The following is a 60,152-nucleotide window of genomic DNA, read 5'->3' as shown; positions in this document are numbered from 1 at the left end:
CAAGTGCTTAGTACACTGTTCTGCACACAGTAAGCGCTCAATAAATACGATTGATTGATTGATTGTAAGGCGGGGAGAGGGAGAGGAAGGAGGGGGCTCAGTCTGGGAAGGCCTCCTGGAGGAGGTGAGCGCTCAGTAGGGCCTCATTCATTCAGTCGTGTTTATTGAGCGCCTACTGCGTGCAGAGCACTGGACTAAGCGCTTGGGAAAGTACACTATTCTATTCTCCCTCTTCCTTAAAGAGACACAGTGTGGCTCAGCGGAAAGAGCACGCGCTTTGGAGTCAGAGAGCATGGGTTCATAATGATGGCATTTGTTAAGTGCTTACTATGTGGAAAGCACTGTTCTAAGCGCTGGGGGGGGATACAAGGTGATCGGGTTCATTCATTCAATCGTATTTGAGCGCTTACTGTGTGCAGAGCGCTGTACTAAGCGCTTGAACTAAGGTTGTCCCACGTGGGGCTCACAGTCTTAATCCCCGTTTTACACGTGAGGTAACTGAGGACCAGAGAAGCGAGTTGCCCAAGGTCACAAAGCAGACATGTGGCGGAACCGGGAGCTTAGTACACTGCTCTGTCTCCCCCTTCTAGACTGTAAGCCCACTGTTGGGTAGGGACTGTCTCTCTATGTTGCCAACTTGTACTTCCCCAGTGCTTAGTACAGTGCTCTGCACACAGTAAGCACTCAATAAATACAATTGATTGATTGATTGCTCTGCACACAGTAAGCGCTCAATAAATACAATTGATTGATTGATTGATTAGAACCCATGACCTCTGACTCCAAAGCCCCTGCTCTTTCCACTGAGCCACGGTGCTGCTCATCTTGGGATGACATCTTGTGCGTTGCTCCTGCGTTTCCTTTGTTTCCCCTGTGTAAAAAGACCCCAAACTCTCCCCCTGCTTTTGTATAGGTAACCATTAATAAAGTAGTGGGCTTTTTGCTTAGTGTCCATGTTTTCGTAGCCCTAGAGTTGCGGGTCTGCTTAGCCAAGTAAGTTACAGCTCTACGCACTGTGGGTGGCTGTCCATTCATCCATTCAATCGTATTTATTGAGCGCTTACTGTGTGCAGAGCACTGTACTAAGCGCTTGGGAAGTACAAGACGGCAAAATGTAGAGGCAGTCCCTACCCAACAACGGGCTCACAGTCTAGAAGGGGGAGACAGACAACTAAACAAAACACGTAGACAGGTGTCAAAGTCATCAGAACAAATAATAATAATAATATAATATAATTATAATAATATAATTATAATAATATAATAACGTTTCCATATGGTCTAGCGGTTAGGATTCCTGGTTTTCACCCAGGCGGCCCGGGTTCGACTCCCCGTATGGGAACGGATAAATATTTTCTTTTAGACTGTGAGCCCACTGTTGGGTAGGGACTGTCTCTATATGTTGCCAATTTGTACTTCCCAAGCGCTTAGTACAGTGCTCTGCACATAGTAAGCGCTCAATAAATATGATTGATTGATTGATTGATTGATTGGAATGCCCTCCCTCTGCCCATCCGCCAAACTAGCTCTCTAGTTTCAATACGATTGATAATGGCATTTATTAAGCGCTTACTATGTGCAAAGCACTGAAGCGATATGCACATCATTAACAAAATAAATAGAATGTATTTGTGGGCACCCCGCAGGCAGTGGCATGGCGATCCTTCAGGCGCTCTTCTCTGTCAGTCGTAATTATTGAGTTTATTTTGTGCAGAGCACTGTACTTCGTGCTTGGGAGAGTACGATGCGGTAGAGTTGGTGGATAAATTCCTGCCCACAATGAGATTACGGGCTAGAAGAGGAGGCAGATGTTAATATAAACAAGTAAATTAAGGATACGTGCATAAGTGATGAAGGAGGGGAGAATAAAGGGAACAAATGCAAGGGGCAACGTGGAATGGAGTGGGAGTAGCATCCCTGGTCCTCAGCAGATCAGGAAACTCCAGTTTGGCAGGTGACTACTCATCATCATCAATCGTATTTATTTTACTCAAGCTCCGGGGGATAGCTTGATTCCCATACAGGGTAACTCGGTGATGTATACACATTTAAAAGATGAAGGCTGGGAATGGGTTCATGAGGGGGGAGGCTCACTGAGGCCCGGAGTGACTCACTCGAGCCAAACTTGTTTTTCATTAAGTACGGAGTGATGTCGCACAATCTTGAAGGCCCTCAACACGGTTAACAACCATTAGGCATGATTAAGCATTATTATTCCTGTAGTGACTGTTCCACCACTCTTGCTTTCTGCTGGCATTTACTAAGCAGGTTTTTTAAAAATGGCATTTGTTAAGCATTTAAGTGTCAAGTTGAGAAGCAGCGTGGCTCAGTGGAAAGAGCCCGGGCTTTGGAGTCAGAGGTCATGGGTTCAAATTCCAGCTCCGCCAAATGTCAGCTGTGTGACTTTGGGCAAGTCTTACCTCCTTCCCTTCCCCACAGCACCTGTATATATATATATATATATATATATGTTTGTACATATTTGTTACTCTATTTATTTTACTTGTACATATCTATTCTATTTATTTTATTTTGTTAGTATGTTTGGTTTTGTTCTCTGTCTCCCCCTCTTAGACTGTGAGCCCACTGTTGGGTAGGGACTGTCTCTATATGTCGCCAACTTATACTTCCCAAGCGCTTAGTACAGTGCTCTGCACACAGTAAGCGCTCAATAAATACGATTGATGATGATGATGATGATGAAGTCACTTCACTTCTTTGTACCTCAGTCACCTCAACTGGAAAATGGGGAGTAAGACTGTGAGCCGCCCACCGTGGGACAACCTGATCACCTTGTAGCCTCCCCAGCGCTTAGAACAGTGCTTTGCACATAGTAAGCGCTTAACAAATGCCAACATTATTATTATTAAGTACCATTCTCAGTGCTAGGGCAGATACAACTCAATCAGGTGGTGCATGGTCTTTGTCCAACATGGTGTCACAGTCCAAGTAGGAGGAAGAACAGATATTCTATCCCCACTTTAATCAATCAATCAATCGTATTTATTGAGCGCTTACTGTGTGCAGAGCACTGTACGAAGCGCTTGGGAAGTACAAGCTGGCAACATATAGAGACAGTCCCTACCCAACAGTGGGCTCACAGTCTAGAAGGGGGAGACAGAGAACAAAACCAAACATACTAACAAAATAAAATAAATAGAATAGATAGGTACAAGTAAAATAAATAAATAAATAGAGTAATAATGATTGTGGTATTTGTTCAGAGCTTCTGTGTGCCAAGCTCTGTACTAATCACTGGGGTAGATACAGCATACTAGGTGGGACACAGTCCCTGTCCCACGTGGGGCTCACAGTCTCAATCCCCATTTTACAAATGATGTAATTGAGGCCCGGAGAAGTGAGGTGACTTGTCCAAGGTCACACAGCAGACAAGAGGCGGGGACAGAATTCGAACCTACAACTTCTGACTCCCAAGCCCGTGCTCTTGCCACTAAGCCACACTGCTTCACTAATTTTACAGACAAGGCAACTGAGGCACTGAGAAGTTCAGTGACTTGCCCAGAATCCTATAGCAGGCAATTGGTGGAGCCAGAATTAGAACACAGGTCCTCTGACTCCCAGGACCTTGCTCTTTCTACTGGACCACACTGCTTCTCTATGCAGTGCCAGCTATATAAAAATTAAAAATCCGTTACTTCTAATTAGGCAAAGGGAGTATTTTTGAATTCCCTCGTAATTATGTTCCTCTAGAGATTTACACTGTTGTGTATTCTTCAAATAGGGCCTAGCATTTTAGAGATAATGAAGATTTAGGATCGTGCTCTTGCTTCATGAGGTTTGCAGTTAGCATAGGCCCAGAATTAGGATTTTGAGTTTTTTTATCCTAAAAATTTCCATTAATTTAAGAGGTTGGAAAATGCATTTTTTAAAAATATTGATATTTATCCACAGAGTGCCCTTTGGCCCACACACTTTCCCCATGTTTTGTAAAAAAATACCTCAGTGGGGGATTGTCCCTGAATTTCAAATGCATATTAATAGGGAATGGAATAAAGTGAGAAAAAATACTTTTTTCTCAGAAAACTGTTATCTTTAGGAACAGTAACTACTCCGGCTTCCGGTACTCAATAAATGTCATTTGTATTTGGTGGTGAAGGACACATCTTGTATAGCAGCATGGTTTAGGAAAAGGAGCATAGGAGTGGGAATCAGGAGACATAATCTCTTATTCCTTCTCTCTAACTTGCCTGCTGTGTGACCCTGGGCAAGTCACTTAACTTCTCTGTGCTTGTTTCCTCATCTGTAAAATGAAGGTTCAATACTTGTACTCTCTTCCCCCTTAGATTTTGAGCCCCATATGGATCAATCAATCAATCAATCGTATTTATTGAGCGCTTACTATGTGCAGAGCACTGTACTAAGCGCTTGGGAAGTACAAATTGGCAACACATAGAGACAGTCCCTATCCAACAGTGGGCTCACAGTCTAAAAGGGGGAGACAGAGAACAGAACCAAACATACCAACAAAATAAAATAAATAGGATAGAAATGTACAAGTAAAATAAATAAATAAATAGAGTAATAAATATGTACAACCATATATACATATATACAGGTGCTGTGGGGAAGGGAAGGAGGTAAGATGAGGGGATGGAGAGGGGGACGAGGGGGAGAGGAAGGAAGGGGCTCAGTCTGGGAAGGCCTCCTGGAGGAGGTGAGCTCTCAGCAGGGCCTTGAAGGGAGGAAGAGAGCGAGCTTGGCGGAGGGGCAGAGGGATTGGGGGCATTCCAGGCCCGGGGGAGGACGTGGGCCGGGGGTCGATGGCGGGACAGGCCAGAGCGAGGTACGGGGAGGAGATTAGCAGCAGAGGAGCGGAGGGTGCGGGCTGGGCAGTAGAAGGAGAGAAGGGAGGTGAGGTAGGAGGGGGCGAGGGCATGGACAGCCTTGAAGCCCAGGGTGAGGAGTTTCTGCCTGATGCGCAGATTGATTGGTAGCCACTGGAGATTTTTGAGGAAGACATTCCTGTTATTATTATTATCATAGTAAGTGCTTAGCAAATGCTATTATTATTATTGTTATTGGAAAGAGCATGGGCTTGGGAGTCAGAGGTCATGGGTTCAAATCCCTGCTCGACCAATTGTGGGCTGTGTGACTTTGGGCAAGTCACTTAACTTCTCTGCGCCTCCGTGACCTCATCTGAAAAATGGGGATGAAGACTGTGAGCCCCACGTGGGACAACCTGATCACCTTGTCACCTCCCCCAGCGCTTAGAACAGTGCTTTGTAACCATCATTATTATTATTATCATAGTAAGTGCTTAGCAAATGCTATTATTATTATTGTTATTGGAAAGAGCATGGGCTTGGGAGTCAGAGGTCATGGGTTCAAATCCCTGCTCGACCAATTGTCAGCTGTGTGACTTTGGGCAAGTCATTTCACTTCTCTGCGCCTCAGTTACCTCATCTGTAAAATGGGGATTAAGACTGCGAGCCCCATGTGGGACAACCTGATCACCTTGTCACCTCCCCAGCGCTTAGAACAGTGCTTTGTAACCATCATTATTATTATTATCTTCATCATCATCATCTTCAATCGTATTTATTGAGCGCTTACTGTGTGCAGAGCACTGTACTAAGCGCTTGGGAAGTCCAAGTTGGTGACATATAGAGACAGTCCCTACCCAACAGTGGGCTCACAGTCTAAAAGGGGGAGACAGAGAACAAAACCAAACATACTAACAAAATAAAATAGAACAGATATGTACAAGTAAAATCAATCAATCAATCAATAAATAGAGTAATAAATATGTACAAGCATATATACTTATATACAGGTTCTGTGGGGAAGGGAAAGAGGTAAGATGGGGGGATGGAGAGGGGGACGAGGGGGAGAGGAAGGAAGGAGCTCAGTCTGGGAAGGCCTCCTGGAGGAGGTGAGCTCTCAGTATGGCCTATTATTATATTATTATTATAGTAAGCGCTTAGCAAATGCTATTGTTATTATTATTATTGGAAAGAGCCCGGGCTTTGGAGTCAGAGGTCATGGGTTCAAATCCCTGCTCGACCAATTGTCGGCTGTGTGACTTTGGGCAAGTCACTTCACTTCTCTGCGCCTCAGTGACCTCATCTGTAAAATGGGGATGAAGACTGTGAGCCCCACGGGGGACAACCTGATCACCTGGTACCCTTCCCAGCGCTTAGAACAGTGCTTTGCACATAGTAAGCGCTTAACAAATGCCATTATTATTTATTAGTAGGTCCTGGCCAAGTTGCCTGCCGGGAAATGTAGTCCTCTCTCATTGCCTCAAAAAGGTCAGCTCGAGGGAGGAGCCGCTGTGAATTGTGGGAGTTGTAGTCCAGCCATTTAACGTCCCCCTGCGAAAGTCTCCGGGGCGGACGGCGAGTCACGAGGGTCAATTCAGTTTTTTTTCTTCTTTGGGAGGGGTGGTTGTCATTGGCTGGTCCGCCGGACTGCTTCGGAAGCAGCCAATCGGGGGACGGGTTAGAAAGAGCTCGGGGATGGGGGCCGCTTCAGCCAATGAGGAGGCCGGTAAGGGCGAGGTGTTGGGGGGGGGCACGGGCTCGGAGGCCTCGGCTCGGTTCGGCTCCACTCGGCTCCACTCGGCTCGGTTCGGCTCCCGCCCCCCCCCCCCCGCACGGTGGGCCGGCGATGCGGCGGGGCCTGGACGCGTGAAACCCGGTAGGTTGGGCCGGAGGACAATCAATCAATCAATCAATCGTATTTATTGAGCGCTTACTGTGTGCAGAGCACTGGACTAAGCGCTTGGGAAGTCCAAGTTGGCAACATAGAGAGACAGTCCCTACCCAACAGTGGGCTCACAGTCTAGAAGGGGGGAGACAGACAACAAAACCAAACATCCTAACAAAATAAAATAAATAGAATAGGTATGTACAAGTAAAATAGAGTAATAAATATGTACAAACATATAGACAGGTGCTGGGGGGAAGGGATGGAGGGGGGGACGAGGGGGAGAGGAAGGAAGGGGTTCAGTGGGGGAAGGCCTCCTGGAGGAGGGGAGCTCTCAGTAGGGCCTTGAAGGGGGGAAGAGAGCCAGCTTGGCGGATGGGCAGAGGGAGGGCATTCCAGTCAATAAATCAATCAATCGTATTTATTGAGAGCTTACTGTGTGCAGAGCACTGGACTAAGCGCTTGGGAAGTACAAGTTGGCAACACATAGAGACAGTCCCTACCCAACAGTCTAAAAGGGGGAGACAGAGAACAAAACCAAACATACTAACAAAATAAAATAAATAGAATAGGTATGTACAAGTACAATAGAGTAATAAATATGTACAAACATATAGACAGGTGCTGGGGGGAAGGGAAGGAGGTGGGATGGAGGGGGGGACGAGGGGGAGAGGAAGGAAGGGATTCAGTGGGGGAAGGCCTCCTGGAGGAGGGGAGCTCTCAGTAGGGCCTTGAAGGGGGGAAGAGAGCCAGCTTGGCGGATGGGCAGAGGGAGGGCATTCCAATCAATCAATCAATCGTATTTATTGAGAGCTTACTGTGTGCAGAGCACTGTACGAAGCGCTTGGGAAGTACAAGTTGGCAACATCTAGAGACAGTCCCTACCCAACAGTGGGCTCACAGTCTAAAAGGGGGAGACAGAGAACAAAACCAAACATACTAACAAAATAAAATAAATAGAATAGATATGTACAAGTAAAATAGAGTAATAAATATGTACAAACATATATACATAGAGACAGGTGCTGTGGGGATGGGAAGGAGGTGAGATGGGGGATGGAGAGGGGGACGAGGGGGAGAGGAAGGAAGGGGCTCAGTGTGGGAAGGCCTCCTGGAGGAGGTGAGTTCTCAGTAGGGCCTTGAAGGGAGGAAGAGAGCGAGCTTGGTGGATGGGCAGAGGGAGGGCATTCCTATCAATCAATCAATCAATCAATCGTATTTATTGAGAGCTTACTGTGTGCAGAGCACTGTACGAAGCGCTTGGGAAGTACAAGTTGGCAACATCTAGAGACAGGCCCTACCCAACAGTGGGCTCACAGTCTAAAAGGGGGAGACAGAGAGCAAAACCAAACATACTAACAAAATAAATAGAATAGATATGTACAAGTAAAATAAATAGAGTAATAAATATGTACAAACATACATAGAGACAGGTGCTGTGGGGAAGGGAAGGAGGTAAGATGGGGGGATGGAGAGGGGGAGAGGATGGAAGGGGCTCAGTCTGGGAAGGCCTCCTGGAGGAGGTGAGCTCTCAGTAGGGCCTTGAAGGGAGGAAGAGAGCGAGCTTGGCGGATGGGCAGAGGGAGGGCATTCCTGGGCCGGGGGTCGATGGCGGGACAGGTGAAAAAAATATGGAACGCTTCACGAATCGGGCGGGCCCGGAGGAGGAAAAAGAAATTATCATCAGTATGGAATCTGTTAAACTTCCATCCACCGCACCGCATAGTGCACTGTCTGGCACATAGTCAAGTGCTTAGCAAGTACCGTTATTATTAATAATAATAACAATGGCATTTATTAAGCGCTTACTACGTGCAAAGCACTGTTCTAAGTGCTAGGGAGGTTACAGACAATCAATCGTATTTATTGAGCGCTTACTGTGTGCAGAGCACTGTACTAAGCGCTTGGTGATCATTTATTTTGCTTGTACATATCTATTCTATTTTATTTTGTTAGTATGTTTGGTTTTGTTCTTTGTCTCCCCCTTTTAGACTGTGAGTCCACTGCTGGGTAGGGACCGTCTCTATATGTTGCCAACTTGTACTTCCCAAGCGCTTAGTACAGTGCTCTGCACACAGTAAGCGCTCAATAAATACGATTGATTGATTGATTGATCAGGTTGTCCTGCGGGGGGTTCACAGTCTTATTTCCCATTTTACAGATGAGGTAGAGATAGAGAAGCAGCGTGGCTCAATGGAAAAAGTGTGTTTGTACGTATTTATTTTACTTGTACATATATACTCTATTTATTTTTATTTTGTTAATATGTTTTGTTTTGTTCTGTGTCTCCCCCTTCTAGACTGTGAGCCCACTGTTGGGTAGGGACCGTCTCTATGTGTTGCAGAGTGTGTTTGTACGTATTTATTGCTCTATTTATTTTACTTGTACATATCTATTCTATTTTATTTTGTTAATATGCTTTGTTTTGTTCTCTGTCTCCCCCTTCTAGACTGTGAGCCCGCTGTTGGGTAGGGACCCTCTCTATATGTTGCCAACTTGTACTTCCCAAGCACTTAGTACAGTGCTCTGCACACAGTAAGCGCTCAATAAATACGATTGATTGATGAAAGAGCACGGGCTTTGGAGTCAGAGGTCATGAGTTCAAATCCCGGCTTCGCCAATTGTCAGCTGTGTGACCTTGGGCAAGTCACTTAGCTTCTCTGTGCCTCAGTTGCCTCAACTGTAAAATGGGGATTAAGACTGTGAGCCCCACGTGGGACAATCTGATTACCTTGTAACCTCCCCAGCGCTTAGAACATTGCTTTGCACATAGTAAGCGCTTAACAAATGCCATAATTATTATTATAGGTCACTGAGGCCCAGAGAAGTTAAGTGATTTGCCCAGAGTCACACAGCTGACAGTTGGCGGAGCCGGAATTTGAACCCATGAACTCTGACTCCAAAGCCCGGGCTCTTTCCACTAAGCCATGCTGCTTCTCTTAAGCGCACAATAATGATAATAATAATAATAATAATAATAATAATTATGGCATTTATTAGGCTCTTACTGTGTGCAAATCATCATTCTAAGCACTGGGGAGGTTACAAGGTGATCAGGTTGTCCCACGGGGGACCTCACAGTCTTCATCCCCATTTTACAGATGAGGTAACTGAGGCCCAGAGAAGTGAAGTGATTTGCCCAGAGTCACACAGCTGACAGTTGGCGGAGCCGGGATTTGAACCCATGAACTCTGACTCCAAAGCCTGTGCTCTTTCCGCTAAGCCATGCTGCTTCTCTTAAGCGCACAATAATAATAATAATAATAATAATAATGGCATTTATTAGGCTCTTACTGTGTGCAAATCATCATTCTAAGCACTGGGGAGGTTACAAGGTGATCAGGTTGTCCCACGGGGGGCTCACAGTCTTCATCCCCATTTTACAGATGAGGTAACTGAGGCCCAGTGAAGTGACTTGCCCAAAGTCTCACAGCTGACAATTGGTGGAGCGGGGATTTGAACCCATGACCTCGGACTCCAAAGCCCGCGATCTTTCCGCTGAGCCACACTGCTTCTCTGCTTTACAAGGTGATCAGGTTGTCCCGTGGGGGGTTCACAGTCTTATTCCCCATTTTACAGATGAGGTAGAGATAGAGAAGCAGTGTGGCTCGATGGAAAGAGTGTGCTTGTACGTATTTATTACTCTATTTATTTATTTTACTTGTACATATCTATTCTATTTATTTTTATTTTGCTAATATGTTTGCTTTTGTTCTCTGTCTCCCCCTTCTAGACTGTGAGCCCACTACTGGGTAGGGACCGTCTCTATATGTTGCAGAGTGTGTTTGTACGTATTTACTACTCTATTTATTTTACTTGTACATATCTATTCTATTTATTTTTATTTTGTTAATATGTTTTGTTTTGTTCTCTGTCTCCCCCTTCTAGACTGTGAGCCCACTGTTGGGTAGGGACCATCTCTATATGTTGCCAACTTGTATTTCCCAAGCGCTTAGTACATTGCTCAGCACACAGTAAGCACTCAATAAATACGATTGATTGATAAAAGAGCACGGGCTTTGGAGTCAGAGGTCATGAGTTCAAATCCCGGCTCTGCCAATTGTCAGCTGTGTGACCTTAGGCAAGTCAATTACCTTCTCTGTGCCTCAGTTACCTCAACTGTAAAATGGGGATTAAGACTGTGAGCCCCATGTGGGACAATCTGATTACCTTGTAACCTCCCCAGCGCTTAGAACAGTGCTTTGCACATAGTAAGCACTTAACAAATGCCATTATTGTTATTATTGGTCACTGAGGCCCAGAGAAGTTAAGTGATTAGCCCAAAGTCACACAGCTGACAGTTGGCGGAGCCGGGATTTGAACCCATGAACTCTGACTCCAAAGCCCGTGCTCTTTCCACTAAGCCACGCTGCTTCGCTTAAGCACATAATAATAATAATGGTATTTATTAAGCTCTTACTGTGTACAAAGCACCGTTCTAAGTGCTGGGGGGGTTACAGGGTGATCAGGTTGTCCCACGTGGGGCTCACAGTTTTCATCCCCATTTTACAGATGAGGGAACTGAGGCACAGAGAAGTTAAGTGACTTTCCCAAAGTCACACAGCTGACAATTGGTGGAGCGGGGATTTGAACCCATGACCTCGGACTCCAAAGCCCATTCTCATTCCACTGAGCCACGCTGCTTACTGTGTGCCAACCATTGAGAAGCAGCGTGGCGTAGTGGCAATAATAATAATAATAATGATGGCATTTATTAAGCGCTTACTATGTGCAAAGCACTATTCTAAGCGCTGGGAAGGTTACAAAGTGATCAGGTTGTCCCATGGGGGGCTCATAGCCTTAATCCCCATTTTACAGATGAGGTAACTGAGGCCCCGAGAAGTGAAGTGACTTGCCCAAAGTCACACAGCTGACAAGTGGCGGAGCCGGGATTTGAACCCATGACCTCTGACTCCAAAGCCCGGGCTCTTTCCACTGAGCCACGCTGCTTCCCTGTAACGATGGTATTTGTAAAGCGCTTACTGTGTGCAAAGCACTGAGGAGCAGCATGGTTTGGTGGCAATAATAATAATAATCATAATGCTGGTATTTGTTAAGCGCTTACTATGTGCCAAGCACTGCTGTAAGTGCCGGGATAGATACAAGATAACCAGGTTGTCCCACGTGGGGCTCACAGTCTTAATTCCCATTTTACAGATGAGGTAACAGGCACAGAGAAGTTAAGTGACTTGCCCAACAAGTGGCGGAGCCGGGATTAGAACTCATGACTTCTGAGTCCCAAGCCCGTGCTCTTTCCACTGAGCCCCGCTGCTTCTATGCTAGCAATAATGATGATAGTAAGTGCTTACTATGTGCCAAACACTCCTCTGAGTGCTGGGATAGAGACAAGGTTATCAGGTTGTCCCACTTGGGGCTCACAGTCTTGATCCCCATTTTCCAGCCCAGAGAAGTTGAGTGACTTGCCCAGAGTCACACAGCTGACAAGTAGCAAAGCCAGGATTAGAACCCATGACCTCTGACTCCTAGGCCCAGAATCTTTCCACCAAGCCATTTTGCTTCTCCAAGAGCCCAGGCTTGGGAGTCAGAGGTTGTGAGTGCTAATTCCGCCTCTGCCACCTGTCAGCTGTGTGACTTCGGGCAAGTCACTTCTTGTGCGTCAGTGATCTCATCTGTAAAAGGGGGATGAAGTCTGTGAGCCCCACGAGGAACAATCTGATTACCTTGCGTCTACCCAAGTGTTTAGAACAGTGCTTGGCACATAGTAAGTACTTAATAAATACCAATATTTGTTCTAAGCGCTGGGGTAGATGCAAGGTGATCAGGTTTTTTCCCCCCCTTCCCCCGCGCCTTTTGCCCCCGTCTTTGCCCCCTTTGGATTTCCGTCCGGAGGCCTCCAAACCTCGTCCATCCCAGTTCCCTGCCAATCAATCAATCAATCAATCGTATTTATTGAGCGCTTACTGTGTGCAGAGCACTGTACTAAGCGCTTGGGAAGTACAATAGAGACAGTCCCTACCCAACAGTGGGCTCACAGTCTAAAAGGGGGAGACAGAGAACAAATCCGTGTGTATAAGCAGAGCTAAAATAATAATATTTAAGTGCTCACTACGTGCCAAGCACTGTTCTAAACACCGAGGTGGATACAAGGTAATCAGGATGTCCCCCGTGAGGCTCGCAGTCTTCACCCCCATTTTCCAGATGAGGTCACTGAGGCTCAGAGAAGCGAAGTGACTTGCCCAAGGTCCCGCAGCAGATAAGTGGTGGTGTCGGGATTAGAACCCACGTCCTCTGACTCCCAAGTCCGTGCTCTTGCCACTAGGCCATGCTGCTTCTCGTGGCTTCTTCTAAAAAGACACCCGGATCCCGTTTGTACCCTCCCTTAGCCGCTCAGAGCCCTCCAAACCTCTTCTCAGTTGTACCCTCCCCATTTCTCCACCACCCCCCTCTGTCAAAGTGAAAAGGGATAACTCCTCATCCCCTCCCCTTAAGCGGTTTCACGTTCATTCATTCATTCAATCGTATTTATTGAGCGCTTACTGTGTGCAGAGCACTGTACTATAGCGCTTGGGAAGTACAAGTTGGCAACATATAGAGACGGTCCCTACCCAGCAGTGGGCTCACAGGCTAGAAGGGGGAGACAGAGAACAAAACATATTAACAAAAGAAAATAAATAGAATAAATATATACAAATAAAATAAATAAATGGAGTAATAAATACGTACAAACAGTGGGGAAGGGTCTCCCACTGAGGCTCCAGCTCTGGATTGTTTGTCTTAGGGTGGGGAGGATGGAGGGTTAAGGATAATAATAATGCTGGTATTTAGGTACTTAGAACAGTGCTTTGCACATAGTAAGAGAAGCAGCGTGGCTTAATGGAAAGAGCGCCGGCTTGGGAGTCACAAGTCATGGGTTCGAGTCCCGCCTCCCCCGCATGTCTGCTGTGTGACCTTGGGCAAGTCACTTCACTTCTCTGTGCCTCAGTTCCCTCATCTGTAAAATGGGGATTAAGACTGTGAGCCCCACATGGGACAACCTCATCTCCTTGTATTCCTCCCAGCGCTTAGAACAGTGCTTTGCACATAGTAGGCGCTTAACAAATACCAACATTATTATTATTATTATTATTCTTAGAGTAAGTGCTTAACAAATACCATCATTATTATTATTACTTACTATGTGCCGGGCACTGTACTAAGCTCTGAATGCATCGGGGCATCCAGAGAGAACTTTGCAGGGGTAATGTCCCTCTTTCTTTTTCCCTCTCTTCCCACCCGTCTCGCTTTCCTTTCCCTAATGGTTTGGAGTCTCATCCCTTACCAACATTTTCTTCTCATAGTTGGATGGAAAAAACTAAAATGTCCTTTACTGCAAGGCTTTACTACTCTGTCTGGCCTGTTTGAGAAATAATATACCCAACGGCATCTGGGGTAAAAGCAAGATGGTCAGTTCTCTCACTCCCCGTGGGACAACCTGATCCCCTTGTAACCTCCCCAGCACTTAGAACAAAAGTAAGCGCTTAATAAATGCCATCATTATTATTATTATTCTCCAGGTGCAGCATTTCCCATTCCAGTCATCATTATCAATGGCATTTCTTGAGCGTTTACTATATGCAGAGCACTGTACTAAGCGTTTGGGAGAGAGCAGCAGAGGGGGCAGACACGTTCTCTGCCCATAGTGATCTTACAATCTCAAAGCCTTTTTACTTTGACTTGTGCCTTTCCAAGCAAAAGTGTGGTACTTCTAGGCTGGTCCTGGGATGACTAGGAGGTCATAGACCGTAATTATTATTGTTATTATTATTCCTGGGACTCATTCCTCTTGGATATAGGTCTGGTGTGATAGTAAGCATATGAAAATGGAGGAGAAGGGAGGGAGGGGGAAGGATGGAGGTATGGAGAAAAGAAAGATGGCGCAGGTGCGTTTTAATGGAAGTGGGGGAACAGTGGAAAGAAAAATGGAGAGGTTTGTCCTCACATTGCCACTGGAACAGTAAACTCCTTCAAAGATGTTCCTGGTATCTGAGCATATGGGTCTCAATGCACAAGGAAAGACATTATTAACATTTTAGCCCAGAGCCTGGGAACTGAACTGACACATCACCGCATCAAAGTTATCCTGAAGGTGCAGGAGCCCTGCATCAGAGAACTGCTAATGACCTTGGCTAGCTCACAAAGGCAAGACAATGCCTTTTGAGCTTTCAAAATGAGAGACCGTATACGAGCCATGTGAGGAAATTTTTGCTTCTGGCACCCCAACAGGTTTTAGTGTTTGCAGTTATGAATGGAGTTTTTAGGACCGACCAGTACTCCAGCAATTTTTATTTTGAGCCCTCTCTACTAAAGATTCCTCCACCCGCCCCCAGTACCGTGAGCGCATCGTGGACGGGGAATGTGTATGTTGTACTCTCCCAAGCACTTAGTCCAGTGCTTTGCACACAGTATGCACTCAATATGATTGAATGAAGGCCAAAATCTTCCAGGGCCTCAGTCTTTCACCAGGCAGAGCTCAGTTTATTGGGCGAGAATTGACAGTTTCAGTTACGAAACCTTTTCCTCCCCCAACGCTTCTCACTTTAGCGATTTCTATCAATTTCCTAAAAAGCGATTGGCTAAAGACTAGCAAGTGTGCCTCATCTCATCCTTGTAGCACTTGTGATGTAAATGAGTATTTTTTTCATTCCTTGCAAAACTATTTTTCAAAGTGTGTGGAAGTGAAATGATTCATGGTGATTTGGGGGGTTTTATAGGCCGTCTGGGCAAGCCGCATTTGATAACAGCTCATCCAAAATGAAGATGAAATCACAAACTTTGATTTCCTACCCAGCTAATCGGGTGTGACTTATGAAACCTAGGTTTCAGTGTCTAAAGGATGGGATTACAAGTCAGTTTGGATCAATATTTATTGAGCACCTTCTGTCTGCAGTGTGCCCGGCTATAGGAAGTAGCTTAGCCTAGTGGAAAGAACATGAGCAGGGCAGTGAAGGGACCTGGGTTCAAGTTCCCAGCTCCACCACTTACCTGCCAGGTGACCCTGGGACAGTCTCTTAATTTCTCCGTGCTTTAGGTAGCTCATCTGTAAACTGGAGAATCGGGTGTGACTTATGAAACCTAGGTTTCAATGTCTAAAGGTTGGGATTACAAGTCAGTTTGGATCAATATTTATTGAGCACCTTCTATCTGCAGTGTGCCAGGCTATAGGAAGTAGCTTAGCCTAGTGGAAAGAACATGAGCAGGGGAGTGAAGGGACCTGGGTTCAAGTTCCCAGCTTCACCACTTGCCTGCCAGGTGACCCTGGGACAGTCTCTTAATTTCTCCGTGCTTTAGGTAGCTCATCTGTAAACTGGAGAATCGGGTGTGACTTACGAAACCTAGGTTTCAGTGTCTAAAGGATGGGATTACAAGTCAGTTTGGATCAATATTTATTGAGCACCTTCTGTCTGCAGTGTGCCAGGCTATAGGAAGTAGCTTAGCCTAGTGGAAAGTACATGAGCAGGGGAGTCAAGGGACCTGGGTTCAAGTTCCCAGCTCCACCACTTGCCTGCCAGGTGACCCTGGGACAGTCTCTTAATTTCTCCGTGCTTTAGGTAGCTCGTCTGTAAACTGGAGAATCGGGTGTGACTTATGAAACCTAGGTTTCAGTGGCTAAAGGATGGGATTACAAGTCAGTTTGGATCAATATTTATTGAGCACCTTCTGTCTGCAGTGTGCCAGGCTATAGGAAGTAGCTTAGCCTAGTGGAAAGAACAAGAGCAGGGGAGTCAAGGGACCTGGGTTCAAGTTCCCAGCTCCACCACTTGCCTGCCAGGTGACCCTGGGACAGTCTCTTAATTTCTCCGTGCTTTAGGTAGCTCGTCTGTAAACTGGAGATTCCATGCCTCTTCTCTTTCACCTCTAGACTGAGAGCCCCATGTGGGTTAGGGATTTCGTTCAGTCTGATTACTCCCTCTCCACCCCGGTATTTAGTACATTGCCTGCCGCATTGTCTTGCCTTATGCCGTCGAGTCATTTCCAACCCAAAGAGACACCACGGACACATCTGTCCCAGACCACCCCGCTCTCCATCTACAATCGTTTTGGTAGTGGATCCATTGAGTTTTCTTGGTAAAAATACGGAATCGGTTTACCATTGCCTCCTTCCGCGCGGTAAACTCCAGTCGCCATCCTCAGCTCTCTCCCGTGCAGCTGCTTGACCCTGCCTCCCGTAGCGATAGGTAGGTGAGGAGTAGAGCCTGAAAAGTAGGGTAGATACATTCTCCTACAATGAAGGGACTATTTTGGGTGAACCCTCCCACCCCTTTAGGAAGAAACTCCAGTTATAATGGAGTGTGGCCCAGTGGAACGAGCGTGGGTTTGGGAATCAGAGGTCCTGGGTTCTAATCCCGGCTCTGCCACTTGTCTGCGGTGTGACTTTGGGTAAGCCTCTTAACTTCTCTGTGCCTGTTACCTCAACTGTAAAATGAAGATTAAGACTGTGAGCCCCAGGTGGGACAACCTGATTACCTTGTTTCTACCCCAATCAATCAATCGTATTTATTGAGCGCTTACTGTGTGCAGAGCACCTGTACTAGCACTTGGGAAGTACAAGTTGGCAACATATAGAGACAGTCCCTACCCAACAGTGGGCTCACAGTCTAAAAGGGGGAGACAGAGAACAAAACCAAACATACTAACAAAATAAAATAAATAGGATATGCACAAGTAAAATAAATAAATAAATAGAGTAATAAATATGTACAAACATATATACATATATACAGGTGCTGTGGGGAAGGGAAGGAGGTAAGATGGGGGGATGGAGAGGGGGACGAGGGGGAGAGGAAGGAAGGGGCTACCCCAGTGTTTAGAACAGTGCTTGGCACATAGTAAGCGCTTAATAATTACCATCATTATTATTAATGGGCTGTGTCCGATACCATGCATGAGGACATTTCTCCACCACCGCCTCAGCTGTTTTTTTTTTTTAAGCAGTATTAAGCGTTTACTGCATGCCGGGCACTGTAGTAGGCGCTAGGACAGACACGAGATAATCAGGTTGGACACAGTCCCTGTCCCACCTGGGGCTCACCGTCTTAATCCCCTTTTGCCAGGTGAGGGAACTGAGGCCCAGAGAAGTGAAGTGACTCGCCCAGGGTCACACAGCAGACAAGTGGTGGAGCTGGGATTAGAACCCAGGTCCTTCTGACTCCCAAGCCTGTGCTCTTTCCACTAGGCCACGCTGATAGAAACGTGTTGAGTTGATTGCGCCCCTATCCCGCCACTTTTTTTCTACCCAAAATGTAGAGTGAAAAGCACACGTTTTTAAGGACCTGATTACTTTATAAGGAATTCCCAGAAATGTGATGAGATGATTGTAGGGGGCAGGAGTGGGTGCCAAGGATCTGTGGTGAGGTAATAGCTTTCATAATAATAGATCTCCCACCACCTCCCCCAGCTTCTTTCTATTAACTTTGCTTCCTGCCTAGGTCGGCCCAGGGTTGCGTATTTGAGTCACCCCCGTCCTGGTCCAGGGGAAGAATTGTGGCTCGGGGGGCAGTGCCAATCCGTCGCTATGAAACCTGGCTTTAAGGCAGAGTTAGCACAGTTTCTTTCCTTGTGCCGTTTTCTGGGGTGGTTCCAAGCTGCCTTAGGATGCGGGGCAATTCAACCACTGCTGCTCCCTGATCTTCGGGGTGGTGTGGGGGGATCTCGGCCGCAGGATTCCTTTCCTGCCATCGTGCTCCGGCCAGCTGAGGGGTGGGCATGGAGGAATGATGATGGCATTTGTTAAGCGCTTACTATGTGCAAAGCACTGTTCTAAGCGCTGGGGGGGATACAATGTGATCAAGTTGTCCCACGTGGGGCTCACAGTCTTAATCCCCCTTTTTACAGATGAGGTAACTGAGGCTCAGAGAAGTTAAGTGACTTGCCCAAGGTCACACAGCAGACTTGTGGTGGAGCCGGGATTCGAACCCATGACCTCTGGCTCCAAATCCCGGGTTTTTTCCACTGAGCCACGCTGCTTCTCTAAAACACTGTTCTAAGCACTGGGGACGATTACAAGGTGATCAGGTTGTCCCACGGGGGGCTCACAGTCTTCATCCCCATTTTACAGATAAGGTAACTGAGGCTCAGAGAAGTTAAGTGACTTGCCCGAGGTCACACAGCAGACATGTGGTGGAGCCGGGATTCGAACCCATGACCTCTGACTCCAAAGCCCGAGCTCTTTCCACTGAGCCACGCTGCTTCTAAGAGAAGAGGAGGGGGCTTCGGGGGGACGGGGCGGGGGAGAGGACAGTGGGACCACAGGCGGTGGTGGTATCACCAGAGGACAGGAACTGGATCATAGCCCGTGTATCTCCCTTCAGTATGCATTAGTAGGAGTAGAGACAGAATGTATTGAGCCCCCACAGTGCATAGTGCACTGTACTGAGTGCTTGGGGAAGTACAGCTGAGGATAATAATGATGACAGATTATGGCGAAGCGCGTAGTATGTGGCAAGCGTTGCACTAGACGTCGGGGTAGACACGGGATAATCATATGGGACACGGTCCCTTGTCATAAGTGGGATTCAGCCAAAGCGCAAGGCAAAGGGGTATTGAATCCCTGTTTTGCAAATGACTTTTAGACTGTGAGCCCACTGTTGCGTAGGGACTGTCTCTATATGTTGCCAATTTGTACTTCCCAAGCGCTTAGTACAGTGCTCTGCACACAGTAAGCGCTCAATAAATACGACTGATTGATTGAAATGAGGAGACAGGTGCAGAGAAGTGATTTGCCCAAGGTCACATATCGGGCAAGTAGCGGAGCTGGAAAGTAGAGCGCAGGTCCCCCCACTGCCAGGCCCACGCTTTCTCTGAAAAGCCGCACTGCTATACGAGACACATGCCCTGCCCTCCCCAGAAGAAGGCGGGCTTAGCCAGCAAAAATAACCTCGTCTCTCATCCTCTGGGGTTGTCATAAGGTTGCCCCAACCGAATATAAAAATATAAGCCTCAGGCCCTCAAAACAACCATTTTGTATTCATTCATTCAATCATATTTATTGAGCGCTTACTATGTGCAGAGCACTGTACTAAGCACTTGGGAAGTACAAGTTGGCAACATATAGGGACGGTCCCGACCCAACAACGGGCTCACAGTCTAGAAGGGGGAGACAGACAACGAAACAAACCATGCAGCAGAAAAAGCAGTGTGGCCTAGTGGATAGAGCACAGGCCTGGCAGTCAGAAGGACCTGGGTTCAAGGCCCTACTGAGAGCTCACCTCCTCCAGGAGGCCTTCCCAGACGGAGCCCCTTCCTTCCTCTCCCCCTTGTCCCCCTCTCCATCCCCCCATCTTACCTCCTTCCCTTCCCCACAGCACCTGTATATATGTATATATTTTTGTACATATTTATTACTCTATTTATTTTTTTATTTTAACTGTACATATCTATTCTATTTTATTTTGTTAGTATGTTTGGTTTTGTTCTCCGTCTCCCCCTTTTAGACTGTTGGGTAGGGACTGTCTCTATGTGTTGCCAACTTGTACTTCCTAAGTGCTTAGTACAGTGCTCTGCACACAGTAAGCGCTCAATAAATACAATTGATTGATTGACTGATTAATCCCATCTCTGCCACTTCTCTGCTGTATGACCTTGGGCGAGTCACTTAACTTCTGTGCCAAAGTTACCTCATCTGTAAAATGGGGATTGAGCCTGCGAGCCCTATGTGGGACAGGGGCCGTGGCCACACGATTATCTTGTACCTGCTGCAGCACTTAGCACAGTGCTTGGTATGTAGTAAGCGCTTTAATGAATACTATTATTATCATTATTAGAACCTAAGGCTGCACACAGTGGAGTAAGGAGGAGATGGCTCAGGGCCATTCTCACACAGATCCTGCAGTTTGCTCTTGGAAGATTACAGCACCAGTTTCTTTAATGATTGTATTTCTTCAGCTCTCACTGGGGCATTTACAAGATCATCAGAACTTCCCCTTGGCTCACCTTGAAATTCCAACCCCACTCTTAAAAAACCCCATTCAAATGGGACTACCACAAAGCCAATGTCAATTTCAGTAGAAGCTTTCATTCACTCATTCGAGTGCTTACTCTGTGCAGAGCACTGTACAGAGCACTTGGGAGAGTACAATACAACAGACAGACACATTCCCTGCCCACAGCAAGCTTACAGTCTCCCAAGTCAGCCTAGTTCAGTGGAGAGAGCATCAATTCTAGTCTTCCCCTGGCCTGCTGGATCAACTTGGGCAAGTCATTTGCCCTTTTTGGGTCTGGTTTCCCATCTCTAAGTCGGACTTAATTATTCCAGCTTCTCCCTGCCACCCAGAGGTGTTTTAAGGAAACACTTGAGGTGAAAGTGCTTAGGAAAATTATCACGCAATTTCAAGGTATTATTGTTTGGTCTCTAATGCAGGTAAGTCCACCTTTTCCCTGACTTGTTTCCTGAAATTGTCGTTACAAATTGTTTTCCAGAGCCGTTGCTGTTGGGCACCATCACCGTTGTTTGCAACTTCCATAAACGTTTTGGGTGGGGAATAGAAGAAGGTTGCCAAGACTGCCGTTAAGGGCTGGCTGGTTCACTGTCCCTTTTATCCATCAGTATGAGTAGCAACATGGGAATATTGTAGAATTCCCACCCTTGGCTCTCTAGAGCTGTGGGAGCAAATTGCCTACCGACTGTATTGTTCTTCCGCTAGTACTCAGTACAGTGCTCTGCACACAGTAAGTACTCAATACCATTAATCAATATAAAAGTGTGGAGAATGGGCAATAATATTGTGGTATTTGGTAAGCGATCACTGTGTGCCAAGCAGTGGTATAGGGACAAGTTAATCAGATTGGGCATAGTCCCTGTTGCTCGTGGCGTTCACAGCCTAAGGAGGAAGAATAGGCAGTTTGCCCCCCATTTTACAGATGAGGTCATTAAGTCTAGAGAAGTGAAGTGACTTGTCCAAGGTCACATGGCAAGCAAGTGGTGGAGCCGGAATTAGAACCCAGGTCCTTTGACTCGCAGGCCTTTTCGTATGTTCATTTATCATTCAATCTTGTTTACTGAGCACTTATTGTGTGCAAAGCACTGTACTAAGCGCTTGGGAGAGTACAATATAATAACAGACTCATTCTTGCCCACAGCAAGCTCACAGTCTAGAGGGGGAGATAGGCATTAATATAAATAACTAGAGAAATTACAGATATATACATATATGCTGAGGGAACAGGAGTCAAGCAGGTTTGGTTTATTTCAAGGTTGTGAAAAATCAAATCATAGCTTATTTATGCTAACTTCTGGGATTCCAAGGCCATATATAAATCTGAAAGTGAAATCTGGTCTTTAAAGGCCAGTTCCCAGGATGTAATGAGTTAAAATATGAACGTGAAAGTACAATTAAATCTGTATACAGTTGTCCTTCCTTCCTATTTGAAGAAGGTACCATTGATGGTGAGGTTCAGCAATGTGTACAATTGTGTGTATGTGTGGCCAGCGTGGTACCCATAGTCTTGGCCGCATTGCGAACGCAAAAAAGCCATCCCTCGTGTTGTCCTGCTTGATTTTTGTGGCTTCTGGTGCTCTTTTCTCTTTAGCATCCTTATCTCTTGTCCCTTAGGAAGAGCTTTTGACAGCAGGACATATGCTGGTGTTTCCTCGGCAACTAACTCCCAGTTTTCAGCTGGGGTGTAGCATAGGGTGAGGTATTTGCGTAGATACCCCCATATTTAACCGAACAGCACATCCTTGTACTGAACTAGCTTCCTTGGGGCCTCTGTCTAAGTTCAAGATCGGTTTTACATCTATTGGAAACTGAAGCGCAGTCGGTCAGTTTTCCTCCAGGTAAATTTCAAATACCCCTTCATTTTTCAAGTTTTGCGTGGCAATCGAGGGGATTTGTTCTGTTGTCTATCATGGTGTTAAGACGTGATTTCTTTTCTTTTTTCTTTTTTTTTTTTTTTTGTAGAGCACTCAGTAGGATTTTATACATGTGGCATAGAGGATGAACTCCTCCACCATGAACGAAGAGCCTGACGCCCTGTCAGTAGTCAACCAGTTGCGGGATCTAGCGGCCGACCCGCTAAACCGGCGGGCCATCGTCCAGGATCAGGGATGTCTGCCGGGCCTTATCCTGTTTATGGATCACCCCAACCCTCCTGTGGTCCATTCAGCTTTGCTGGTAAGTGATATCGCTCTTCAACAGGATCGCCTGCTTCCCCGGATGCTTCTAAAGAACCGGGGCCCTGTGATTGCTCTCCCCAGCCTCAGTTTTGCATCCAGGATGGGAGTCCCATCCCTCAGCCAGAGAGCCATTGTCCTACTGCGGCGTGGCGTACGGTTAGAGCACAAACCTGAGAGTCAGAAGGTCATGGGTTCTAATCCCAGCCCTGCCACTTGTCTGCTGTGTGACCTTGGGCAAATCACTTTACTTCTCTGTGCCTCAGTGACCACTTCTGGAAAATGGGGATTGAGACTGTGAGTCCCCTGTGGGACGAGGACTGTCTCCAACCCGATTTGCTTGTATCCACCCCAGCGCTTAGTACAGCACCTGGCACATAGTAAGTGCTTAACAAATACCACATTTATTATTATTATTATTGTTCTTACTGGGTCCAGGGGAAAGGGAACAGGTTGGGAAGAAAGATGGGAGAGTACCCCCCAACCCCGAACTGTAAGCTCATTGTAGGTAGGGAGTGTGTCTACTTATTGTTGTATTATGCTCTCCCCAGCGCTTAATACAGTGCTCTGTACACAGTTGACAAGCCGCATAGAGAAGCAGCATGGCCGAGTAGTTAGAGTGTGGGCCTGGGAGTTGGAAGGACCTGGGTTCGAATCCCGGCTCCTCCACTTGTCTGCTCTGTGACCTTGCGTAGTCACATCATTTCTCTGGGTCTCAGTTCCCTCATCTGTAAAATGAGGATTGAAGATTGCCTGGCACAGAGTAAGCCCTTAACAAATGCCATTAAAAACAAACAAAAAGCTGTCCAAACCTGTTTTCATGTGGCTTTGGGTTTTGGGGGCCCTGGGTGGACAGGTAGGCACCGCAGCACATTTTCTGCATGGGTACAAACCCAGTGGTGGTGAGTTAGTTGGACAGTATCAGGCCAGGTAGGAGGATAGGGCCCTTAGATGTCTAAATTGTGCTGTCATATTGGGGTGGGTGCAGTCTAGACCACCTTTCCCTTGCCAATCAGTACCGACTACAAGGCTGGCATCGGTGCCCTCCCCCAGAGTGGTCACTGGGGCAGGATCTGTGCAAATTCATTTCTTGAGCTAATCAGGCAAATGATTTAAATGAAGAGGGGTGCTTCTTATTTCCCTCTCCTTCTTTAGGTAGCCCTGCTCTCTCTACTTCCACAGTTAAAAATAATAATAGTAAAAACTGTGGCATTTATTAAGTGCTTACTATGTGCCAGCCACTGTACTAAGCGCTGGGGTAGTTCCAAGGTAATTGGGTTCGATGCAGTCCCTGTCTCACGCTGAACTCAGTCTTAATCCCCATTTTACAGATGAGGTAACTGAGGCCCAGAGAAATGACCCCGCAGATGAGTGGCGGAGCCGGGATTAGAACTCGAGAACCTGAGCTCTATCCACTAGGCCACACTGCTTCCCAGTTGTGAGATTAGACTGGGACCCCCGTGTGGGACAAGGGACCGTGTCCAACCTGAACAACTTGTATCTGCCCCAGTGCTTAGTACAGTACTTGACACATAGTAAGCACCTAACAAATGCCATAATAATGTTAATTGTGTGATATAGTTCAGAGACAAGATGGTGGTGGGTGGTGACTGTTGATTTGGGTTTTTGCGGTGATATATTTCCAAAATGTTTTAGCCATTCACTCATTCTCACAAAGGCGGGTTTCTCCAAAAGGGGAGTAGCACAGGTCATTAGTAGCATACTTTGAGGTAGGTTTCCCTGCTTCCGACTGGGATTCCCACACCTGTTTGAGATGCCCAGCTAAGGGCTTGGGAGAGGAAAGTCTTCATCATCATCAGTGGTATTTATTGAGTGCTGACTGTGAGCAGAGCACTCTGCTAAGCCACTTGAGAGAGTACAGTACAAAAGAGCTGGTAGGCATGTTCCCTACCCACAGTGAGCTCACGTCTAATCAGTAAAATACCAAGTTCTCTGTAGTTTTGGAAAGGCTTTAGTGAAAAAAGGTCATGTACTTGGTCCAAGAAAATCATTCTTTGGAGGGGAAAAAGAAATCTACTGGGGCAGGCCTCTAGTTTAGGATCACAGCATTTTTTGATAAATCACCAGCAACAAGACAGGGCAGAAACGGTGTCGGTGAATCTCAAATTGCTCCTTGGTAGCAGATTTGATAAAAGCTTTGTTAAAGAAGAAGCTTGAAGGTAATAGAGACTGAAAGGAGGCATGTGAATTATCTGTGCATTTCAGTTTTCTATTTTTATCCCTGAACCCTACTGCCACTCAGTCAGTAGCATTCATTGAGCACTTACTGTATGCAGAGCACTGTCTTAAGCTCTTGGGAGAGTGCAGTACAACAGAATTAGCAGAAACGTTCCCTTTTGGCCATAATGAAAACTCAGCACAAACAAAGTACAGGCTAACTGCTTGCAAAGCTAGGCCGGCCTGTCACTCCCCAGTGAAACCCAAGAGGGGGGAGGAAAAAAAAAAGAAACCTGTAAAGCATTTGAATTTGCTCAGCCATGCTCGCTAAACGATGAGCCCCTAGAAGTTTGTGGCCAGCAGGATGCTGTCTAAAAGGTTGTGTGTCTAAAAGGCAGAGCTATGAGTCACATCCAGCTCCGGACTCTGTGGATTTCAGAAAGGGAAGTTCTGATGTTCCAAACTGGACAGGAGCCAGGCAGAAGCTCGGAGATCGTTAAATGCACGGGGCTGCCTAAAGCCTGCTGCAGTCACCTTCTCGTCACCTTTGGAGAAAGGAATGATGGAGAATAATAAAAACCAGGAGCTTGGGCTTGCTTTCTCCGCTCTTTGGTAGTGATGATGTTGCAAGCAGTGATTTTAAATGAATATACGCTCCTCTCCATAAACCTGTTAAGCTGCTGGGAGAAACAAAATGTCTTTCTCTTTAAATTAGTCTCCGGTAGTATTGTGCTCTAGAAAGGTAAATATTGATTGCATGTTAAAGAAGATTCTGATTCTGAGAAGCGGTGTGGCCTAGTGGATAGAGCACGGGCTGGGCGTCATAAGGACTTGGGTTCTAATACTGGCTCCACCACTTGTCTGCTGTGTGACCTTAGGCAAGTCACTTAACTACTTTGTGCCTCAGTCACCTCATCTGTAAAATGGGGATTAGGACTGTGAGCTGAGCCCCATATGGGATATGGAATATTTCCAAGCTGATTACTTTGTATCTACCCCAGCGCTTAGAACAGTGTCTGGCACATAGTCAGGGCTTAATAAATACCATAAAAAAATTCTGTGTGAAGTGTTTATCACGGAGTGAGTGTCTCTCCGTTCCCTATATCCGGCTGCCACTTTTCAGTCAGTCCTGCCTTGTTTGAAGATTTGTTAGTCAAATTAGAATACTTAGCAGAGGAAATTAAAAAAAACTTCTGGAATCCTCTAGCCTGTAAGCTCCTTGCGGGCATTGAACATGTTACCAACTGTATTATAGCGTACGCTCCCAAGCAGTTCAGTGCTCTGCCCATAGGAAGTGCCCAGTAAATACTAGTGATTGGAGACAAGCTTAAAGCTTTTGCGTTTTGACTAAGCCCTCCCTGGGTTAAAGATTTGTAACTGCAGTAAACTTTTAGAAGCTTTTAGTGGTTACAGTCATGGAGAGCTTAGGTAATTGTGGCCATTTAATAGACTGACTTGCGTTCTCGGACCCATGGCTCCCAAGGAAGACAATCGTAAGGAGGGAGAAGCAGGATTTATAACCAATAGTATTTATTGAATATCCGTTGTGGGCAGAACATTGTACAGAGCAGTTGGGATTGTTCAGAAGGTAGAGGAGATAGACTCTCCGACACCACTTAGCTTATTCATTCAATCATATTTACTGAGTGCTTACTGGAGCTCACAGTCTAAGGGGACTACAGATGTATGATAAAAAAAAGTGGGTCTGTTGTGTTGGTGTCAAACACCATTTCTCTTCCTGCCTTGAGGCGATTTTGAATGATTGAGTATCCATGTTCAGTGACTTGTAGTCAGAGGGAGTGTCACCTATGACCCTCCTGAGGGCTAGAACACTTCTGCCCATCATCCCGCCAACAAGTTTTAGGCGCATATGGTGCTGCATTCCTCTACCCATGCTCATGGAGAAACGTCCTGCCCGCTATTTTGGTTAAAGGTGTCGGCGGGGCGTTCACAGTGCAGTTAGCATTCTGCGTACCTAGCGGGCCATGAGGCTGGCTGGCAAAGCTCTGTGCAGACAGGGCCGAGTGACCTAAGAGATCTGCTTTCACCCTTCCCTCAGGCCTGCCTAGTTGCCACATGTGGGGGAAGTTGAAAACCCAGTGGCACCCTGCCCTATGGAGTCTTTTACATAGCTGTCTCCAGACAGTTTGGAAAGTGTTGTTTCGGGACCGTGTCTTCCTCTTCGGTGACTATTCACGCTCAACACAAGACTGTCCTTTGTAACCGAAGACTCGAGTGTGTCTTGGTTTGCTTTGCCAAGTTAAATAAGCCTCACCTCACGCTTGCAACCATCCTGCTTTTGGGCCTTGAGGGAGGCACTGACCAAGGACCGAAAGTCTGCTCCCTCCGCCGCTGCCTGTGTGCCTGCCAGGGCTGAGCATCCACGCTGAGGGGAAAGAGACGATTCTCCAGAAACCAGCTCAGGTTTTGAGCCATTTTCTCTCCATTCCTTCCCTCCTGCAGTTCCCTGCTAGCCTGGATCTTTAGGGAAAGGAAAGAAAGACGGTGGAAAGCTCGGCTTTGGCTCAGGACCCCCCCGCCCTACTCACCCACCCTATACACCAGGGCACTCCACGGTTATGGCGGCTTTACTTCCCCCTCCTGCCCCCCTTCACCCCACTGCTCCATCTCCCCTCAATCTCCTCCTCCCCCCAGATCCCCCCGCAGGGCAGGACGGAACCAAAGACTCTGGCCAGGCAGTTGGTCCTGTTAGGTGGCTAAATGAATTTCTAGATTTTGGAAAATCAGTAGTGCCCTCACAGTAAATTTGGGCAAAGTTAGTTAGTGTCCACTTCAAAGCAGATGTCGTAGTGTTTAGAATGACTCTGAATCTTTTGAGGATTTTTTTTAATGGTATTTAAGCGCTTACTATGTGCCAGACACTGGGTACTAAGATACAAGGTAATCGGGTTGGACACAATCCCTGCCCCACATGGGGCTCACAGCCTTAATCCCCATTTTACACATGAGATAATTGAGGCACAGAGAACTTAAGTGACCTGCCCAGAGTCACCCAGCAGATAAGTGGTGGAGCTGGGATTAGAATCCAGGTCCTCTGACTTTTAGGCCCATGCTCTTTCCACTGGACCACATTGTCCTTCAGGACTCATCAAATACGGCAAACAGTGAATAATTCTTCTTCCTGAACGCCAAAAGCCTCTTGAATGCAGTTGGTGGAAGCAAATGGGATGCATCCACTTCTCTCTACTTTCAATTGAATTGTGTATGAGTAGGGTGAAATGGGTTTGGAAGGGGAATTTGACATATGGTGAAGCTCTATGCAGCCAAATTTTTCCCTCACCAAGTAAACAAGGTAGAATGCCTTTTAGGAAATTAGGGGATAGAGGCCTGACAAAGTTTTCATTTTATTTTATTTAATGACCATTCCATTTCCTTAGCCTGCCACTGTCATTCATCCACTTAATTCTCCGCATCAATCTTCTTCCCTCCTTGCCCCATACACCCATTGAGTGTCTTATGTAGCAATTCCCTCTTCTCATTGCACATGGTTACTAGCTAATAGCATTTCTCTCCCAAAGTGCCATCTCTGGGCTCCTCCTCCTTCACTGGAAAAAAAAAATCCATGTTCTGAAAATATCAAGCTTTTATAAATCTGCCTAACTCAGAGGCAGTCAATCAGTCACTTATTCTGACTGCTCTTTCAGAAACCAAGCTTTGTTCCCAAGGGTGAATGGGAAGGCCAGTGTTCCATAAAACTTTAGTGTAGGATTTGGGGAAAAAGGAAAGGTCTGTCATTCAGTCGGTAGATAGGCATTTGAATAGTTTTTGTGGTGATGGCTTGCATTGCCATCCCCACTGTCCTGTCCAGTCTTCCTGTGCTCAGAAGAGCACATTACTACATATAATGGGTGCGGTCTGAGGTCACATAGCACTTACCCTCAAATCCGATAAAAAATGACTCTCCCGCCCCCCCCCCCCAAAGCCTTATTGAAGGCACATCTCCTCCAAGAGGCCTTCCCAGACTAAGCTCCACTTTTCCTCATCTCTCACCCCCTTCTGCATCACCCTGACTTGCTCCCTTTGCTGTCATCCCCCATCCCAACAGCTCTTATGTACATATCCGTAATTTTATTTATTTGTATTGATGTCCGTCTCCCCGCCTTCTAGAGTGTAAGCTCGTTGTGGGCAAGGAAGGTCACTTTATTGTTGCACTTTCACAGACGCTTAGTACAGTGCACTGCCCACAGTAAACACTCAATAAAGATGACTGACTGAATGGATGAATTATCCCTGTAAGGCCTAGCAACAGTACTGAAACAGTAGTTTTCCTAAGGTTTGTTTCCTTGATGATCCCTGCCCACTCAATTGGCTTCAGTAAGGGTCATACAAAACTTACTGCATACTTATTGAAGGTACATCTCCTCCAAGACACCTTCCCAGATTGCCGCACCTTTCCTCATCTTCCATTCCCTTCTGCGTCACCCTGACTTGCTCCCTTGGCCGCCCCTCCCAGCCCCGCAGCACTTACATACATATCTGTAATTATATTTATTTGTAGTGTTGCCTGTCTCCCCCTAGACTGTAAGCTCGTTGTGGGCAGGGAATGTGTCTGTTGTGCTCTTCTAAGTGCTTAGTACAGTGCTCTGCACATAGTAAGCACTCAGTAAATACTATTGAATGAATGAAAGGGTAAGAGTGCAAGGAGGCAGCAAAAATTAAATACTAGTGGTAAACCCCCCCCCCCCCCGACAAAAAACACTCCTCAAAATATAAAACAGTACCAGCATAAACACTATGTAAAAAAATCTAGTAGTATCAGTGAAACTAGTAGCCACTCAGTTTTATTATCGCTGAGAGTAGCAGTAAAATTTTCTGATACCATGATTTGAAGGCCGATGTTAAAATGGTGCTGTGGTTTTGGGGGAAAAAATTTCTGAGGAAAAACTCTCTGTGGAAAAAAAGACCTGGTGCTTGCATTAAAACTAGTTAATGTGGTTGGAGTTGCCAAAACGATCAAAGTCACTTATGTAATTGCCTGATTCTGTGTTTGGAGTCTCAGAATTGAGCATTTGCAAGAACTTCTCTATCACTGGGGTAGCAGTAAAATTTTCAGATACTATGATTTGAAGGCCGATGTTAAAATGGTGCTGTGGTTTGGGGGGAAAAAGTTTCTGTGGGAAAAAAAGACCTGGTGCTTGCATTAAAACTAGTTAATGTGGTTGGAGTTGCCAAAATGATCAAAGTCACTTATGTAATTGCCTGATTCTGTGTTTGAAGTCTCAGAATTGAGCATTTGCAAGAACTTCTCTAACTGGCCCAATCTCTCTAGAAGATTGGTCCTCAAAGATGTTGAGCCCTTGTTCTGAAGGATGAAAAATAGAAAGTTGTTAAAAGATACTAGCGGTAATATTCATTAAGTACCTACTGTGCATAGAGCACTGCAGCAGATCCTGGGGAAAATAACACCCAGGTGAGAATTAGACACTGCCCCTAACCCTCCAGGGGCTACCAGTCTAAGAATAAGGTGGGGAAGGGTTTGGTGACAGACACATAAGGGGCAAGTTGAAACGTTAGAAGTACAAAAAGCGTCATAAAAGAAAAAATTCGGAATCTGTTGTATGGGACCAGTAGGGGCCTCAGGGTGTAGCCACCCAGGTCATCAAGAGTCCAGTGATACTCAAAGCCTTCCCAACATCCTCAACTTTGTAGAATAATAATAATAACAATAATAGTAATTGTGGTATTTGTTAAGCACTTACTATTGGTCACGCACTGTTTTAGGTGCTGGGGTAGATACATGGCAATCAGGTTGGACACAATCCGTGTCCCTTTATGGGGCTCACAGTCTTAGTCCCCATTTTACAGATGAGGTAACTGAGACACAGAGAAGTGAAGTGATTTGCCCAAGGTCACACAGCAGGCATAGTGGAGCTGGGATTAGAACCCACAACCTTCTGACTCTGACCGTGATCTTTCAACTAGGCCAAAAGGCCTCGCCCTCATAGTCCCGCAGGGACAACAGCCCACATCTGGGGAAGGTCATGTGTTTTGGCAGAGCGGACTTAATAATAATAATAATCATAGTAAAAATGATGGTATTTGCCAAGCGCCCCAAGCACTGTTCTAAGCACTGGGGTAGATACAAGGTAATTACCTTGTCCCACGTGGGGCTCACAGTCTTAATCCCCATTTTACAGATGAAGTAACTGAGTCACAGAGAAGTTAAGCAACTTACCCAAGGTCCCACAGCAGACAAACGGCATAGCCAGGATTAGAACCCACAGCCGCTGACTCCCAAGCCTGAGCTCTTTCCACTAAGCCACGCTGCTTCTCTATGAAAATGACATGGACATGAAAATGGACATGAAAGTGACCTAGAAATGACTTATTTCAGTGATCGTAAAATTGCAATTGCTTAAATCCATTCCATTCACAGAAATGAAGGCTTTCATTATTGCTATCATTTACCCCTTGTAATAGTTTTATAATGGATGAGCCACCAAGTGTTTTCATACTGCGGAGTGTGGCAAAGTTAGAACCAGCAAGAGGAGATGATTCTTTCATGTTGAATAGTGAGTATGTTACAGTCACTGAAAGTGGTGGTAGAAAACATACATTATGGGTGAATTTTTAAATAGGGTAACAGTTCTTTCTAGATAGATCTAAATTAATGAGAAGAAAAATGCAGGTGTCAGTGGATTACGTGAGCAACATTATTTATAAAATACCCACTCAATTCATTTCAGGTTTGGTTTCTACCTCAATTGTATAATTGCTTCAGTTTAGGGAATAAACTATTAACAACATCAGTTTGCAGATATTTTTTTCAAAAAGAGGCACACCACCAGAAATATCTTTTTTTTTCCTCTGCTTCCCCTCAAGAGTTACCCAAGTAAGAAAGTAGATTTCTCTCCACACGTCGTACTAAATGCCAGGTATTTGTTGGAATTCATCAGAATTGCACGTACTGCAGTAATTCCCAACAATTTCTGTGTGTTTTGAGCTGGCATGTTCAATTTCGGTTTTTAACCCATGGGTATTGGAGCTCATCTTTGCATATTTAAATGTGTCTGCCAGTGTTTTCATTCACCTGCCTTCCAGAGTTCGTATGGAAACTTGGGATTCAAAAATTATTTTATCATAGGCACGTGGCATGAATAATGTTTAAGATGAAACACTTCTCATCGGAGAAGCTAAGCTACAGTGACCATTCTTGAATTTGAACTTCTCTTAAGGCTTTTTCATTGACTCACTAGAATAGTTTTAAGCAGTGGGTTGTGTCAGAACTCCACTTCCTGATATTTCTGCAATTGCAGCTTCTGTGGTAGCCATAGCAAAATATTGATTCTCAAAGGCAGAGCCCTAGAAATATCATGGCAGAGATGGGAGGAATTTTATGTGCAAGATCTTGCAAAATATATTAGGGAATTAATGTTGAGCCCATACATTTAGCGGTTGTAGTATTTACTGAGTGCACTGCACCAAGCACTCGGAAAGTACAAAAGAAAGAAGTGACATGTTTCTTTCCCCCAAGGAGTTTATACTCACTAGCCTAGCAAGTAGTGTCTCTGCCAGCCTGCTTATTGAAAAGTCCAGGGTTAGAAAAGCTATTTCGCATTATAAGGGTCTTGGGTAGCAGAATGTTTAATAATAAAAAAAAGAGAGAGACTTAATTGCCCATCCTAAGTAGCTTTATTTTGGAATGTTCTTGGAAACAGTTTGATAGGGTTGCTATCCACTTTTGGAAAACTAACTTTCTCTCACTCTCTCTCACTCTCTCTTTCTTTCTCTTTGTGTTTCAGGCTCTTCGCTACTTGGCTGAATGCCGTGCCAACAGAGAAAAGATGAAAGGGGAACTGGGTATGATGCTGAGCTTGCAAAATGTGATTCAAAAGTAAGTACAGTACACAACAGGTAAGTGGTAGTTCTGGGATTAGAATCCAGATCTTCCTAACTCCCAGGCCATGCTACTTCTCTTAACCCAACACCATAACTTACATGAATGTAGTTTCATATATTTGTCTTAATGCCCTTTGGCCTAGGGGAAAATGCTTTTGATCACAATTTTGTACATACCTTAAGTGTGTACTTGTCATTTTATTAACACAGAAAAAATCCATATATTCTAATCTTAACTAACTTCATTTCTTGCTTTAAGAAATGCATTGTTCTTTTAAGAATTTAATTCTCCGAATATACTGGGACTAGGATTGTGACTTACTTTCCCAAATAGCAAATAAAGTTTAACCGGTGATTGTATTTGGGCAGAACAGTTGATGGGCAAGCAATGTTCATTCTTCAGGGTTTGTCTGCTAGCGAGTGTGTTTGTATTTTATCTATGTCAGTGCCATACGCTAGGTATTGATATGACATGGGATCAGGTTTTGGCATTCTTTTATCTATGTCAATGCCATATGCTAGGTATTGATATGACAGGGGATCAGGTTTTGGCATTTTTCTATAAACCAAGTGGCACGAATTGTCTGGGAACTGTGTTTGAAGCCTTCTGTGGTAGGAGGGGCATTGAGAATGATTCTAGGTTGAATGTAGAAGTTCACTGTACAGGTGACATCCCAAGGCCCTTCCCAGGCTTCTTTGCTTCGTGGCCACATGTAGGGGAATAATAATAATTGAGAGATTTGTTAAGCGCTTCCTGTGTGCCACCCACTGTACTAAGCACTGGGGTAGATAGAAGATAATCAGATTGGACACAGTCTGATTGGACACAGTCCCAGTCCCACATTGGGCTCACAGACTAAGTAGGAGAGAGAACGGATATTCAATCTGCATTTTTCAGATGAGGAAAAAGGCACAGGGAAGTCAACTCTGTTTTGTTGTACTTAGTGCTTAGTACAGTGCTCTGAAAACGGTAAGTGCTCAATAAATAGCATTGATTGATTGAAATGACTTGCCCAAGATCACACAGCAGACACACAACGGATCTGGGTTTCAAATCGAGGTCCACTGTCTCAGAGGCCTGAAGCTGGAGGGGGTTAGGCTGCCCCAGGCAGGCCTGACAATGTTCTTTGGGAGAGCTGTTACGGCTTCCCCTCATACTTGCAAAGGCTTGAAAGTCACCTCCCCTTCCACCCTCCTACTCCCTTCACTACCAGGGACCATTTCAGAATTTTGCAAATAGGTGGGGCAAAAAAACTGTCTTATTTTTCCGGCACCCCATTTTCCCAGAGAGTTAAATACTGCCCCCGAAGTGCTACGGGTCCAGATCCAGATTTGGAAAAGAAAAATTCAGGGAAGTGTCCTTTCTACCAAGATTTGAGCACATCTTCTGCGGAAACCGGAGTTGTTCTTTCTATGGAATTGCCTCTGGGGACTGCCCACCCATCAGACCCGGGTTGGACGAGGGTCTCCTCCGGTGCCAGCCCCTCTTCCAGGGTACCGCCAACAAGAGCAGTCTGGAGCGGTGCCCCCTGGCCCGCTCTCTGCAGCAGAAGGGGGAGTCTCCTGAAGGAATCCCTCCCACCCCCAACGCTTGGACTTGACAGCCCTCACTCTTGGGTAAGGAGGGGTCTCTCCAGGGTGACCCCCTTTCCTGGAAGTGGCCAGATGGCTGCTGTGGGAAGGGGGGCTTTGTAAACCCTCCAGGCCCTGAGCTGCAGGGGACATGAGTATGAGTAGGAGTACTTTCTGAGTGCCCACTTGGTGTGGTGCACTGTACTAGGCGCTTGGGAACTACAGACTTAAAGAAGTGACGTGTTCCCTGCCTACAGGGAGCGTACACTTTTAACAGGTGCCAGGGCACGGTTTCACCTCTTCCCCACTTTTTCTTGTTTTGCCTCTGGAGCCGAGCTGGTTGACCCCCCTCGTCCCCCTCTCCATCCCCCCATCTTACCTCCTTCCCTTCCCCACAGCACCTGTATATACGTATATATGTTTGTACATATTTATTACTCTATTTATTTATTTATTTATTTATTTATTTTACTTGTACATATCTATTCTTTTTATTTTATTTTGTTAGTATGTTTGGTTTTGTTCTCTGTCTCCCCCTTTTAGACTGTGAGCCCACTATTGGATAGGGACTGTCTCTATATGTTGCCAACTTGTACTTCCCAAGCGCTTAGTACAGTGCTCTGCACACAGTAAGTGCTCAGATACAATTGATGGTGTTGATGATGATGATGATGACTTAGCAGCACAGTGTTTGGTCTTCCTTTCAGAGCCTCTGGACTCTCTTCGTGGTTTAGGCTGGCCTCCCACTTTTGTACAGTCCCCTCGGGGCCTAACTGATTGTCCTGGATGTCTATTCCTTCCATCATTGCTTTCTTCTCCATATATTTTGTGCCCAAAGGCTTTTGCTTCCTGAATTGCAGCTTCTGTCCTGAAAGAAGGGCTCCTGGAAACTAAAGGTTTCTTTTTTTTCCTGTTTTCAACCTGGCTCCTGCAGAATGATGTGGTAGACATCCTGAGTATGCTTTTTGCTTTTGTTTTGTTACAAGCACATCCTGTTATTGATCATAATAATATGAATGATAATAAGAGTGGTCATTATTATTATTATCATTATGACTGTGGTACTTGTTAAGCACTTATTATGTACCGAGCACAGTACTATGCTCTGGCATAGGTACAAGCTAATCAGGTCAGACCCGATCCCTGTCCCATTTGGGGATGCCAGTCTAAATAGGAAGACTGGGATTTTATGGTTGGGTATTTTAATATTTTATTAAATATTAATATACGATTATATTATATATTATATTATAATATAAATATAATATTTATGGGTATTTTAATACCCATTTTACGGTTGAGACACAGAAGTTATCTCATTCATTCACTCGTGTGTATTGAGTGCTTACTGTGTGCAGAGCACTGTCTAAGCTCTTGGAAAGTACAATTCAGCTCGTTGTGGGCAGGGAACGTGCCTGCCAACTCTGTTGTACAGTACTCTCCCAAGTGCTTAGTACAGTGTTCTGCATACAGTAAGCACTCAATAAATCCAATTAATTGCTCAAAGTGACAAAGCTGAAAAGTGGCAAAGATGGGGCTAGAACCCAGGTCCTCTGATTCCCAGGCCCATGTGCTTTCCACTGGGCAAGACTGCTTCTCAGTCCAAGCAGCATCGAAAATCATCTCTGCTTTTTTCATCTCTGCCTCTCGGACAGAGCGGAGAGAGACAACTGCAGTGAACAGCGGTATGGGATTCCAAGCATCTGTTCTCCAGACGTTGCTTTTCCCTGGCAGATGTGTGACTGGCTGCAGGTGACTGATCAGTATCTTAAGTTCATCAGCAGATGTGCTTGCCCCTGGGGGCTGCTCGTTCTCTCCAATTGTTTGTCAAGCAGGGCAGAGGGAGCCAGGCAGTGAATCTCGGGGAAACACAGTTTCGTACCCTGATAATTGTTGCGTTGGATTTGGTGACGCCAGGGTCTCCAAGCAGCCAGGATGAGTGTAAGAGAGAGAGAGCGAGAGAGCTGTCAGAGCATCTGTTTCTGGTTAGGAGGCCTGAGGTAGGGTGAGTTGTAGCAGTGCTGTATGGAGCCGCTCAGCTGAGGAGACACCAGACGGATAATCCCACACCCAGCAGGCCCCAGAGGGCAAGGGAAATGTGGGAAGGCCGGCTGCTCCTTGATTAGCAGAAGAGAAAGACTAAGCCTGGCAGGGAGCGCTGGGGAAACCAAAGAAGAGGATGCCAGTAGGGAGAGTCGGAGGCAACTCTTTGTAGGGAACTTGTACTTCCCAAGCACTTAGTACGGTGCTCTGCACACAGTAAGCGCTCAATAAATACGATTGATTGATAGGGAAGGCAGGGAAAGTGGGGAATAGCCAGAAGGACTGCTGTGGCCCTCCATTTGCATATAGCCGTTTCTTACGGAACTTTCCTCACGTTTGCTTTGCCAAAACAGTCACGTATTTCTCGCCCATGTAATACTAGTCACGGTGGTGAGAACTGGATCGAATTCAAAGTTGCTGTCACTTTGAGTCTTGCCCTGTGAAGTGAATGTAGAGTTCCCTGTGACTCTGGCTAAGTCTGCCATTAATTTAGCAGGAGACCAGAATGGGAACACGAGCATCCTAGTGAGCATCAGAGACTAAAAGCCCTTCTCCAGGTCTGCCTTTTTAGCTTTGGAGCCCTTTGTCAGCAGAAATTTGAAGACGCCGGCTCTTCAAATCCAGTTCTGAAATCCAGTTTAGGATCTACCTGTGGACAGAGATTTTCCAGGAAAACAGTTTTGAAAGACGATAGGCTGAAATGGGAAGGGTGTGCTGTATTGTAACTTGTTACTGGGGAATGGTAAGATTTGGGGATTTAGAAAGAGAGCGGTGGTTTGTCACTAGGCTTGTGAAATTTTGCTAATACTTCTTCAGGAAGAGTGTCTGGAGAGGACTGAAACACTTTCCGCATCATTTATTTTCTGCTTCTCTCGGCTCCCTCCCCTTGCTTCTTAGGAATGCTCATGTCAGAGTTACAACAGGCATCGTGGCTTCCCTCCTTCCATCTGCCCCCTTCTATTTCCTGTGTGAGGCAGAACCCTTTTAGGTTGCAGTGTCCCTGAACGGAACCGGATAAGGGCTAAACCAGCAGGTTGAAATGAACTCTTTCAAATCCACCATCTGTGTGCCGTAAATAGCAACCGAGGAAGAAACAACACAAGAAGAGAAGACGGAAAACGATCCCTTTAAAAGGAAGTTTCCAAGTTCGCTGTGAGGGGTCAGCGGGTCTTTAATATTAACATTGGTGTATTCACTGGTTTTATGGAGAGTGCAGAGATCTTAATGGGTCCGTATGGACAATATAAAGTATTATTAGCAGTTTCTAGAATTATAATGAATTAGGATTTATAGCCTAGGAGGAAATATACTCATTTTCTGTTCTGAGGGAAAGTGACTTCTGATGGATAGTAAAGGTTGAAGTTCACTGAATTTTTTTTTTTTTTACAAACGCCATTATGATACTCTTTTCAATATCACCAACGCGTATTAAAAATAGTGACGGGGGAATCAATATGCCGAATAGCTCTTATTATAGAACAGCAAATTACAGAGAGTAAAATTCCAATTACTTAGCTAAAAGAGCTTTTCAATATAGGCCGTATTTGCCCGGGTGCCAGGCTTAACAAGCTGAACTAAATCCAGCACATTAATCAGCTCTTCCAATTTATTACTTGCCTAAGAAGATTAGGGCAATTAATATGAGTTTAATTACCTAGGATCCCTTGCAGATATAACCCCATCATACCACTGTGATGCCAACCCCTCCCTTTCCCTGTCTTCTCCCTCCCCACCTTATTCTCAGTTTTAGTTTTTTTGAGCAGTCATAATTTTTGGAAACACAAGTCTCGACTTGAGCTATTGATTTTTTTTTATTGTCTTCCGTTTTCCCTTTCAGACGTTGAAAGGAATCTCTTAAATGAGCCAGCAGTATGACTGAACGGACCCGTAAGACTTTGAAGGCTCTTCTCGGGGGAGATGCCGTCTAGTAGGCCAGAAGGTCAACCTAGGAAGGGAGGCCTGGCCCTCTGGGTCACCTTGGGCAAATCATTTTTCTTCTCTGTGTCTCAGAACCCCATTTATAAATGAAGGTAGCATTATCTACGTTGAGCTGTCCCGTAAGAGTCTGGAAGGGACTGGTGAAATAGTGCTCGCTAAGGCCGTGGAGCTCCATGGGAGAATACAGACTTGACGATGAGAATATACCGTCGCCGGTAGAATCGCATAAGATGGTATAATGGTCTCTGTTGATTTATTTTGGATTTTGGGAGATAGTGGAAACTCTTGTCAGAAGTAGACTGCAAATTAGTTATCAAGAGCATCCAGGGTGGAAAACCGATCCAGCGTTTCCGTTGCCAGAAGGCAGGTGTAGGCAGGAGGAACAGGTGGAGCAAACTGTCTACAAAGGTCTACAGACTGGCTTGTAATTCTGTCCTAATTAGAAGTTTATGGGGATACTGCCTTATGGGCAGGGAATGTTTCTACCAATAACAATAATTCTTGTATTTCAGTGCTTACTATGCACCAGGCACTGTACTAAGTGCTGGGGTGGATGCAAGCAAATTGGGTTGGACACAGACCATATCCCACATGGGGCTCACAGTCTCAGTCCCATTTTACGAATGAGAAACTGATGCACAGAGAAGTTAAGTGTCTTGCCCAAGGTCACACAGCAGACAAGTGGCAGAGCCGGGATTAGAACCCATGACCTTCTGATTCCCAGGCCCGTGCTCTATCCACTACCCCATGCTGCTTCCCATAATTATACTCTCCCAAGTACTTAGTACAGTTCTCTGCACACAGTAAGGGCTCAATAAATAGTATTGATCTAACAGGCTTAATGATCTGTAAACGTTAGGCCCGTCCTCCCGCCCATTTCTCTTGGCAGAAGATGACAAATATTGCTCATCCCATACAGATCATTGTTACTCTTAATAATCCAAATTCTTTCTGCCATTTTGATTCTAAAAGAATAATCCTTGTCCAAGTGCATTATCACGACGGACAAAAATAACTTCACCTTTCCTCTCCTCCAGACCAGCAGATTCTCTATACTAAAAAGTGGGGACTTTAAGGTCTTTTCCAGCCTTGTAGTTTCATGTTGTGGAAAATTTTGTGGAAGGAGCCTTCACTAATTCAGAAATGAATATGTACAAATCTTTCTTCTGAAAGGTTAAGTGATATTGAAAAGGTATTGTTTCTCTTCAATTCCTATGTAGACCCTGCATGCCAACTATGCTTATTTTTCTTTGAAAGCAAAGGGGTTTTTTCTTTTCTCTCTGCAATACGAACACCTGTTCCATTAATTACCCAGAGAAGATGTTGTAGATTGTAATACGTTGCCAGCCGTGGAAACTGATGATACCAAAGTTGTTAAAACAAGCTCTTCTCAGAAATGAAACCTGTGACTTCTGAGTCCAACGCAATTTAAATTGCGTTTTAAAAGGCGGGATGTGTGAAGGAGAATTGAGGAACGTGGACATGTGCTATAAAGTAACAAAATCATGTGACATGTGCCTATGTGAGGAGCAGATAAGACTGGCTGAGAAAAGGAAACGTGGCTGGGAGAGGTCTAACTCTTTGGGCAGTTGTTATGGGAAGCAGAGCACGAGCTTGGGAGTCAGAGAACCTGGGTTCTAATCTCGGCTCTGCCCCATCTGCTGTGTGACCTTGGGCAAATCTCTTATCTCTTCCAAGTCACTTACCTCTTTTGTGCCTCAGTTACCTCATCTATAAAATGGAGCTTCGATTCCTGTTCTCTCTCCTACTTAGACTATGAGCCCCATGTAGGACAAGGAACCGTGTCCAACCTGATTATCGTGTATCTATCTACCTTGGCAATTAGTGCAGTGGTCGGCATTTAGTAAGCACCAAATAAGTACCACTAAAAAAAATTGTGATGGAGGAAGAGCCAGTAGGTAGCAGCCTAGCCAGGAAATCATTTCGGCATCCAGTGTGAACCCTGGAGAGCAGTCTCGGCAGGAAAATAAATCATCTCCTTCATGTAGGTCCCTGAAACTCAGCAGTGGCACCTCACCCCCCGGAACATCGTAGTACTCGTTAAATGCTGAAGTTGGCCAACATCTCAAATGTTAGAAATGCAGTGACCTTTCCCATAAACTGTGGGAACAGCTATCAGGAAAAAGTGCTGAGGCACTCAGAATGAAATTGTCTTTCTGACAGCTCACTGAAATCCAGAGCCAAGAATGCCTAGGATAATTTTGAAAAGTGAGCGTAGTGTGGGGCGGCGGGTGGAGGGAGAGAGCATGAGGCGGCAGCCCAGCTGAATGCCTAATCCCGTCAAGGGAGCGACCGAGGAAGGTGCCCGGCAGACAGTGTCAGCCTCCAAGATTCACATGTGGCTTAGTGGGAGTCAATCAATCAATCAATCAATCAATCGTATTTATTGAGTGCTTACTGTGTGCACAGCACTGTACTAAGCACTTGGGAAGTCCAAGTTGGCGACATATAGAGACAGTCGTGGGTCATGGGTTGTAGTCCTGGCTCCGCCACTTGTCAGCTGTGTGACTTTGGGCAAGTCATTTCACTTCTCTCTGCCTCAGTTACCTCATCTGGAAAATGGGGATGAGGACATTGAGCCTCACGTGGGATAAGTTGTTTAATTCCTGATTTATCTTTCCTATTAATTGTATGCTGCGCACAGAAACCTACTTCCATTTTGATACAGCCAGTGGCGCCTGTCTGACTTGTACCCTTTTATGTGTGTGACTCCTAAGGAGAATATTAGACATTGAGCTGTCAAACTATATTTTAACTATGGGAATGTTATGAAAGTATTGGGGGGGGGGGGGCACGTGGAGGGGTGTGTGTGTGTGTTTTGTCATTGGCCATTAGGTAACTGATAATTCAAGTTAAAAGCATCAAATAAAAACTTGTATCTTGATAACTGTTCACCACCTGCTTTTTGATCCACTTGGCTAATACACTTTCTACATCAGACATTTATAAGCAGAAGTTTAAATGTTTTAGTTTTCTTTTTATTTTAAAGGGCTCAATTTAATGCTGATTTAAATAATGGAGTAGTCTGAGGGCAATATATCATTCAATTATTCATTGCTGAGACAGTTTCCTAAAGCATCTTCCTGTTAATTTCAAATATAGAAATCCTTGTTCAGCTATTGCCTGCGATGGCCTTTTTGCATGTGCTGTTGAAAACTTAATGGAAATAATTACCCCGAATCAATCTCCTACTACCTTTAACCCAGTACAAGTGTCCCTGAATGAAATAATGGCTCAGAAGCCATTCACATTTTGATTTTTTCCAGCAGTCTCATGTCAACATCATTTCAGCTTTGTTGGTTCCCAATGTGCAGAACTGTGTTTAGTCTGAAAGAGCTACGGACACAGAATAGTTTTTTTATGAATGAGACCTTTTCAGAAGGCTCCAGGCCTTTCAGATGAGTTTTACCATATTGTTTTTAAAAGCAACACGTGAACAAGGCATTGAGGATTAGTGGTTGACTGAGACACAGCAGTGGTTAATTTCTCCCCCAGACAATAGAAAAGATAGTGGCCTTAATATTTTTTCCTCTCCTAGGTGGTTGTAGTTTATATTGGACCTAGACTGCCAAGCCTGGGAATAATACTGCATTTGCATAGTGCCCTAATTACCCCTCTCTTTTCTTTTTCCCCACCTCTCAATAGTAGTAATAATAATAATAATTCTGGTATTTGTTAAGCGCTTACTATGTGCCAGGCACAGTATTTAAACTCTGGGATGGATACAGGCAAATCAGGTTGGATACAGTCCCTGTCCTACATGGGGCTTACATACTGGGAGATAACTGAGGCACAGAGAAGTGAAATGACTTTCCCAAAGTCACCAAGTAGACAAGTGGGAAGCCATGCCGCTTCCCCTATATCCATAGGCTATCGTGTGTGTGTGTGTGTGTGTGTGTGTGTGTGTGTTGGGGGGGTGGGGGGGACCTGGGTTCTAATCCCAGCTCTGCCAATTGCTTTCTATGTAACTTTGGCCAAGTACCTTAAACTTCTCTATGCCTCAGTTTCCTCAACTGTAAAATGGAGATATTTGCTCTTCTTCCCACTTAAACTGTGAGCCCCACACAGGACAAGGTCTGTCCTATATAACTTGTATGTACCCCGCTGCTTAGAACAGTGTTCGGCACAAAGTACATACTTAACAAATATTTTAGAAAATGTGCCCCTGATTATATAGCAAGAATGTGTTGGAAATTGATTTGCATATATATATTTATTTTTGCCCACTCTTAGCATGAGTTTACATATATTTGACTGAACACTTAGTTTGCTGTTTCCACTCTTGAATGTATTTCTGTGTTTGTCTCCCCCATTAGAATATATATTATCTGTGGGCAGGGAGCATATCTAGTGCATAGTATAGTTCATTGTACTCAGTAAATGCTATTACTACTAATACAGTTTAGGTTGTAGCATTTGACTGCTTATTAACTGACCTAAGTGCACCATTCTGTTAAAGGAGAATCAGAACTGAAGAAGCAATCCTCTTCCTCAAGCCTGAAAAATGATGAGAAAACAACAGGAATGCAGTCAGAACTTAGTACAAATTTGGTTTTTCCTCTTTCTCTTTAAGGACTACAACTCCAGGGGAGACTAAGCTTCTGGCCTCTGAAATCTATGACATCCTTCAGTCTTCCAACACGGAAGACACCGGCAACATGAACGAAATGAATTCCCGCCGACGGAAAGCGCAGTTTTTCCTGGGAGCCACAAATAAACGCGCCAAAACGGTGGTTTTACATATAGACGGCCTCGATGATTCGGTAGGTGTATCCCAGGCGCCCGAGCCGAAGGCAGAGTCTGGGTACAAAGGAAAATATCACGTGACTAAACTTCCAGCTACACTTCACATTTCCTTTACACAGGGAACTTTCTAAACCAGACCCGAGCAATTTTAATGAGTCCTCCTTTCTCACAACCGACATAGCTGTGGGCAACCTTGTTTCTTACCACAACGAAGTTGTCAGAATATTTCTTAGCAGCCTTCTCTGTCCCTCGCACCTTTGGGTCTCGAGCAGAGAGCAGCTTGTGCCCTTCCTCTCGGTTTTCCTTCAGCAATCTGGCCGGTCAATCATCGAGGCCAACTTTTCATTTGGAACCCAGTGGCCAAAGGAAGCCAGGGGTGGGAGGTTTCCTAATACACCAGGAATTGGGAGCTTTAGGAAGGTAATAGGCCATAAAGCCACCACGAAACTGGTGGATCTTGGCTAAGATCCGGGGTGGACATTTCTAGGAGTCCAGCTCAGAAACGCTGTGGGTGGTGGGGAAAACCACCATCCATTCCTGCTTTCAAAATTGGTCCTCGTCTATCAGTGCACATTTTCAGGCCCCTCGAGAAATTCTTCACATATTGCACATTTTCAGGCCCTTCGAGAAATTCTCACATATTGCACATCGATTGTCCCTTTTGGCTGATTCAGACCCCGGACCTAATACACTGAAGGGGAGGAGAAATGGGACCCAATGTGAAGATGTTACTTGTTGCTTTGCTTTTGTGTTTACTCAGAGCTTTCCAGGCGATTTAGCCCTGAGTCACAATCAAGGACGTAACTCTGCAGGGAGATGGTCCCGGATTCACATTTGTAAAATTTTTACCAGCAATCTGTGGGCCTTTTTGCTGGTCTTTGGGGGCCCACGCCAGTCCGAGCCCATATCGTAGTATGTTTTTTGAGTGGGTTGCTTTGTTTGGGAGTGAGAGCGTCTCCAAGCATTTCCTAAACGTCGTTACTTGTCCTGCGCCTGCCAAGTGAAGTACGTCATACCGGTATTGGCTTCGGCCCATCTAATCTCAAGGCCTCCGTCTTGCTTACCAACAAAGGAAGGTGAGGCGGCACTTGGCAGGTCGGCCCTTAATCATCGATGCAAAGTGTGCCTTGCTCATAGCTAAAAGTGTGTCAACGAATTTAAATGGTGTAGAGAGGAGAAACAGACCTTGTGTTGCCCAGAGCCCATCAGCATGTTTTCTCAGCTCATTAGAGGAGTTAAATAAAATCTGACTGTGTTCTGGCTGGATTTAGCTTCTGCTTCTAGAGTCATTTCAGAAAGCTGTCGAAGAGAGGTAAAAGGTACAGTCCCAGCTCTGTCGGGTTTTACAATTTAATGGGGGGAGAGAGTAGACCCCCAAAATGATCGATTTTTTTTTTTTTAATGAATACAGTAGACAGGAGTAAAGTTTTGTAAATGAGACACAAAGCAAGTGAATAAATCAGGAAGAAATAATGGGTGCTGAGGTGGTTGGTGTCATGGCCCGAGACAGCAGATTTGAATCAGGGAGCTGATCTTTGTGAAACAAAATTTCTTCCCCTCAGAACAGGAGTAGGTGCCTGGTGTTGCACTTTTCTCCTAATCTTCAGCTCCCTGATCCAAAAGTATGGCTGGTGGCCCCAAGGACCTAAAACCCACCAGTGGTTGATCCTGGTTGTTCTTGCAGTAACTCACTTGTAAGAGATAATAATAATTATGGTATGGGTTGAGAACTGAGTGCCAAGTATAGACACAAAATAATCAGGTTGAAAGCAGTTCCTGTCCCTCAGAGGGCTCCCAGTCTAGGTAGGAGGGAACGCAGGTATTGAATCCCCATTTTTCCAAATGAGGAAACTGAGGCACAGAGAAGTTAAGTGACTTGCCCAAGATCACCCAGCAGGCAAGCAGGCAAGAGAAGCAGCATGGCTCAGTGGAAAGAGCATGGGCTTTGGAGTCAGAGGTCATGGGTTTGAATCCCAGCTCTGCCACATGTCTGCTGTGAGACCTTGGGCAAGTCACTTAATGTCTCTGAGCCTGTTACCTCATCTGTAAAATGGGGATTAAGACTGTGAGCCCCACATGGGACAACCTGATTACCTTGTATCCCCCCAGTGCTTAGAACAGTGCTTTGCACATAGTAAGCGTTTAACAAATGCCATCATCATTATTATTATTATTATTAAGTGGTAGTACTGGGATTAGAACCAAGGTTCTCTGACTGCCAGGCCTGTTTACATTCCATTAGGCAACACTGCTTCTCTGTTAAATAAGAAAATGTCAGCACTGCTCCTCCACCCCCTAAAACATCCATCATTTTGGAAGAAAGCCTTTGGGGTAAGGCAGTAATGAGAAGCCCACTGCATGACTCTCCCTGTCGCTTTAAAACACGGCGGTTCACTGCTTTTTAGTCAGAACCGTGCTATCTAAACACCAGAGATACGTTTATGTTGTGTGCCGCCCCAGAGGAGGTAGCCGAAAGATCCAGCAGCTGCTTTGATGTGTTCAGTCAGTATGGATACAAGGTGTCTGATAAATAGCAATTTATACACTAACTGCTCATCGATGAGCACTTCAGTCAATCAAAACTTAACCACAGGGGGCTGTTTAGCTGATGAAATGGAGAAAAATGCTCTCTCCTTTTCAGCACTTCTTCTCTCCTGATCATTTACACCTGATTCCATTCTGCTTGTTTTGAGAGGTAAGCAAAAATTGTCCATCTTCTCTCTGGGAAAATTCCTAACAGACTCAAAATTAATGCTTATGTTTCTAAGGAATCAGCTCAATTTATTCCTCTCATTTTTCCAAAATCAAGTGAGTATCTAGTCCAGAATGCCTTGAAGCAATTTCTCCATTTTTTCCCCCTTTCTAAATGTTGTACATTCTTACTTTTCAGTCCCGGAGAAATCTGTGTGAAGAAGCTTTGTTGAAAATTAAAGGTGTCATTAGCTTTACGTTTCAAATGGCAGTTCAGAGATGTGTGGTACGAATCCGTTCGGACTTGAAAGCAGAGGTGGGTCCTTTAGAATGGATAATCAATACGTCGGTTTAGTTGCGGAATCAGCACGTAGCATTTTGCTTGTCCCGTTTTCATTTGTCTTTTTTTCCTGATCTAGGCACTGGCCACAGCAATAGCGTCTACTAAAGTTATGAAAGCACAGCAAGTAGTGAAAAGTGAAAGTGGAGAGGAGGTGAGAGGCTGATTTTAGTTCTTCCCGTCTACCTGACCTGGAGCATTTTTGGAAAATTCGGATAGCCAGGAGGTGGCTGTATTTCCAGCATGAAGAGTGAAGTGGATGCAGGAGGCTTTGTAGCCAGAGGCATCGACACTGCATCTTGAGTATGGGGCCGTGGGAGGGGGCGAGCATTTGGGGGCCACTTACTTCCCGGTTTGGTGAATGTGGCGAGGTTTGGTGTATTAGAGAAGCAGTGTGGCTCGGTGGAAAGAGCCCAGGCTTGGGAGTCAGAGGTCATGGGTTCTAATCCCTACTCCGCCGCTTGTCAGCTGTGTGACTTTGGGCAAATCACTTAACTTCTCTGTGCCTCAGTTCCCTGATCTGTAAAATGGGGATTAAGATTGTGAGCCCCAAGTGGGACAACCTGATCACCTTGTAACCTCCCCAGTGCTTAGAACAGTGCTTTGCACATAGTAAGCGCTTAATAAATGCCATTATTATTATTATTATAGCATTAACTGGGTGACAACATGCCTGAGAGGGAAGGTATTGATGGCAGGGAAGAATATAGAAGAGTAGGTTCTTGCCTCCAACAGAACCTCCCTTACCTTCATTCATTCATTCATTCATTCAATCGTATTTATTGAGCGCTTACTGTATGCAGAGCACCGTACTAAGCGCTTGGGAAGTACACGCTGGCAACATATAGAGACGGTCCCTACCCAACAGCGGCCTCACAGTCTAGAAGGGGGAGACAGACAACAAAACAAAACACATTAACAAAATAAATTAAATAGAATAAGTATCTACAAGTAAAATAAATAAATAGAGTAATAAATGTGTACAAACATATATACATATATACAGGTGCTGTGGGGAGGGGAAGGAGGAAAGGCGAGGGGGATGGGGAGGGGGAGAGGAAGGAGGGGGCTCAGTCTGGGAAGGCCTCTTATTGCCTGGCCAGTCAGTCAATCATATTTATCCAGCGCTTAGTACAGTGTCTGGCACATAGTAAGCATTTAACAAATACCATTATTATTATTGAGCACTTACTGTGTGCAAAGCATGGTACTCAGTGCTTGAAAGAGTACGGTATAACCATATAACAGAGTCGGTAGTCACGTTCCCTGCCCACAGTGAGCTTACAGTCCAGAGGGGGAAAGTCAGGTAAAAAGGGGCCCGGAGAGAGTTCATGCATAGCCGGTGGACACGGGACATTCCCACACGTGATGGTGAAATGATGGTCTTTGCACATGTGGGAAGCAGCGTGGCTCAGTGGAAAGAGCCCGGGCTTTGGAGTCAGAGGTCAGGGGTTCAAATCCTGGCTCCGCCAATTGTCAGCTGTGTGACTTTGGGCAAGTCACTTAACTTCTCTGTGCCTCAGTTACCTCATCTGTAAAATGGGGATTAAGACTGTTAGCCCCCTGTGGTGCAACCTGATTACCTTGTATCCCCCTAGCGCTTAAAAAAGTGCTTTGCACATAGTAAGCGCTTAATAAATACCGTTATTAGTATTATTATTATTATGTGGGCCTCTGGTCTCGGGTGAAAGGACCCAGGGACCACTGGGAAGTTGTTGGTTGATTCGGGAAATCCAACTGCTAGATCTCTTTTGCGAGGCGTAGAATTTGCCGGGAGAAATGCAGCTTGCCAACGTGACCCCACCGCTGGCCGTGCCTCATCCTTGGAAAGGGAGAAACCCTGTAGCATCATTTTCCTAAAGTGCATTCCAAACCTTCGGGGGCCTGGCCTCTGATCCCCTCGAGTCCCGGTGCCGATGACTCCTTATCGTTTCCTCTTTCTCAGATGCTGGTCCCTTTCCAAGATGCCCCTGTCGAAGTTGAACAGAACACAGACCTCCCTGATTACCTGCCTGAGGATGAGAGCCCCACAAAGGAACAAGATAAAGCCGTGTCTCGCGTCGGCTCCCACCCGGAAGGCGGAGCCAGCTGGCTGAGCACGGCCGCCAACTTTCTGTCCCGCTCTTTTTACTGGTGACTGAAGTCTGGGGCTCGAGAACTGCGAACCCCAACAGGGGCAGGGGGAAGGTCCAGTTTTCCATTGGCATGGTGAACTGTCAAGTGCAATTCGCAATAAGATATCAAGGGGAGTTTTTAGATGACGTATGCTGCATATCCATTTTATTGGACGTTTAGCCTGCCTGGCGGTTGAAAGGACAGAGGCCTCAGATGGAATTGCTTTGTGTTTTGGTTATTAGTATTATTTTTGTTTCTTAATTTGGTGGTTTTTCCTGAACATTTTATTGCCTCACATTTTTTATATGGGTCCACTATGAAAAACAAACAAACATTTATGCATACGCAGCTTTAAGGTTTTACTTCACATGAGCCATGTGATTGGGAAAACTCATTTTCACCTTGTCTCAGGACCTTACCGAGAAATTCTTTTTAACTCTAATTGTGCATGAATCAATAAGCCTTTTTTTTTGTTTTTCTTTTTTTTGTGTGTGTCTTTGTTCCTTATGAAGGATGCTTCTTTTGGTTCTCTAGGCCAGAAATCTAGAAGACAGTAGGTCTCCATTGTCTTTCCTCCTTTTTTTTTTTTTTTTTGGCCTATCATGTTCACAGAACCTGAGTTTCCTCCACTCCTTTGTATATGAGACTTTCTATGAATTGGGATATCAGTAACCCCTAGGTACACTGCAGTAATTTCCCAGCCCCTAAAACCACTGAAGTTTGATGAGATTTTGCAGCAAGAAATCAATGGAGTAGGAAAAAAAAGGATGAATGGTAAATTATGTTGTAAGCATCTTGTTCTAGGAGAATACGTGTAGATGAGAATGTGCGTGTGTGTGTATGTTTATACTGCTAGGGAGCCACTGACTGCTATGTAGGCTGACAGAACAAGGTTGGAAAGCTGCGATCTGCTGGGGTGTCACCCCCTATAGCTTTACCTGCAGTAGGAAGTGGCTTGGAGGCCTTAGTCTATTTGTTCCACACTGTCCTGCGACTAGCAAAAATATCAATAGATAGAACTGACATAAACTTGAAAAAGAAAAACAAAATTGAATGCCTAGAATGCCGTTGTGCCACTTACGCGATCAAAGTTGAAAATCCAAAATCTACTTGTCGCCCCCTCCCCAGTATTCCCTAGTCGTTATTTCCTTTTATTGCCTTTCTTGAGTTTTCTGGGAAAATGCAGCAGTGGGAATAAGACGGAGGGGGCAGGGAATTGGATTTCTGTAACTGTGGTTTGCAGACTACTTTTCTACAAAGAGATCTTATTCTTTTCACTTTGTTATTGTGTGCCCGGTCCAAAACAAAAAAAAAATAGCTTCACTGAAGGTCAGGTGGTTGTGTTTTTTTGGAGAGGAGGCAGTTAGAATATAAGATATTAGATATGTGATGCATTAGTAAGCTTTGGAGTATTTGGAAATCAAGAAAGTTGCTATATTGTACTACCAAAATACAGACAACTAACCACAGTGCTGTCATGAAAAAAAAAAAATAAACCCCTTTCAGCAGGCAGAAAACGTTCTTTGTAGCAACATCCGTACTATATCTGCTGCATTTATTTCCTCGTGACTCGAGCCCAGAATGACGCAGAGTCCAGAACACTTTTCTCCTTTACGTGAATGAAAAGCCTCCAGCAACCTCAGCCACTATAAGGCACACAGCTGCGGTGGGGGGACGAGGAGGAGAATGGGGAACAGTGGAAAACAGCAAACACCAACAAAAGTCTTGGATTTCACCTGTTTGAAATGTGACTCTAGGGTAGGGTGGGGGGAGGTATTTGCAGCCTAGCTCTCTGTTTGTTTTCAGTATGTCTAGTCTTTCTAATTCAGGTGACACGCACAACCGAAAATGAGTTTTTGAGTATACTATTGCTTTAAGTACATAATAGTTCTTGCTGCCTAGAATGTTTCAGTACTGGATGCATTTAAAAATTAAAAATAAAAAACACAAACCCTCATTTTTATAGCCTTGAATGAAAGTTTACTTTTGTGTTAACATGTTTGCATATTTTTTGCATTATCGCACACGTACTTATTGAATTATTACACCTCCTTGATATTAATGGTTCAGTACAAGTAGGTATGACAGTTTGACGTTTCTGTGTTAAAAATCTAAGTGTGCTGCTTTTGCCAGTATTGCAGCTCTTGTAGAACTGTTAAGGCATCTGTAAAGGCATTTTTTTTTTTTTTGGTGGGAATGGCGGGGTGGGAGGTATATTGTAAAATAATAAAAGTAACCTAACTCAAAAATAACCTACCAGTTTCTGCATTTTTGGTTTAGCTGATTTGTTTCTGATTCAGCTTTTAAAATTTGGAATTTCTCCACATCTGAATATTTGAATTTTTCACTCAAAGGCCAAGTGACATTAGTGAGAATAAACCGCAAGGGAATGGTCTGGGGAACAGAGGATTTCTACAGAAGAAAATTCTGTTCGTGGCTATTATGCTCTTTCACCATTTGACAGGCAAGTAAGTAACACATATTTCTCATTTTCCCTATTAGCAGTTCAGGGATGTCTTCTTGAAACTTGGAATTTATGAAAATTAGTTTTTGCCTTGGAGCGCACTGAGACAGAGAAGGGCCAACTCGTAAAAGAGAGTTCAGGGTACTGTAATGGTATTTATAAGAATTCTGCTATATCAAAGAGTTGGGAAGGGAAGGTATATAGAAAATGAAAAAACAATCTACTTCTGAAAACACGCACAACTAAGCCCTAATTTCCCATACCCTCTCTCCCTCTGTGTCACCCTGGCACTTGGATTTGTACCTTTTAAGTACTTGATATTCACCTAAGCCTCACAGCACATATATAGATATTATAACAATGTGTGCTTCCCCTTCTAGATTATAAGCTCTTCGTGGACATGTGTAGCATGTCTTCTAGCTCTGTTGTACTCTCCCAAGTGCTTAGTACAGTGCTCTGCACACAGTGAACATTCAAAAAATGTGGATTAATTGCTTAATTGTATATAAGGTGTTTGTAACCTAATTTAGCCGTGGTCAATATCAGGCAGTCTAGGCATGGAGCAAAGAACTTGGGAATAAAGCAGAGGGGACAGGGAATTGGATTTCTACAACTCAACTACCTGTTCTTCATCACATGAATGGTATTAATTGAAGGCTTACTATATGCAGAGCACTGTACTCAGTGCTTGGAAGAGTACAGTATTTTAGAGTTGGTAGACCTGCTGACTGTCCACAATGAGCTCACAACCTAGAGGGGAGAGAGACATTAATATAAATAATTTATGCTATATAATTTTAAGATACGTATGTAAGTGTGGTGGGGTTAGGGTGGGGCAAACATCAAATGTCCAGAGGCCACAGATCCAAGTGCACTGACAAATACTGCTCTGAAAAATGTTTCCTATGATTCCTCATGGCTACCCGGAAAGGAGGAAGAATGTTTGAGGAGGGTGGAGGGAATAAAGAGAAAAGGAGGAATCCAAAACCAGAAGGGGCAACTCAGTGGGTGGATGCACTTGGGCTCATTAGCAATGGGGAGCAGCTGAGGAGACCAGCAGGAAAGTATGGTGTGTTTCACCCCACAGGCCCGGAGAGAGGAGGAAAAGGAGAGGGGCTGAAACACCAGGGAACTATGGAATCGGTAAGTGACAAATAAAAAACAATCAAGGAGGGGAGGAAGAGGGATAGTTGGAAGTGAATCCCACTCCTCAGTTAAAGGCAATAAACTGTTGTGCTGCTGTCTGTGTGCTAACAGCATGAAGACCCAGAGGGCCAGAAGGCCTGTGAAAGAAGAATTAGTCAAATATTTTACTTGTTTTGGAAGGCAAGCAAAGACAAGGAGCTTTAAGGGTTCGGTTTGGGAGAACTTATTTTTAGTCTCCAGGAGAAAAAAAGAATGGGATCTATCTCTGATCCAGACACATGAAGGAACTCGGATAGTGTACCTGGAAGGTGTTTGATACTGGACAATGGGTAAGTTTGGAGAGTTTGAGCACTTACCTAATATGCTGAGCACTGAATTAAGTCCTTGGAAGAGTAAAATGACAACAGAATTAGTAGACACGTTCCCGGCCCACAAGAACCTTACCATCTAATGGGGGGAGTCAAGATGAATTGCCATTCATGTTTTGCAAGAGATCCAAATCCTGAAGGAAGCTGGTTTTAGAGTGAGGTTCCTAATTGCATAACCACACAGGTATTGTGGCTTCAAAGAACTACTAAGTCAGAGAGCAGATTGGTTTGGTTCTTTTCTTTTTTATTTTTTCAGCCCTGTTTAGGAACTCTGTTCTCCTCAGAGATCTGGAGTGAGCAAGTCTGGAAGTTTAACTCAAAAGATTGAGGCGGCCATTGCCCTCACGGGGGCATATATCATTCCAAGTGAAACAAAAAAATACCAATTGAAATCCTCTAGGCAAGGTGATGGATAACAAGGACTACTGTCTCAACGCTCCCACCCAGCTATTATGTTCCCTGTCTAAGAGTAAGTAACCTAAAAGGTAAAAGATATTTGAGTGCTACAGTATTATGACAGGTACAATAAGGGAGATGGAGATGTTGGGGTTGCAGTTACTTTTGGAAAAGCAGGGATGTGTGGGAAAGCAGTGTTAGAGTCCGTCAGAATATCAAGCCAAAGTTGTACATCTTTCTCAGGTAACGTGATAATGAGAGCTCTTCCCAATCCCTGAAAGCAAGACGTATTTCACAACACAGAACCCGCAACCCCAGAAAGCTTACTTATGAGACAATGTTTATTCCATAGCTTGTGTTTCTGCTGTTGCCTCACGCACTTTTCCATGGGGACATCTGAGATATTAGCTTCCCAAGAAAGAGTGCCGGAGGCAGGGATGCTGAAAACTGTCTAGCTGAATGTCGAGAACTGGTTCAGGGTTTAGTAGCTGCCTGATTGATACCTCTTGAGGAGGAAGAGAGAACTGTTTACTGGAGCCTTGGCATCTTCTTAATAGACTGTCAGAGCCAAGCTGGCAGGATAAAGAGTCTATCCTCTCAGTTTTCCTTAGACTTTGCCCTCTGTTGCGGACTTTGAATTCAGTAGCTCTTTGAACAAATCTTGGCCAAAAAAACAAAAAGGCAACTTGGTCTCTATGAGGATGAATAAACACTTGCTCTGTGTAACATGATAGGGAGAGAAAAAAAGTTATTGAATTTCTTCGGATTGCTTAAAGTAGAGCAAAATACATGCCTAATGGAAATAAGGGTTTGTTTTTTTTCAAAGCTGGTAACCGGAATGCAGTATAAATTTGGTAAATTGAAGGAGCTGCTGACAACCACAATAAGTTTGCATAGCTACCTGCAGTATTCACATGACAAATTACAGCTTTTAATATTACATGAACAGCACATAATGTTGGTCTATGAATCTAGTTTAATTGGCGTTACGAGGTTTCTATTTGGTCATAAATTCTCCAAACAGCAAAAGTTTTATTTCAGAATTCTAAATGCAAATATAAAAATGTCACCACTTCACAGGACTGTGTTCATTTAAAGATCATTTTGGAGAATTTGGTTGTTTATAAAGAGTAATGAGCCGTAGTATGTCCCTCTTCTCTGCAGTTTTACCTATTCATGTGACTTTTCTTATTTTAGAAAATGATGACTATTACCCATTTTTGTTCAGTAATTTGCTTAGATGTACACATGGAATGCTTTTATAAAGTGCTCCTTTACATATAGAACACTTATTAATGCTTACTGTAGATGAATAGCACTGACTACTTAATTCTCAATTGTCTACAGTGACAAAACAATGAAGACATATCACTGACTCTAATACAGAAATAGCAATCATTTAACATAGTTGAACACTTACCATGTCATTTACTCTACAGAAGCAATCTCATTATTAGAGTGAATGTAAACAGTTGGTTTTTGTGTATATCCTGGCATATAATATGCCTATGTTTATAATGATAACTTCATGGCCATTTTATTTTTCAAATGAAGGTCGAGCTGAAGCCGAACCACTCTGAACCTGGGAGTTTGTGATTAAATTACTCACTCTCTGCTGATGAGCTGTTGAAGAAACATCAACAAAATAATTTAGAGCAGGATGTAAATCTCCTTGGAGTTCAGATTCACACGATCTCTGGGGAAGTTGCTTCTCAGGGCCTTGTTCTTTCTTTTTTCTTGAAAAAAATATGGTATCTGTTAAGCACTTAATTTTCCTGCCTGGCAACTAAGTGCTGGGGTAGATATCAGCTAATCAGGTTGGTCACAGTCCCTGTCCCATGTGGAGCTCAGAGTTTTAATCCCCATTTTACAGATGAGGAGACCCAGAGAAGTGAAGTGACTTGCCCAAGGTCCCACAGCAGATGAGTGGCAGAGGCTGAATTAGAACCCAGGTCCTTTTATGCTAGCACTAGAGATCTGTCATTATCTATGTTAAAGTGTCATTAGCTGGTCCAGTGGGCTATAATCACTATCCAAGTCAACCAAATACTTCCAAGGTTGTGTGTCTAAGTGCTGGAGTAGATAAAAGATAGACCACCACTTGTCTGCTGTGTGACCTTAGGCAAGTCACTTTGCTTCTCTTTGCCTCAGTTAGCTCATCTGTAAAATGGGGATTAAGACTATGAGCCCCATGTGGGACAACCTGATTACCTTGTATCTACCCCAGCACTCAGAACAGTGTTTGGCACATAGTAAGCGCTTATTGAATTCCATTATCATTATTTATTATTATTAATCCCTCTGCCACCTGCTTTTCACCCTTTAAAAGGGAGTTGGAGCTGGTATTTGATCTCCATTTTACAGATGAGGAAACTGAGACACAGAAGTTAATTTACTTGTCCAAAGTAACCCAGGAGCAAGGGGTAGAGCTGGGGCTAGAAAGAATCTTAGTGTCCTGCCTCAGATCCGTGAAAATCAGAAGGCAAGCAAATTTTCATAGGATTGTTAACTTGGGCACAGATCTAACTTTAGATTCTAATTAAGAGTGCAAAATAATCATACTGCTACACTAATAACTGCCTAATTTGAAATTGGTGTTCTTTTACTTTCACTGGTATACCTTGAAATAAGTACAATAAATGTCACCGGACACTTTAAAATATGCAAATACGGCAAGAAAATTTGGGTTTCAAAAATGACCAAGTACAGCCCAACAGTTGAAGAAGGAATCAAATGGTTATTTAAAAAAAACTCACCTACTGATAACAAATATTGTAACTCTTTGTGTTTTAAAGAGTACCGTAATTCTTGAAATTTAGTTTTGAACCTCATTGTGACCCTGTTTTTTCTTGGCATGGGATGAAATGTGTTAAAATAACTTGGAATAAAGCTTTAGACTGGCTTTTAAAGGAAACTAAATATTTCAAAATCAACGTGGTTTCAAGGGTTAGGTTCCATTATGATACTATTTTCGGATTACAGAATTTGTGGTCGGTAATTGTTGATCTGAGTTTCCGTGAACTAGAAGGCAGTACTCCCCTATTTTTAAAAATAAGTAAAAAAGATGTAAAAAAGGAATATATTCTCCTATGAACCTTACAAAGTAACAAGTTATTTTGCCATTGAAAATGCTTCTTAGGTTTAAATTAGAAAGAATATGTAGAATGTATGAGAGGAAGTAGATTTGTACTTCCCAAGCGCTTAGTACAGTGCTCTGCACACAGTAAGCACTCAAATACGATTGATTTGAGAAATCCTTCTTGCATAGGCTAAAGATCTTTGAACTTGGTAACTACTTAGCGTAGTTCATTCTTCATGAGAAAACTCTGCACACAGTAAGCGCTCAATAAATACGATTGATTTGAGAAATCCTTCTTGCATAGGCTAAAGATCTTTGAACTTGGTAACTACTTAGCGTAGTTCATTCTTCATGAGAAAACTTTTGTAAAAATAATTTAAGGAATAAAGCTGAGCCCCCGTGGGATGGATAGTCCGAGGATCGGGATGGGGAATTCTGGGCTCCAGCCCTGACCCTGCAGATTTGTTGCAGGACCCTGGAGAAGTTATTAAACTGTCCTCTACCTCAGTTCCTCCCAAAACACTGAATTTCACCCACTCGACTTTGATTCAGCTTTCAGGGACCCAGGCATTGAGGATCCAATTTCCCAATTTTTGTTGTTGTTAAAGAGCTTTGAGGACTCTACCTCAAAGGGGATTGGCTCTGAGCCAGTTCTGGCCCAATTAAAATTTTCAGATGCCCTGTTATGATAGGGAGAAGTGTTATCGCCTCAGGCAGAATTCCTTGCCTAGCTACATCTGTCTCTGCAAGGATGGAGTTCCTGTAATGGGAAAGCCAGGGAGGCTGGAGTTGGAAGGGAGGGGATGAGCTCTTCATCCTGGTGAAATTGTGGATCGATCAGTCAATCAGTGGTATTTATTGAGTGCTTACGGTATGCAGGACACTGTACTAAGCGCTCAGGAGAGTATAATACAACAAAGTTGTTGGAACCTTCCTGCCCACAACAAACTTAGTGGGGGGAGTGTAAATATTCCTGGCCTCTCTATGCTTCCTGAGTTGTTCTGCCCTACCTGCTAGAGCCTCCTCTGTAACTCTTCATTTGGGAATAGTGCTGTCACCCTCTTGACTTTACTGTGCCATAAACGACTCTGGGCATGTAGTCTGGCTATACTGAAGGTTCACCCCATCTTCAAAGGCTCTGGAAAGAGCATAGGCCTTATAGTCAGAGGACCTGGGCTCTAATCCCAGCTTCATTAATTACCAGCTGTTTGACCTTGGGCAAGTCACTTAACTTCTCTGTCTCAGTTCCTTCATCTCTGAAATGGGGATTCAATGCTTGTTCTCACTCCTACTTAGAATGTGAGTCTCATGTGGGATTGGATGAACTTGTATTTACCTTAGGTCTTAATACAGTGTTTGGCACACAGTAAGCACCTAACAATTATTGTTATTATCATCATCCTCACTTCAGTCTAGTGCTCTAATCATTAGACAATACTGCTTCTTGGAAAAGTTTCCTCTTGCTCAAGCACGGATCAGTCCATTTCTTGTTAGAAAAAGAGGGATCACTCAATCAATCATATTTATTGAGCACTTACTATATCAAGAACACTGTATTAAGCATTTGGGAGAGTTCAGTATAACAGAGTTGATAGTTTCCTGCCTCCAACAAGCTTACAGTCTAGGGAAAGGAGGATGCTGGGGTCTCATATTACAAACTCCGTGAGGGCAGGAGTTTTGTCACTGCTCAATACAGTACTCTGCACCAGTAGAAGCTCAGTAAATACTGATTACTCTGTTGAGTTCTCAGCTGTTTTCATTTTCCCATTAATGGGTGAGCATCTTGAGGGCAGTAACTGTTTTTTACTTCTATTGCATGTCTCCAATCATAGACTACGCTGCACAGAGTAGCTGCTTGATCAGTTGAGATGTTGATGGTACCCCCGCAAGGTGAGGAAACAAGATTTCTCTTGAGAAGAATTCCCAGCGGCACCAGCGTTGGGTAGGAGACAGACTATCCCTGTTTGACCTTGGTGCCGAGGGAGAGCAACATCAGTAGAGGGCTGTTCTGCCAGTCTGGGCAGGGAGACTCCCAAGGCAACGAGGAAACTGGGTCCCAAGACCAACACCTCATCGCCTGGCAAGCTGCCAGCACCGAATGCTAGCAACGTGCCCTCTGGCTTTTATGAAGTTGTGAAGCTACCCCCTGTGGCTACTTGGCTGTTCCCTTCAAATAGTGAATCTTTCCGAACACTTCAACATGAAGAGCCAACTGTTGAAGCATAACACCTCAGCTCTCTAGGTGATCTTTGGGCATGCTAACGCCCTGGAGCAGTAGCTGGCTATCAGGTACCCGGGCTAATCAGAGGCCACATATGAGGCTGTAGCCTCCCAGGGGAGAGAAAAAGCCAACTGTTGGGCCATTAACAAAGTGAGGAGATAAACTGTCACTGCAGAAACCTCCAATGTAAATGGCCCATCCGCTGAACTGAAAATAAGGCTGAGATTGGTTTGATGGAAGATTGTGGCTTGAAGATTTTTTTTTCCCTGTGGGAGGGTTTTTGTGGCCGCCCCTGTAGACTCTACCATTCATTGCAGTGCGGTGAATGGAAACCCTCTGCAGAAGGGAGAGTGAAGGAGAGAGCCATCACTGAATTTACATTTTTACTGTGAAGTGTGCTTCCTTCAGGTTAAGAAGTGCTACACTATTTACAGTAGTATTAATAATAATAATAATAATAATATTGGTATTTAAGCGCTTACTATGTGCCAAGCACTGTTCTAAGCTCTGGGGTAGATACAAAGTAGTAATAATAATAATAATAATAATAATAATAATAATAATAATAATAATAATGACAGTATTTGTTGAGCACTTACTGTGTGCCAAGCACTGTTCTATGTGCTGGGATAGATACAAGGTAATCAGGTTGTCCCACAGTCTTCATCCCCATTTTACAGATGAGGTAACTGAGGCACAGAAAAGTTAAGTGACTTGCCTAAGGTCACACAGCAGACAAGTGGCGGAGCTGGAATTAGAACCCCCAACCTCTGACTCCGAAGCTCGTGCTCTTTCCACTAAGCCATGACTATCTCCAATTGTATTTATTAAATGCTTACGTGTTCAGAGCACTGTACTAAGTGCTTGGGAGAGTACATTATAACACTCTAACAAACATATTACCTATCCACAACAAGATTTTTTTTTTTAAAAAAAAGCAGGCATCAGAAGTTGCAAACCATCCTCTGTCCATTTGGAGATTGTGAGATCTGTAAGCACAATCTCCCAGCTTTCTGGATCTTGTAATACAGAAGTCCCAGAATGTTTTAGGACTTAAACTGAACAGGTTTGGACAAGCACTGTGGCCTGAGAGTCAGAAGACCTGGTTTCTAATTCTGGCTCCACCACTTACCTCCCTTGTGACCTTGGGGATTCAAAATGGGGATCCAATATTGATTATCTCTCCTACTTAAACTATGAGCCTCATGTGGGACCCATATCTTGTATCTACCCCAGCACTAAGTACAGTGTGTGGCACATAGTAAGCATTTTAAAAATTGCTACAATAATAATACTTACTATTATCATCTGAGGACACTCTGGCCTAAACATAAAAGTCCAAGCATTTAAAATGAAGACCTGCTGAGATTGACTTAGCAGCTTAGGATGGGGCACAAGACAGTGTCAGTTCCAGAGCATTTGTTTATCTCTGTAAAAACAACTCATAAAAATCTGGCCCTGTCCTGGTGAAATTGGTCCATATGGTTGGGCGGCTGATACCCTACTGGTGGTAATAATAATAATGGTATTTAAGTGCTTACTATGGGCCAAGCACTGTTCAAAGCATTGGGATAGATACAACGTTATCAGGTTGCCCCACGTGGGGCTCACAGTTTTATTCCCCATTTTATGGATGAGGTAACTGAAGTACAGAGAAGTGAAGTGACTTGCCCAAGTCACACAACTGACAAGTGGCGGAGCCGGGATTAGCTATACTGATAAGCTTGCTCATTGCAGGATAAAGTGATATCACCAGTAGTTTTGGAGGGGAATATGGGCCTGCTGTTATAATTGAACCTGTCATCTAGAAGATTTAGCAGACTGGGTAAATTCCATCTGACAGCATAAGCCTAAGTATGTACAGCAGAAGGAGAAAAAGTTGGGAAGAATTTTGGGCATATTTTTCATTAAATGAGTAACAAGCGTTGGGCATGCAAAACAGTTTGTATAGTTTATAGCCCGCTAGATTAAAAGCTGCTTGAGGGCAGGGATCAGTCCTTCTGACTCTGTTGTACTCTATCGAACTCTTAGCTCACCACTCGGCACAAACAGATGTTCAATCCATTTGAAGTCGACTGTTTAGCCCCTTTTACAGTCGGTCTTGTGACTGGTGGGTTTCACTATGGGAAAGTCAAAGTGTGCATAAGGTTTAATGAGGAAATGATCAATTCCATCTATCCCCATGTCTTGGGGAATG

At 44.5% G+C, this 60,152-nt stretch overlaps 1 protein-coding gene across 1 annotated transcript; it reads left to right on the top strand.

The window, feature by feature from the left end:
- The first annotated feature begins 6,606 nt into the window (after positions 1-6,606).
- Positions 6,607-50,517, top strand: ARMC1 (armadillo repeat containing 1). Its single transcript, XM_038766659.1, has 7 exons — positions 6,607-6,660; positions 22,566-22,778; positions 32,719-32,810; positions 42,963-43,152; positions 46,026-46,142; positions 46,246-46,320; positions 48,112-50,517. Exons 2-7 carry the CDS (start codon positions 22,602-22,604, stop codon positions 48,301-48,303), a joined length of 843 nt encoding a protein of 280 aa, XP_038622587.1. The 5' UTR covers positions 6,607-6,660; positions 22,566-22,601; the 3' UTR covers positions 48,304-50,517.
- The last annotated feature ends 9,635 nt before the right edge of the window (positions 50,518-60,152 follow it).

Source organism: Tachyglossus aculeatus, chromosome 25 (genome assembly GCF_015852505.1).
Source record: "Tachyglossus aculeatus isolate mTacAcu1 chromosome 25, mTacAcu1.pri, whole genome shotgun sequence".
Lineage (NCBI taxonomy): Eukaryota > Metazoa > Chordata > Mammalia > Monotremata > Tachyglossidae > Tachyglossus > Tachyglossus aculeatus.
Note: the sequence above shows the minus strand (reverse complement) of the source record. Positions and strands in the feature narration are given on the sequence as shown.

Excerpts from the sequence above, each read along its gene's own strand:
- ARMC1 (XM_038766659.1), top strand. The coding sequence starts at position 22,602 with ATGAACTCCTCCACCATGAACGAAGAGCCTGACGCCCTGTCAGTAGTC. Across the intron at positions 32,811-42,962 it reads TTGCAAAATGTGATTCAAAA|GACTACAACTCCAGGGGAGA; the intron begins GTAAGTACAGTA and ends TTTCTCTTTAAG. Across the intron at positions 46,143-46,245 it reads GTTCGGACTTGAAAGCAGAG|GCACTGGCCACAGCAATAGC; the intron begins GTGGGTCCTTTA and ends TTCCTGATCTAG.